At 36.7% G+C, this 72,089-nt stretch overlaps 1 protein-coding gene across 1 annotated transcript; it reads left to right on the top strand.

The window, feature by feature from the left end:
* Positions 1–9,288: 9,288 nt before the first annotated feature.
* On the top strand, positions 9,289–46,618 carry ZNF326 (zinc finger protein 326). The gene is made up of 12 exons (XM_057555055.1): positions 9,289–9,457; positions 11,390–11,434; positions 18,850–18,885; positions 18,981–19,092; positions 21,227–21,632; positions 23,993–24,191; positions 30,898–31,009; positions 33,179–33,326; positions 34,459–34,558; positions 38,298–38,428; positions 39,782–39,877; positions 44,157–46,618. Exons 1-12 carry the CDS (start codon positions 9,442–9,444, stop codon positions 44,508–44,510), a joined length of 1,755 nt encoding a protein of 584 aa, XP_057411038.1. The 5' UTR covers positions 9,289–9,441; the 3' UTR covers positions 44,511–46,618.
* Positions 46,619–72,089: the final 25,471 nt, after the last annotated feature.

The raw sequence follows: 72,089 nt of genomic DNA on the forward strand, positions 1-72,089 counted from the left end.
GGCCCCTTCCCAGCTGCAGTCCTCTTCTCCTCCCACTACATCCTGCCCTTCTCTCTGTACCTCTGTTTAGAGTTCTGAAAAAGATGTGGTTGGAGGGGAGGGGATTGTAGAGAAGCACTTGGAAAACAGCTATTCAAGACTCAGGGTGAGGGGTGTGTCAGAAAGCTCCTTGGATTAGGCTTACTCATTTTTTAGTCGTATTGCTTCTATTTATTAGCTGAGTGACCTTAGATAAGTACCTAAACTTCATTAGGCCTTCTTTTCCTCATCTGAAAAGTCAGGGGGTTGGGTTAGAGCTAGATGATCTCCAATGCCTTTCAAGACTTGACAACTATGAGTCTCTTCTGTAATTCTTTGCCTCATCTAAGACAATGCATGGCAGCATGTGCTTTTTGTAGGGGTCTGCTAAAAAAGATCCAGGCACCTTTCTTTTAAAATAACTCATTTTCCTACAATCATGTGTTTCTTTAAAAACAAATACAAGAGGATTGGATTGATCATAGTAACGTGCTTCTAGAAATATCTTGTGGCAGGAAGACTACTTATTTCTCCTTAAGGACTGCATATTGGCCAGACTTCACATGCTTTTCGTTTCTTTGAGCCAGAACTCAGCTAGTATCCTCTTAGTAAGGACTGATGAAACTGTATGAAACGTGAAGTAAGTTTCTCTTTTAAGACAGGAGAGTAAGCCTATATGAACCTACTTCCCCCCATGACTCCATTGAAATAAAAGTAAACAAGTATCCCCCAAACATATGTGATTGGAATGGGTAGAAGCCCATGGACTGGAGATTTCAACTAATTTCTGAAAGATAAAAAGTGAAAGAGAAGGATTAATGGTTGAATTGGCAGAAAATGCCACAGGCTAGAATACACAAGATAAAGTAACAATTAGAATCTTGAGAAAAAACATATTCAGAATAACAAATTCACAGACCATATATGAAGTAAACTACAACTAGGCATGAATATAAGCAGTTAATAGACTGTAAGAAAAAGTGATCCATTTGCCCTTGATGCTAGCAATAGCCGCATTTGAGAGACCCGGGGGATATAACATTAGGTCCATGGAAAATGTCATCCTAGCATATAACACTGAACAATGCTTATATTGATCATAATAAAATACATGCAGTATATTGGCTTGCTTCCATTGTTTATTATGTTTTAATAAACTTTATTTTTTAGAACAGTTTTAGATTTATAGAAAAATTATAAAGACACTACAGAGTTCCCCTATTATTAACATCTTATATAAGTATCATCCATTTGTTATGATTAATGAACGAGTACTGATCCATTATCATTAACTAAAATCCGTACTTTATGCAGATTTCTTTAGTTTTTATCTAATGTCTTCTTCTGTTCCAAGATCCCATCCAGGATACCACATTACATTTAGTCATCATGTCTCCTTAGGCTCCTCTTGGCTGTAATACTTTGTCAGACTTTCCTTATTCTTGATGACCTTAATGAGTTTGAGGAGTACTGGTCAGGTATTTTGTACAATGTCCCTTATTTGGGATTTGTGTGGTGTTTTTCTTATGATTAGACTGGTGTTACGGGTTTTGTAGAGAAGACCACAAAGGTCAAGTGTTGTTTTTGTCACATCAAATCAAGGCTACATACTATCAACGTGACTTATCACTCTTTCTGACCTTGATAACCTGGTTGAGGTAATGTTTGCCAGGTTTCTCCAATGTAAAGTTTCCCCTTGCTCCCACCTTTTCATACTGTCCCCTTGGGAAGGAAGTATATAGGTTATTAACTTCTAAAGTCAACCTATAGGTAAAGTAGGAAAGAATTTTTCGTGATTGCAGTACTGAATGTAAATATTAACAATTTTGTTAGTGGTTACATGTTGCTGACAAAAAAAAAAAGGGAAAGGAAAAGTGGAGGAACGGGAAGGGGGATCAATACCTTCATTTTATAGAGGAAATCCATAGATACACTATTAAAAAATAGAAATTTGAGTCCTTGTTTAAAAATGTAAACGTTTAGGACTTCCCTGGTGGCGCAGTGGTTAAGAATCCACCTGCCAATGCAGGGGACACGGGTTTGATCCCTGGTCTGGGAAGATCCCACATGCTGCAGAGCAACTAAACCCATGTGCCACAACTACTGAGCCTGTGCTCTAGAGCCTGCAAGCCACAACTACTGAACCCACGTGCCACAACTACTGAAGCCCACGCACCTAGAGCCCATGCTCCACAACAAGAGAAGCCACTGCAATGAGAAGCCCGCATGCTGCAATGAAGAGTAGCCCCTGCTCGCCGCAACTAGAGAAAGCCCATGTGCACCAATGAAGACCCAATGCAGCCTAAAATAAATAAATTTATTTTAAAAAAATGTAAACGTTTAGTTCCAATAGAGGAAATACTGCTGTTAAACATTGGGAAGGGAAGAGTAGTACGAGATACATTCTGATTTTCATACTGTGAAATTGACTGACATTGACTGAAGTTGGTAATCCAAGAAGAGAGATATAGAATGCACTGGAAGTGAAGACTGAATGATCTCACTCCAGATAAAACCAGTTTTCCTCTGTAGAGGGTATTGGAGCTAACTAAGCAAGGAAAAGAGGAAAGGCTATAGCTTTTCCCTGAAGTTCTTTTATACTACTTGATTTATTACCATGTGCACAAATCATTTGCTTTAAAGCCAAAGACGATGTGTAGGGTGGTGTCAGGACTAATACTGGACCACCCAGTATGACCCCTTTTGCCTTTACTGATCCAAGCAAACCCATCAACTGCCTAAACATCATTCACACCAAACCATACTACTATGTGGTGTTTTGTTGAGGCAGGAACCTTACTTCTGAGAGAATAAAGGGGTAATCTTCTTAGGTCTTTGATTTGTAGGAAAGGCATTTAAAAAAGAGAACTCTGTAGAAATAAAGATTAGGAAGATTTCAGTTGCAAAAGGAAACCTGGCTGAAAGATGCATCAGCTGTCTCTGGTTGAGAAATATTGGCAGTCAGTGAAATCCTTTGTGTGTTTCCTGTGTTTAGCATTATACATGTTTCAGTTTAAAAGCCTTTACTGTCATTAGCTAATTGCCTCCCAAGGGCTGCAGGGTAGTTAGAGGGAATATTGGAACCAAGCCAGATTTTAGAGCTGAAAGATGTATATGTGTCTGTACAAAGCCTGATTCAGGGTGTAGTTGTTATACCATTTCACACACAGGGATCGATCCGCTAATGTGTGGTTACTCAATCTACAAAGTTTCTTTTCTAAATTCAACATATCCTTGAGAAATACAAGTTACTAAAACAGAAGGGAACTTATTCCAATAGCATCTCTTACGAGTGTCTTGAAAATCAACATCGGTGACAGTTTTAGATTCATCATTAAATCAGAATCTCCAAAGTGAGGCCTAGATACTGGAACTTATTAAAAGTGCCCAGATGATTCTAGAGTAGAGACAGGCTTGAGGACCACTTACTTAAGTGGAAAATAGCTGCTCCTTTCCCTACCCCTAACAGTAACTATATCTACTATGGAAATGAAATACAACATTTGGCTAAGGAGAAATTTTTATAAACACTAATTATTAATAAATATTACAAATTGTTTTGTATAAACTATATACTTTATAGAAGTGCTCAAGAAATTTGGAGAATATAGGAGAACAAATAGGTATGTCTCTGTGCATACAGAAAGTCATCACACAAAGAATCACTGTTCATGTTTTGGGATTTTTCTTTCCAGTTTATTTTCATACTTTGTCTTTTAAAAAAATTATTGACATTGCTCTTGTCAGATTCCATACACAATTTCATATCCTGCTTTTCAAATATACCATTATAATAAGCTTTTTCATCCTTTGATTCATCCTTTAGAAGTCATCTCTAAAAATGAAACCTAGTGAAATGAGGCAAACAGAGAAATTTAAATCCACAATTAAACCAGAATAGAAATTCAGGTACCTGTAGAGCACCAGCCCACAGGAATATTCTCTACCCTGTTTCTATTTGGAACACTCAGACCAGCAGTATCTAGAACATGTGCTCAATTTCTGCAGCCGAATTTTGACTATATTTGGTGTGTGGTGCCCTCTACTGGCTCTCCCAGGATTGTGCCTTTTTTCTGTTTGTAAACTATGTGTTTGGGTAAGGACTCTAAAGAAGGGAGTTAAATTGTATGTGTGCAAGTTTGAATTTTGCATGTCTGTATTTTTACTAATATGTGTCGCCTTAATGTAGAATTGAATCTATCTTAATACTGGATCTGACTGTGGGTCTGTTTCCTTTTTATTTATTCCACAAACATTTTAGAGTCTACCATGTGCCAGGGGTATTGTGCTAGGGGGCTGGAGACATAAAGATGAAATCTCCACCTTCAGGTGGCTCATTATCTATCCCAGGCAGGATAACCTACTTAACATGCCTTGAATATTCCAGCAGAAGAACCTGACTCCTTATAGATCCTTGTCCTCCTCTATCTAGGAAAATCATCCTCTTCAATGAAGCATGCAGCTTTGGGACAGACACATGTGGCAGAGCCAGGAAGAAAGAGGACACCTTTCCAGCAGGGCAGATCCACCAAATCAATTCTGGCCATCAGTGGGGTTGACAGATGTCACAGACAGCTTGCTCTCAATTTACTTAGGAAATAAAAATTTATGATGGATTATAACACATTAATAGATAAAATGAGTGGCAATAATTCAGAGGTTTAATTGAGCCCCTATAAGGGAATAAACCTCATTTTCTAGAAATGTGAACTTTATATAATATGTACCTAAGGAAGGGAGGTAATTATTACGTTTTGAAAGCACTTTTGCATTTAAAATTTTACCTCCATTTTGGGGGGAGGAAATGCATATGAAACTAATGGAGTTTTTCTAATCTGAGGAAGGCCTAAAGCATAGAACAAAGTGAGGAATCTCTAAAGCCTTCATGATCACTTCTTTAGGTATGCAGTTTCTTTGACCACATTATGTGCAATTATGCAAATGATAGGTTAGCAAACCCCTTCCCACGCCCCCTTTTTAACCTGAGAACCCTGATGATGATGCTGGATCTACAAGGTTGAATCCATACACCAGTAGACCCAAGCATGACTATATAATATTTATCCTGAATATGAAACCAGTTTATATAATATTGTACATCAACTATACCTCCAAAAATTTTTTAAAAAAATATGTAACCAGCAATTACTCGTTATGTATTCTTGGATGAGTAACTTTCTTTTCAATTTGTCTTATTTGGAAAAGGATATAGCCTATCTTTTTTGTTAGGATTCGAAATAAGGCATGTAAAGTGTCCACCAAATTCCTAGCATATCACGGCTACTCAGTAGACAAGCATAGGCACTTCCGAAGCTTGGGCTCTGGAACCTGGCTGCCTGGGTTTGAAACATCTCTACTCTTCTTTTAGGGGTGTGACCTTGGGCAAGCAACTTCACCTCTCTGGGTCTCAGTTTTCTAAAGTAGTGGCCATAATGGTACCTACATCATAGAATTACTGGGCAGATAAAATGAGTGAATACATGTAAAGTGCTTTGGAACATTTATTAATATATAGGGCTTAATAACGGTTGCTTGTTATTTTAATTGCTATTCTTTTTAGCTTTTAGAGACTCTTGCATCTTTTCGAAGTCGTATATGAAAATCAGGGAGAGATATCTTCCCATACGTATAAAACACATCCATTTAGTGCTGTCATACCAGTTGCTTTCAGCGGATTTCCACTGTTGCGGTTCTGTAACCAGATCTCCTTGGTAAGTCCTCAGAGCCCTCAGTAGGAATTACTTTGTTTATATTGAGTTTAGCTGCTTTGCTATAAGATAGTAATTCTTAGTTCTTGACTTTTCGCAAGTATTTGTGAATTCCCTAAAGAATATCAGGAGGAAGAATTATTTGGAGCTAATTAGGAAAACATTGTGAAATTAGGACTCCCTTTTGTAACTCCACTGTCACTTACTCTCCAAAATAAATTGTAGGATGCTGTGGTTTTGGATGAAGCTCTGGACATCCAATTTGTCTGAATCTTTTCTTCAGTGGCTAATTGGCTAATGAGCCTCTCCTTTAATATATAGTGACAATGTGCTACACATAGGCCTTATAAAGGGGTGCAAAGAAGGGTCTCCATACCCAAAGAGTATGAAAAAGTAGCTAGACAAAGAAGTAACTAACTAAAACAAAAATTCAACTGTGATAACTGCTATTAAGGTAACATAGAGGGAAGGGAATTTTGACTAAGAGTTAGGGAGGGGTTTAAAAAGAGGTAACATCGATATTGAACCTTGAAGAATGGCAGAGGAGGGGAGGAAACATCATAGAAGCAGAGAGAACAAGATAAGCAAAGGCATAGAAACGTGAAACTACATGACTTGCTCGGGGAACAGCAGATGGTCCTGTGTTGCTGGGGCAGAAAGTATGTAGGTGGAGGGTTAGGAGATGAAGGGCAAAGGTCCCTGTGTCCTGAGGAAGTCTGCTCACCTAGCTCTTCTCAGGTTCTGGGGAGTGGGATGGTGGGGCTCCTCTGACAGCTCCCTCAGGATCAGGTCTTGGGCATGGCTCCTCACTTCCTCCTTCTCCCTGCAATCTTTCCTTGGCCTCAGCCCACACATCCTTTAACCTCTGCACTTAAAAAACCCTGTTCTCTTTTATTTTCCAAGAGACTCTCCCGGTCTGGTGTTTACCAACCTTCCACCTCTTGCGAAATATGTGGAGGATGAAATGATATAAGACTTTGTACAAAATGTTGGCCCCTCAGGGTAAAAATCTGAGCCTAGCAAAGTACAGACCCTGGGGAGCAGGAAAGAGATAACAATGAAGAAAAGGATGTTTGGCACATAGTTGGTGCTTATCCAATATTCGTTCCATAAGTGAATTAGGGGATGATGTGATAGTCTCTCAAGTATTACATGGTGTCTCAGGTACTGCCACCTGCCTCTTCAAGAACACTTCCTATCTGGGAAGGAGGAAGGAAGGAGGGAAGAGACACATTCTGGCTCTCCAGGCGTTTGTGCTGAGGTCAGGTTTCTTCTGGAGTTAGGAGTTCCTTGTCTGGCAGTTTTCCCTTTCAGGGGAGTAAGGTAGGGGTGTGTGTGTGTGTGTGTGCGCGCGCGCATACATACGCGTGTGTGCACACGATACACAAATACAAATAGTGACCGAATGTTTATTTCCTTTCACTTATGCCAAGACCTGAAGACCTCAGATTACAAAATCATTCCTTTGCCTTGATAACAAGAAAAAAAGTTAAAAACCTCAGGGAGAGCTCAGTTTTAATTGTTAAACTTACGTGCTTGGCACTTAGGATACAAAGAAAACTTAGGTCTAATCTCAAAGGGCTTTTAATGTGGAGAGACATAAAGCCAAACAGTATCTGATGCAAGGAAGATAGTGCTGGAGCAGAGGTTGGTCCAGGGAACTCAGAGCAGGGGCTTTTAATAGAGCCCAGGGCCCAGGGCCTTGCTATTCCAAGTCTAGTTTGACTGCCAGCAGCAACATCTCTTGGAAACTTGTGAGAAATGCAGACTCTCCGGCTCCAACCCAGACTGACTGAATGTGAATCATATGCTCATTAATATTTGAGAAGTACTGGTCTAGGGGGCGGGGGTGGGATGTGGGAGGGTTTTTTAGAGGAAATAAATTCTGAACTGTGTTTTGAGGATGAGTAGGGTTAACTGGGGGTGTTCCAAACAGAGAGAAAAACCTAAGCAAAAGTTCAGTGGCATGAAAAAGCATTGGGGTGTTTTGGGAACTGCGAGTAGCTTAAAATTGCCAATCAAAAGGGAAAGAGTAGGGGAGAGAGGAGGAGGGAGAAATGTAGGAAGATGGCAGGTCAGGCAGTGGCTAGACCCTGCTGGATGTGCTCTGTGTTAAGGAGCTTTGCCTTCACCTAATCCGTGATAGAGACGCATGATATGTTCAGATTTGCCTTTAGATCACAGCGGCCCTGAGGAGCCTGAGAATTATTTAGGAAGCTATGGCAATAGTTTGGGAGAGAGATAATGAGAGTCTAACTCAGGTAGTGCAGTGAGTTGGAGAGCAGGGGGCAAATTTAAGACATTTTAGGAGGTAATAAGCAGATGAGAGACTTCAGTACGGATTGAGGATGGGAGAATGGGAGTAGCCTGGATGAGTTGCAGGCTTCTGGCTGGGATTAGTAGTGGGTGGTTGCTCATGACGCCACAAACACAGATGAAAGAATAAAGGAGGATGAACAGGTTTGAGGAAGGAAATTATGAGTTCAGTTTTCAACATGTTCTACTCCGGTGAACAGAAAACATGTATAGGAGGAAAAAAAAAAAAAAAGAAGAAAACAATAAAAGGGTGGAGAACTGGGTGAATCAATCAGGGTGGAGAAGGAAAGTGATGAGGAAGAAACAGTGCCCTGCCCAGATTTGGGGCTACAGTAATGCAACATAGTATACCTGTGAGCTTTTCCTTCAGTCCTGTTTCTAGGGGCTGCATTCTCGGAACTTGGTTCCCTCAATTGCTTGGACCCCAAAGAAGGGCAAAGGGCTTGATTCATGATTTCCTATCCTGTGATCAACTCATTGTTGACAACATTTGCGCTATGAAAAAAATGTTTTCTAACCTGGAGTTCAAGCTGCTCCAGGGTTAGAATGACCTAACTGTTGTTTTTTTCCACATTGCCTTGTGGGTGAATGACTTTGCCCACTGTTCCCAACACTATTTCCAAAGTGACAATAATACAATGCTAATATGTATGTGTGTTTGCCCGTTGTTGTTCTTCAAGTTCTGGATGACTCCTGCCACAAATCTTCCCTGTTAACTTTTACAACATTTTTATTTTGCACCTTGAAACTCAGAACTTGATCATGGCCTGTGTTGGATCATACTCATAATTGTTTCCTATTTAGCAATCTGTTCTCCTCTGCTCACAGAGTTCTAAAAACGTCCTGGAATTCTGCGTCTCCACGACAGAAACTCCATAAGGATTTTAACATTTTCTGATCAGTCATCACCAGCCAATAAAAAGCAAAATGTCAGCACGTGGTATAATATATTAGTTCGGGCAGGAGGAAGATATTCCAACCAGATCCTTTCGCTCTTGCCAGAATCAAACATGGCGGGCCGCAGCCAGACCCTCCAGAACACCCAGCTCTCTTTCCCACGACCCCGGCCAGTCGCTGGGGCTCCTTTTTTTTTCCACCTTCCTTACCCCTCGTCCGCTCCGAGAGGGTCAGCACCTGGGAGCGTGACAGCTGACCTGCTTCCCGCCCCCACTCGAGGGCCCGCCCACCAGCCCGCGCCAGCCAATCGCAGGCCGCGCTGCGACGGTTGGCAGCGCCGGCCGGCCCCGCCTCCCAGCCTCGCTGTGGCCTGCGGCTCCTGGGCCGGTAGCGCCGTTCTTGATCGCGTTGACTGGCTGTGTGTAACCGCGGGTCACGGGTGTTCGCCTCCCGTCACAGCTCAGCCCAGCGCCGCCGAGGCCGTCGGCCCCGAGCCTCCGCCATGGACTTCGAGGACGGTAAGCGCGGCCTCTGGCTGGTCGCCGCGGCGGCGGGAGGCGGGGTGGCCTGCCCCGGGGGTCTGTTTACCGTCTCAAGATGGCCGTGTGGGCTTTGTTCTGCGGGCCCGGAGGCCGCCCGCCCGCCGCGGGCCCGGTGCCCGGAGTCGGCCTCTGTGGGGACTCGCGCGCCCGATCCCCCGGCCCGGCGCCCGCTGTGGCCCGTGACCCTGGAGTTCCGCGCCGGCCTCGGTGTGGGGAAGGACGCGCCCAAAGCGCCGCGGCCTCCGGACTCGGCCCCAGACTGGTCCCCGCCCCGCTGCGTGGAAATTGCCCCGACGCTTCCAACTTCCCGGTCTCGGGCTAAGCGGCGAGCGGGCCTCCCCTGCCGCGGCTCGCGCTCGCGCCGTGGGCAGCGATCCAGATCGTCCTTTTAGTCAATTCCCAAACCCAGGTTACTTCTCGCCAGATAGGATTTTCATAGGCTTGTTCACGGTCGTGTTCCTGGTTGTCTTAGTTTAAGATGAGTTTAAAGGGCATCTGTAAGTGATAAGTATAGGTAGATCTCTATCCGGAATGGAAAGTAAGGTATTTCTGGTTAGCAAACTGGGATATTTATCCACCAACAAACATTGCCCGGGCCTTAATCCCTAATTTGAAATACGTCTGTGAAGCAAAGCATTTTTCCCTGGACGGTGTATGGATGGGACTTAAGTTAGTCAGAGTTCTGGCACAGCATCACATGCCCTTCAAATTCAGACCTGTGCACAACCGCCTGGGTTGGACTTGCTGTTTAAATAAACCGTATTTTAGCAGGACCTTTCAGTCGTCTCTCAGGCCAGTTCTTTAAAGCATTTTCATAGGCTCACGAAGTAAAATTAATTTGGTTTTCACCTTGTCTTCAAATCTTGGCCAACTTTTATAGGAGCGGGTGTCAACGTAACATGAGTACGTAATGACAGCATTAGGGAGACATGAGAAGGGGTGTGAATAAACTGGATTTAGTCCTGAGTAACCAGGCATTTCTAAATAAAATCAGTTCACTACCTAGTTCTAAGCCTCTAACCCAACCCCCAGAATTATCTTTGAATGTGCTGTGAGTCCGGCTAAATGATCTTTTGATCTTTGATTTGATTTCATGCCACAAAAAGTTAAGGCTGTCAAATCTAAGTATATGAAAGGGGATTGGAATAACCCTTTTGTGGGTAGTTTTAAGTTACTTTGAAACAGGAAGTTTAGGTATTAACGGTAGCACACTCTGGTGTTTTTTTTGTTTTAGTTGGACTTTGACTAATCCTGTGTAGTGTAGTTGGATTCTATTGTATCCAAATGACCACTCTGTTAAATTCCTTTCTTTCAATATTTATTAGTAAAATTAACTAAAGAATTTAACAATTGCCAAATTCGTTTTGACAGAGAAATTATCAATATGATTTTTTTGTGATGATGCCACATCCTGGGTAGATATAGCACCACACATGTACACATATATGTATATACATTTCCCAGATAAGATCTTGAAATCTTTAGAGAGCAAGTTAAGTGCTAAAAGAAATATTAACTTGGAAAAAATTATATATTACATAGAATCAATTCTCAGATGTCCCTGCTTTTTGCATTATTTGATACATAATATATTTGCCTTCCTTTTTGTTACTCCGTATAAATCGGTACTGGATCCCCTTTTTTGGATGTTATTATATATTAGGTTTTATAAACTAATTTTTACACTACCATGATTTGGATGATAAACCTGCCATTTGGGGAGATAGTGAAAAGAAAGGGTTATGTATTTTCCCATATGAAATATTTATAATTATTTACACCCTATTTTTGCAGATAATTGCATTAATGGCATTTTAAAAATTGTGTTTGTTTTTAGTAGATGGGTATATAATTTCAGATATTTGCTAATATTGCACTAATTCCTTTCTGTTAAATGTGTCTTCATAGATTACACACACTCTGCTTGCAGAAATACTTATCAGAGCTTTAATGGTGAGTATCCTCTTTCATTTGCTCTGAAATAAGTTAAGGGAATGCATTTCAGTTTTTCTCTTCATCCATATAAAGTACCAATGTAAAAAGAGAATTGTGCCTTGTTTCAGTCATTGTTTGGTCTCTTGATGTATCAGTGTTAATGTTGTTATAATATATATATTATTTGAGTTAGAGAATTTGGGATCAGAAAAACTTAGGGCTATTCAGATTAATTTGACTCTGTTTTATTTGAATTATGAATCCTTTAATTTATTCCAAAAGGCCCTGACTGCACTGAGTGATGACTTAACAAGCAACTAGCTGAGTTATTTTTGTTGAATTAGAGGTTTTGGTACTGAGTAAAGTAGATTAAGTGGATTATTGGCTTTGTTTTATACTGCTGCTTTTGTAACATTTTGACCTTGTTTTTGAGGTCATTTGCTTTAATGTGTCCAAATGTGTTAGTACATAAAGAACTGTCTAGAGGAGCACATAAAGAAGCCTGATTATTTATTGACATAAGCATGACATTAGAGTTGTGACTACAGAGCTAGGTAAAATCATAAGAGGTATGCAGCATACAATTGGGGTGGTGTTTTGATAGTAATTAGAGTTAAGGCTTTACCAGACAGGATAATAACACAAAGAGAACATGGAACAATTCAAAGAGGTTAAAAAGCATTATATGAATGACACCAGGGAGTGGAATTAAATATCCTAATTGCCAGAGAAATGCAAAATTCAACTGTTGTACAGGATGTAATATATTCACTAAATAAAACTGAAGTAAATGTACTACTATGTAAAGAAGACCCATGTCATTTTATGGGAATAATTAACATTCAGTTAATTTCTATTTATCATCTCTAAGAATTTAGAGAAACTTTGAATTTGATGTTGACTAAAAAGGTTAAACATATAGGAAGTAGTCAGTGTATATTGAGTGCTGAAAAATATATTTTTGAGAAGCAGAGTGATATAATAAAATTACCAATAGAAGTTTAATTTGCATCCACATGTAGGTTAGATTGAAAACTGGAAAATTATCAAGAAGGCTGTTTCGTAAATTCAGGTGTAAGGATTTTAGACCTTGAACTTGGGAGGTGATGATAGTAATTTAAAAAATATTAAGCTATTTCTTGAGAAAATTAGCAAAACTTTCAGGCTGCCTAGTAGTGAGTAGAAAATTGAGAAGGATGAATAAAAATGAATCCAGGATTTTAAACTGGAGTCAGTAGGACTAGTACTTTTACCAAAGAGGTTTGGAATAATAGAAGGCCGTGATCTCCAGTAGGATGTAACAGAGAGCTGAATTTAATGCCTAAATATAGGGCTTTGAAATGCAGAATCATAGAGGGCCAGAAGTTTATTTTCTTAATGTACAGTGTTGCAAAAAGAGCTTCAGAAATTTCTGTCACTAATGTTATGACCTTCTTTTTAAAACATGCACTTTATTTTTGTATAATTTTATTTTTGTATAATTTTTATTTTGTATAATTGACATATAACATTATATTAGTTTCAGGTGTACAACATAATGATCCCATATTTGTATACATTGTGAAATGATCACCACAATAAGTCTAGTTACCATCTATCACCATACATAGTTTTCCTGTAATGAGAACTTTTAAGATTTACTTTCTTAGCAACTGTCAAATATGCAATACACTATTACAAACTATAGTCACTGTGCTATACATTACATCCCCATGACTTATGTATTTTATAACTAGAAGTTTGTACCTTCTGACTCCCTTCACCCATTTCACCCACTCTTATACCTACCCCCCTTCTCTGGCAACCACCAATCTGTTATATCCACGAGCTTGGCTTTTTTGTTTGTTTTGTTTTGATTTGATTTGTTTTTTTTTAGGTTCTACGTATAAGTGAAATCATACAATATTTATCTTTCTTTGTCTGATTTATTTCACTTAGCATATGCCCTCAAGGTCTATCCATGTTGCAAATGGCAAGATTCCATTCTTTTTCATGGCTAAGTAATATTTCATGTATATACATACATATATATCACATCACATTATCTTTATCCATTAATCTATTGATGGGCACTTGGGTTATTCCATATCTTGGCTATTGTAAATAATGCTGCAGTGAAAATGGGGGTGCATATATCTTTTCAAATTAGTTTTTTACTAATGTTAGGACGTATTTTTCTCTTAATTTTAGTTCCAATAGTGGTTCTCATTTAAGGGTGATTGTTAGACTTCCCTGTGGAGCTGTTTCAAAGTGTATCTGTTTAGGTCATACTCTAGTCCCCTTGAATCTTAATTTTTAGGGTAAATGGTCCCAACTATGTAAGTTTTAAAGAACTACTTTGAATGATTTTGGAATGCACCTTTAGGTAAAGACCACTGCTTGACACCACTTTGAGGTCTAAGTTATCTACATTTTATAAATGAGGAACTTAATTTCAGGGATGTAATTTGACTTCAACAGATATTTATTGAGTGCTATGTATCAGATATTGTTCTTGGAGCTAGCAATATAGCAGTGACCAAAATGGACAAATATTCCTGCCTTTGTGAAGTGTACGGTCTAGTAGGGTGAAATAGACAGTAAACAAGAAGTAATATATATTGTACTATTGCAATTGCTAGGGAGAATAATAACACAGGGCAGGGTGTGTGTGTGCGCGTGTGTTACAATTTTAAAGAGATTAGCTAGCGAAAACCTCACTAAAAGGGTAACTTTTGAGCATAGATTTGAGGGAGATGAGGATGCAAGCCATGAAGCTATCTAGGGGAAGAATGCTGTAGACTTTAGGAAATAAAAGGTATGTAGTAGTTACCAGTTGAAGCCAACAATGCATTGATTGTTAGTGTTGTATTTTCCAACAACTGAAATGAAGTAGAAGACACTGGAAAACATGTCAAGATACAAATTTCTTGGAAGGAAGTTGTATTTCCAGTGTCTCCTTATTTCCTTCTTGCTTTAAAATAATTCTTCTTATGTAAATAGCAGACAAAAAAAGGGAAAGCATTTTGGGTAGAGGGAAAGCAGGAACAAAGGTAGGGCTGAGTACACTGTGCTTCAGAGAGACTTAAGAAGATGGACTTGACTACAGATGATTTTTGCTGAGTAATCTTAAAACAAGGTTAGAATAGTGAGGTGTAGCCAGAAGGCATTGAAAGTCAAAGACAATTTGCTTATATCTAGGAAGCAATAGAAAGTGAAGACCTGAAAGAGTTGAGCGTGTGAGCAACACAGATACAGAAGAAGAGCATTCCAGGCAGAGGGAATAGCAGGTGCAAAAATGCCTGTTGTAGTCTAGGAACAGCAAGGAACCTAGTATAGCTAGAGTGGAGTAAGGGGAGACCATAGATGATGAAATTAAGAGGCAATGGGATAGATAAAGTTAAGAGGTAATGGGCAGGATTTCTCAACTTTGGCACTGTTGACGTTTTGGACTAGATAATTTTTCATTGTGGTGGAATGTGCTGTGCATTGTGGAATGTTTTAGCAGCATCCTTGGCCTGTGTCATTTGATGCAGGTAGCACCCACTACCCATTTTGGTGACAGCCAAAAATGTTTTCAGACATTACCAAATGTCCTCTGGGGGGCAGAATTGCCCGTGGGTAAGGACCACTGGTGTAGGGCCTTATAGATTATCTTAAGGCTTTAGCTTTTACTTGGATAAGATGGGAAGCCATTGGAAAGTACTGAGCATTGAACATAATTTAACTTACATTTTAACAGAATTCTTCTAGCTATTTTCTTCACAATAAACAGAAAGGGAGGGAGCAGAAGTGGAAGCAGGAAAACCAGTTGGGAGGCTGTTGCAATAATGTAGGTGAGAGATGCTGGTGGCCTGCACCATGATGCTAGTAGTGTGGAGGTGGTAAAAAGTGGTCTCATTCACGACTTAGTGTCATACAACTTGTTAGTTATTTTGATCATAAGTCAGTTGTTTTTTCATACTACTACACAGCTCTTATCTTGTGATTTAATTATACATGAGTTTTAACATTTGTTGAGCTTATCATTTATATGATAGCGTAATCAAAGCAATAGAATAGATATGATTTAAAATATGTCAGTTTAATTTTTGAGTGAGTTACTTTCATTTAATATATTTTTTTATTCAGAAATAGTTGATGGATTACTATATGTTTCAGGTGTATAACATAGTGATTCACAATTTTTAAAGGTTATATTCCATTTATAGTTATTGTACAATACTGGCTGTATTCCCTGTGTTGTACAGTATATCCTTGTTCTCATTTAATATTAATAGTAAAGGTATGTTATAGTCTTACAACTTTATTTTTAAAGTGATTTTTAAATTCATTCCATAACCTGGAAGAATATTGTTTATATATAAATGGTCATCTTATAGAATCTATATCCCTATAATCACACTGATTATATGCAATACGTATAAAGACTTTTCCTCTTTTCCTTCTTAATTAACTGAATAGTAACAGTAGTATGAACAGTAAGCCCAAGTCATTGCTATGTAAAGATAGCTCTATTAATTTTTGTGTACTCCACAGTGCCTGGCACAAGGTGAGTGTTCATAAGTGTTAGTAATTTATGACTCTGTAGTGAAATAAAAACACACAGAATCAAAAAACTGAAAAATTTAGTATCCAAAGGCAGCCTCTGCTGACTCAAAATAGAAATGAGCAGAAATAACAAAATACAAGTTTTTTTGTTTTGTGTACCTAACTGAACCTAACTCTAAAATTACGTTTTAATATGAGGCCTTTAGAGGAAAGCTTTTTATTTTGAAAACTTTATTTTAATGTCAAAATTGTCCCCTATATGAGATATGAGCAAATTATATTGTATAATTACCAACTCTAAAGACAGATAGCTGACTATTTTATCAGTCTAGAACTGTGTTATCTGATATGGTAGACACCAACCTCGTATGACTATTGAGCACTTGCAGTGTGGAGAGTCTGAATTGAGGTATGCTGTCTTAGTCTTAGTATGAACTTGACTTGAAGTCTTAGTATGAACAAAAAACAATGTAAACTATCTCAGTACTTTCTGTATATTGATAAACTTTTTGTTCTATTAAAATCCATTTGTATGCCTTGCACTTTGAATGGATCTTTTTACGATTTATGATCCTGTAGTATCAGACATTAGTTATTTGAAAAGTACTGGTTTATTGAGTTATTCAGATTTTCCAAATATTGACAGATTTTATGGTACAATGTAAAAAGTCATATTCAGTAATACTAGTATCAATTTTATCAGAAAAACCTTTAAGAATTGGGAAGCTGTCAAGCTCAAGTTTTATAAAATTCTAATTTTCACGTGAGAGCTTGAATTTCATCTTTGGCAACAAATATTGTCACCTGTTTTCTTTGAAGTGAGTTTCACTTCATTTTTGAGAAAGTGTCTGCCAGATGCTCAAGTCTGAAAGCCATAGTTTTTGAATGTCAGTCTTTCCTTTTAGTAAAAACAGTATTCCTTGTAAAAGTGGCTAATTCAATGGCTTTTCCTGGAGAGAACTATGGCACTTAATGGAACTTTATGCACTGATATGCAACAAAATTGCTTTACATATACTTTCCATTTTACTGCGCAGAATATCATAAAGAGAGTGTACTCAAAGGTCATGATTTAATAAAATTAATAATTCTTACTGCTTCATCAAGGACATTCTTTAAGCAATGATGGCATTTTTATTTTATTATTTTTTACTGCAAGTGTGCAGTACAACTACTAGTGTGGTCTGGTGTCACTGCCTTTATTTGTGCTATAGCACCAACAGTTTTATCCACCAGTGCTTTTGCATCTTCAATGCAAAAAAATTTTCAACACTGTGAAAAAGGCAGATAATATCTTAGTACTATTTATAAAAATAGTTTGACCTTGTGGACCCTCTGAAGGGGTCCTGGCAAGTCTCAGTAGTCAACAGGCTATTGAAAAGTGCTGTCCTAGGGTGCATAAAAAATTTGTAAAAAATCAGACCCTGACCGCAAGTCCAGTGTACATTTAAAATGAGGCCACAGGACTTCCCTGGCAGTCCAGTGGTTAAGACTTCATGCTTCCAGGGGACACAGGTTCCATCCCTGGTTGGGGAACTAAGATCTCCATATGCCGCGTGGTGCAGCCAAAAAAAAAAATGAGGCCACAAATAACAGAATACTGTATAAGGCAGAGTATCATAAATACCATGTAAGAGCTACAGAGTTTTGTAGATATTCAAAAGAAAGAGATGATAATCAACTGAGACAACATCAGTAAAAATGTTCTTGAAAGGATTAGTATTTGAAATGGACTTTAAAAGATTAGAAAATTTCAACAAGCCGATATTTGGGGTGGTAGAAGAGAGCGTTTCATGAAGAAGCAACAGCACGAAGCTAGAGGGGTGGTTATTTATGAGACTTTGGGAAAATCATTTCATCTCTTTGGACTTTTTAGTTCCATAATCTATAACATGAAACGATTAAATTTGATCATTTAGGTTGCTTTCAGGTTTAAAGTTGCAAGATTTTGTTGTTAGGACCAGAAATCATATTTATATGATTATAATTAAAATTTAGTGTTTTTAAAAAATAAAAATTAATGTATTTGCTCCGTGTATATTCTTACATTTATTAGTGCATAAAACTTGGAGAGGGTGATAAATGAAGGATCTTAAAGGACTTTATAGGAAACACATTCTGAATGGTTTTTAAATTTTTTCAGTTTTATAATCATAGTAAATTCATTTTATTACCTCTTTTGTTGTATTTGTTTTTCATGTCAGAGGTTGGGATGTAAGTGGAATTACAGTGTAATAAAATATACTTAAGTGCCTCGATTGTATCATAATTTTTTTTAGTGTCTGCATTGCTAGAATTCACATTCATTCCCTTTATTCAAAGTATTTGAGGATTTAAATATTTGTTGAGTCATTATTTATAGGCACAGTACCACAGATAGGCCCTACTCTGATTTTACTTTTTAAAGATACCAATTTCAGTTACTGTATGAACTAATTTCAGTTGGGCTAGTTTAAAATGTGGCTGCTTCTGAGTTTTTAGACATTTTGAGAGGAGTTAGATGTACAAGACTATACTTGTAACAAAAATTTTTCCTTTTGACATTATTAAATACTGACTTTTCTTGAGAATAGGAATTATTAATTATGTACCATGTAGCACCTAACACAGGGCCTTGTGGTAGTACCCTAGTCAAATAAACATTGGCTATATTGAAGATAATTTTAATATAGAACTTTTTAATTGATAATGTTTTTCTTTGAAAAATTAGGTTTCATTAGCAAATCTGATTTTTCAGTAGATTATAATCTGTGTGTTTTTTCCTTCAGTGTCTATTGTGACTTTACCTTAAATGTTAATGATGAATTAACATCTCAGATGATTGATATGAATATCTTGTGTTTTATGCAAAGATTCCTGAAGAGAATGGTATCTTACTGACCTTTTGCTATTGACTCTTTTAGGAATGGATCGTGATTATGGCCCCGGATCTTATGGAGGTCTGACATTCAAGGATATTTATCTAAAAATTCTTCTTTTGAGTGCCAGTAAAGGTGAGCGTCATTTAATTTTTTTCTTTTTAAACTCTTTGTAGGGATGGATCGTGACTATGGCCATGGATCCTGTGGGGGTCAAAGATCCATGGACTCCTACCTAAACCAGTCATATGGCATGGACAGTCACAGTGGTGGTGGTGGGGGTAGCAGGTAAATTGCTTCATCACTTGGCCAAATAATTAGATGACTGTAAGATTCTGGATATTCTAATTTCCTATTCCATAGGCATGTGACGCTACTTGAACTTTGCTATTTAGAATCACCTTAAATGTTGAAAGGTGTTAATGGTTCTAAAAATTATCTCAGCATCACTGGCAGACATTAGGAAAATCTCAGGAAAACCTTTATCATTTCATTATAATAGAGTAAGATTTTCTGTCTTTAGCAGTGAGCATTTTTTTTTTTTTACTTCTTTTACTTTTAACTGCTTACCAATCAGAGTGTCCTGAACAAATGATATAAAAATGTTATTGGAAATATTACTTGTGAAGCTTTTTGTTATGAATTTCCAAAAATCTTTACTACTATAAAGCAGCAAAGCAGTCTTTGACTAGAATGGGTTTAACTGAACCAGTCTAGCAACATTCAATTTCTAAGAAACATTTAAAATAGTTATTCTTTTAATTTTAATTTTAATTTTAAAGTAAGTTACAAGAGCATTTTGTAATAATAAAAGTGTTCTTTAAATCATGTCCAGATTATTTATTGGCAGGTACTGCTTATACCAGAAACACTTGCGCTCTAGACTAGGAACATTATACTAAAGCCATGAGTATGATACCTTTGCTTATTTTAATGCAGTAGAATTTAGATTGTACTTATGTTTCACTGTTAATGCTGTGTAAAGCTTAAAACTAGTTGAACTCCTACAGGCTTAGGGTTGACCACATTTCAGGTCAAGGGGGGGTCTACTTTTTAAGGCACAAAGATTCGTACTAGATATAAGTAAAACTAGTTAGGAAACATTTGAAAGTATTGTCCTTCTTCATAAATTGAAGGATCTGGATTCCTTAAGGATGGACCGAATGATGCTTACTTTTCTTTTTTCTGCTTCAAGTGTGCCATTATGGTTTATAGTAGAGAAAAATCAAGAAAATAGATACAACAATTTTGCTTACGTGATAGATGTTTTGAAAAATGTAGTTGAAAAGAGGAATAATTTTTATATGGTTACTAGGATTCAGAAGTAAATAGTACCTTCTATTTAGTGATCTGTAAATAATTGAAGTAATGTAACACATTTAAATGTTTTACCATATCTCTTCCTGCCCTATTACATTGTAAATGTAATGTGCGTAAACTATGTAGATGTTATCATTTATCTCGTGTAATTGTGGGCCTTTATAAAACTATGTTGTAAGATAAGCGACTTTTGTAATCCATGCCTTGGTGAGAAGTAAGATGATTTGTTTCTTCTGTTGACTCTATTAAAACCTTGAGGAGACTGTACACTCCCTTTTTTAGAGTAGCTTTATGTGATAATTTTATGTGATACTAGGGAATAATTTTTTGATACTAGGGAATAATTTTTCAAATAATTTTGAAGACCTTATAAAATGTATTCTTTCTAATCTGCCTTGAAAATTCATATGCAGAGGGTATATGTTGGTGGTCTTTTACTTTTATGTTCTATTTTATGTGCTTATCCTTCTAGATTTGTTAGATTTATTAGTCTGCAAGTAAAAAGTGACTGAGGATTGATTATTGACCTTAACCAAAGTTTGGCAGGTTGCCAAACTTTATAACCAATTTTGACTGCTGTAGACACAATGAAGCAGTTTTGTCATATAGATTATTGGGGGTGCAAATGGATCTCTTCTGTGTCACAAGTAGCCTACATCTGTGTAGTCTTCAATTTGTGTCCCTATTGAAAGCCAAAATATTGTAAATATTTTGTATTTTCCAGTATTAGGGATGGATTCAAAGAAAGTTTGAGTAGTTTGTGAACTTTAACAAATGACTTTTCCCAAGACTAGGGCTGGGCTTAAATAATGACAGACAAATCTTTTCTTTCTAATAAAATAGAAAGCTGCCAAAAAGCAGATTTTTAAGCTAAGGTTTACTTAACTCAATTCATATTTAAACACTGACTCAGATAGCTTTCTATCTGGTCTCATGTTGAACTGCCCAGCCCTAATCAAGTGTGAACAAAAGTAGAACTGTGCAAACCAATATGGTATAAATGAATTTTAGTTGATAAATGTCATCTGATAATTTGTCTTTTGAATTGTCTAACATTAGTAAGCTTACTTTTGTTTTTTCCCTCACTGTGCAACTCTTCCAGGTTTGGACCTTATGAGTCTTACGACTCCAGGTCTTCTCTGGGTGGGCGAGATCTGTACAGATCTGGCTATGGTTTTAATGAACCCGAACAAAGCCGCTTCGGAGGTAGTTATGGTGGTCGATTTGAGAGCTCCTACCGGAATAGCCTTGACTCTTTCGGAGGTAGAAACCAGGGCGGGTCTAGCTGGGAAGCACCTTACTCCCGTTCAAAATTGAGGCCTGGGTTTATGGAGGACAGAGGAAGAGAGAATTACTCTTCCTACAGCAGTTTTTCTTCACCCCATATGAAGCCTGCACCTGTAGGCTCTCGGGGGAGAGGAACGCCTGCTTATCCTGAAAGTACGTTTGGAAGCAGAAACTATGATGCTTTTGGAGGACCATCAACAGGCAGAGGCCGAGGCCGAGGAGTAAGTACAACAGAATCTTTTCAGATTCTTTTCACTAGTCACTCTTTTAAACCCTTTCAAGACCATGGTTTTCAACTAGAATAAACACTGTTCATCCCAGTGTATTTTGAAGAAAAGCTGAGTCCTAAGCATAATTTTTAGGTTGCCTATAAAAGTTTTTCCACCTCAGAAAATATGTGGCAGTGTGAGATGACTGTTCATAAAGTTTTGCCAAATCTCCCTTTATTAAAAAGGTGAGGATATTAGGTTTGGTCTAAAAGGGGTTAAAAGGAGTTGCATTTTTCCTTGTAAACACTAGCAGTTTTGCTAGTGGGACAGTTCTTGGATTATGTAAAGGTAATGAACCCTTTTGGAGTTTTTGAGTAGGTTAAAGGTGCAATGTATGATAAAATGTGTATACTTTGCTGCTAAACTCTAGCACGTAGAATTTCTTCAAAGCTTCATGTTTCACATTAAACACAAGAGACTAAAAGTCGGTGATAGTTGAGGGTAGCTTAGCCATGTTTACATGGTGAAGAAGTTGATATGTATAATAGGTTGTAGATGATTTGTGGTCAGTATAATTTTGCTAACTTACTCTCTTACAGTATGTCCTATTGCTGGGTGTTCTGTTTTACCTGTGTCACTAGTTTTACTATTGAGAAATAATTTCCTCCCTGTATAAACACGTCTACGGCTTCTTCCTAGGAAGTAATATTTTGTAAATTACTGCTTAAATGAGTAAATATACTAGTCTTCAAGTATTTAATTTCAGGATATCTAGTATAAAGATTATGCCTTACATCCTCAGGTAACTTGACTGACATGAAATTTTACCTAGTAAGTGTATGTAGATTGTGGAGTTATTATGCACTTTGATCCTGTAAAGAATATTGTATTTTTGCTATAATGTGAGGAGTGTTTTATTCTTTTTAAGTCAGTTGCTCTTAATATTCTGTTTGCAAAGGAAAGTACTTCTGATAAAAAATGCTGTAGGGCACATATTTTTGACTGCTCACTAGCCTTTGGTACATCAGTGTAGTTTGTCATATTTGTGTAGAAATTTTACATTTATAACAGTTGCTCTTTACTTATGTAAAATGCATTGCACCTTTAATGGATAATTGATGAAGACTTTTCTGATGTGACTATGTAAATTACCTGGAAACACTAATTTATTCAAGTCTACTAGGTTAGATAGGTATTCCTAAGCATTATATAGAAATGTAAGCAACTGATATGTTGCTATTCTACCATGCTTCATGATTGTAGATTAATTGAAAATAGTTGGGATAATAGGCTTTGGGTTTTGAAATTGAAAATCTATTCCAGTTGGAAAATTTGGAAAACTCTTAACGTTTTCCATTAAGCAAATGATTTTTTTCTCAATGAGACTTCAAATATCAATTTTGTTTTCATGATAGAAAAACAGGTATTCCTGTTCTTTGTTTCCACCATTCTAGTCGGAATGGACTTTTCTTTCTTTCTTCCTGTTAATGACATAGATGAATCAATAGGGCTTTCTTTTTTAATCTTCACTTGTACAATTCCCATTGGATCCTTCTCTTCAGATTGCTCCTCAATCTTTATCTTCTAAAAGTAGGGTTAGTAGAGTAAATTTCTATGAACATGTGGCCTCTTGGTGTAGTGGATTTTGTTAACGACAAGAGAAGAGGAAGGGACACAAAGAGTCGTTTGTTGCATGACTCTTCGTCTGTAAACTTTTGCTTCTTGGGCTTCTGGGTCAGAATATGTTTCTCTAGGTAAGAATGTGAATGGAACGTCAGATGCAATTCTTTATCTGAAGTGTGTCTTGGAAGTTGATGCATGGTTATGCTTTAACTCTCCTATTTCATACTAATGTTCCATCTCGCCTTCTCATCCCTTTTTCAGCAGGGAGAAATCCTAAATCATTTCTGGATCTTTTTTTACTTCAAACTTCAAATATGGTCTTCTTTGTGTATCTTAGTTTTAAGCCAGGTTTTAGTAAAATAAAGATTTCTTTTAAGGTCTTTTCATGGGAAAACATCGATTAGGAACTCTGAAGAGGAGTTGTCAGAGAGTTGTACAAGTGGTAATATTCTGACAGGCACATATGTTGTTTATGATCTCAAGTAATTTTGAATTGTAAGAATCAAAAAATAGGAAATATTCATATTTGTTCTTCTGGAAATAAAAATACTAATTCAGTGGATTTGAGCTCATGTAATAATTTACAAAGTTTCTCAATGTATTTATTCAGAGTGGACTTGTAAAATTTAGTTGCATTCTGAGGGATTTTCAGGTGAAAAATTTTAGATAGGTAACATGTAAATTATATATGAATTCATATGTTATCTTTGGATATTGTGCTAATATTTCTTGATTTCACAAATTTGCAGCATATGAGTGATTTTGGAAGCATTCATAGACCTGGAATTGTTGTTGACTATCAAAACAAACCCACCAATGTGACAGTTACTGCTGCAAGAGGAATAAAGAGAAAAATGATGCAACCATTTAATAAGCCTGGTGGAACCTTTATCAAGAAACCCAAGCTAGCAAAACCTGTGGAGAAGATGAGCCTCAGCAAATCACCCAGTAAGTAAGAAAACATAACCTTGCTATGGTTCAAGGTACTTCTTATTTTTTTTAACTCAGTGCATTTAGATAATTTTTTCATGTTCACATAGAGAAACAGTATAATAATTACAGTTGTAGAAATCAGATCTGCAGATGCCCTAATCAGTCATGGATATCAAAATTACCGAAAGATACTTTTTAAATTCACATGCCCTGGTTCACCCCTCTTCGCTAAATCTTAATTTAGAGTGGAGCCAGAACGTCTATATTTTTAAAAAGACCTCACACATGATTTTGATTCAGACTCCTTTCTTGGGTGTTATATTTATTGTTGGATATATTATTGAAGAAGTGGTATGTTACATTACATAGAATCCCCTTCATGAGGTCAAAGGCCAGAAATTTTTCATGGTCCTTGGTACCAGGAAAAGCTGTGTATTCTTCTAGAAAATTAATTTGCTTTTTATCTTCTGGACATGATTATTCTTAGAGATAATCATATTGCCATTTTTACAGTGTTAAAAATTGAGAGCCAGTCTGAAAATGAAATTAAGAAAACAATTCAGTTAGCATCAAGAAGAATTGAATACTCAGGAATAAATTTAACAAAAGAAGTGCAGGGCTTCCCTGGTGGTGCAGTGGTTAAGAATCCGCCTGCCAATGCAGGGGAAACGGGTTCGAGCCCTGGTGCAGGAAGATCACACATGCCGTGGAGTAACTAAGCCCGTGCGCCACAACTACTGAGCCTGCGCTCCAGAGCCCGCGAGCCACGACTACTGAGCCTGCATGCTACAACTACTGAAGCCCGTGTACCTAGAGCCTGTGCTCTACAACGAGAGAAGCCACCACAATGAGAAACCGGCACACTGCAATGAAGAGTAGCCCCCTCTCGCTGCAACTAGAGAAAGCCCATGTGCAGCAATGAAGACCCAACGCAGCCAAAAATAAATAAATAAAATAAATAAATTAAAAAAACCCAAAAGAAGTGCAAAACTTATACTTTGAAAACTGTAAAACATTGTTGAAAGAAATTAAAGAAGATCTAAATAAATGGAATACTAAATAAATGTTCATAGATCAGAAGACTTAACATTATTAAGATCGTAATACTCTCCAAACTGATCTACTGATTCAGCCCAATCCCTATCAGAATGCCACCTGACTTCTTTGCAAAAATTGACAAGTTGATTCTAAAATTCATAGGGAATTGCAAGGGACCTAAAATAGCCAAAACAATCCTAAAAAAAGAAGAACAAAATAGAAAGACTCATTACTTCGTGATTTCAAAACTTACTACAAAGCCACAGTAATCAAGACAGAGTGGTACTGGCACAAGGACAGACATATAGATCAATGGAATAGAATTTGAGAGTCCAGAAATAAACTCATAAATCTACGGTCAAATTTATTTTAGCAAAAATGCTAAAATTATTCAATGAGGAGAGAACAGTTTTTTCAACAAATGGTGCTGCAACAACTGGATTGCCACATGCACAAGCTAAAATGCAGCACCTAAATGCAAGGACTGAAACTATAAAACTCTCAGAAGAAAACAGGGGTAAGTCTTCATGGCTTTGGATTTGGCAAGGAATTCTTAGATATGACACTAAAAGAATGAGCAACCAAATAAAAAATAGGTAAATTGGACTTTATCAAAATTAAAAACTTCTGTGCTTCAAAGGACACATCAAGAGAGTGAAAAGACAGCTCACAGAGTAGGAGAAAATATTTGCAGATTATATATCTGATAAGGGACTTGTGTCTAGAATATATAGAATTTTTAAACTCAGTAAAAAGACAAATAGCCCAACTGAAAAAAGTGAGCAGAGCATCTGAACAGACATTTTCCCCAGAAGGATATACAGATAGCCAATAAGCACATGAAAAAGTGCCCAACAATTAGTTATCAGGGAAATTTAAATCAGGACCACGATGAGATACCACTTCATACTCACCTGGATGGCTAGAATCAAAAAGATAATAACAAGTCTTAGCGAGGATATGGAGAAATTAGAGCCTTCTTATACCACTGGTGGGGATGTAAAATGGTCCAGGCACGTTGGAAAACAGTTCCTCAAATGATTAAACAAATTACCATATGATCCAGCAGTTCCACTTCTAGGTATATACCAAGAAAAATGAAAACATATGTCCGCACAAAAATTTGTGTACGGATACATATAACATCATTGTTCATAGTAGCCAAAAGGTAGAAACAACCCAAATGCTCATCAGTGGATGAATGGATAAACAAAATGTGGTACGTCCATACAGAATAGAATGGTAGAATATTTTCCAGCCATAAAATGGAGTGAAGTACTGATACATGCTACAACTTGGATGAACTTTGAAAAGATTAATGAAGAGAAAGAAGCCAGTCACAAAAGTCCACATATGTGATTCTTTTCATTTGAAAGTGTAGAATACAGAAGTCTATAGGGATAGAAAGTAGATTAGGGGTTGCTTTGGGCTGTGGGGTGTGTAGGGAGTAATACCAGGGTACCAAATTTCTTTGTAAGGTGATGAAAATGTTCTAGAATTGATTATGGTAATGTTTGCACATATCTGTGAATGTTCTAAAAAACATTGGATTACATACTTTAAATGGGTGAATTGTATGGTATATACTGAATTATATCGCAATAAATCTTAAAAAAAAAGTTCAGAGCCAGATTACTCTGTTTCTTTTCTCCCTCATTGTATTTTATTTAACTTTGTAATGTATCTCTAAATGATATCAAGTACATTTGACCAAATTAGATTGTCAAGAGGATACATAAATAAAAGGTAAGGAAATGTCTTTTTCAGCATTCTTTGTGAAAACATAATAGCAAAATAATATACAACAAATACTTTGCCTGTTTTTGACTGTACACTGAATTATTTTTTGTTTTTTATATTTATTTTATTTTTGCCTTGATGACTGAAAAGCATTTTATCTTTCCAAGTTAGGTGATATTGCAAGGGGGCAACAATTACTCTCTTCTTTAGAATTAATATTTGATTGCCTAATCTTGTTGGGACTGGAGGAGGTTAAGATCATTGTAATGAATGAATATTCCAAATTTTTCTAGTCCAGGTTTTCAAACTTTTTACATCCAGTTTTAAAAATAAGATATATATATATATATATATATATTTTAACATCTTTATTGGTGTATAATTGCTTTACAATGGTGTGTTAGTTTCTGCTTTATAACAAAGTGAATCAGTTATACATATGTTCCCATATCTCTTCCCTCTTGCGTCTCCCTCCCTCCCACCCCTCTAGGTGGTCACAAAGCACCAAGCTGATCTCCCTGTGCTATGCGGCTGCTTCCCACTAGCTATCTGTTTTACGTTTGGTAGTGTATATATGTCCATGCCAGTCTCTCACTTTGTCACAGCTTACCCTTCCCGCTCCCCATATCCTCAAGTCCATTCTCTAGTAGGTCTGTGTCTTTATTCCCGTCTTGCCCCTAGGTTCTTCATGAACATTTTTCTTTTTTCTTAGATTCCATATATATGTGTTAGCATACGGTATTTGTTTTTCTCTTTCTGACTTACTTCACTCTGTATGACAGACTCTAGGTCCATCCACCTCACTACAAATAACTCAATTTCATTTCTTTTTATGGGTGAGTAATATTCCAATGTATATATGTGCCACATCTTCTTTATCCATTCATCTGTTGATGGACGCTTAGGTTGCTTCCATGTCCTGGCTATTGTAAATAGAGCTGCAATGAACATTTTGGTACATGACTCTTTTTGAATGATGGTTTTCTCAGGGTATATGGCCAGTAGTGGGATTGCTGGGTAGTATGGTAGTTCTATTTTTAGTTTTTTAAGGAACCTCCATACTGTTCTCCATAGTGGCTGTATCAATTTACATTCCACCAACAGTGCAAGAGGGTTCCCTTTTCTCCACACCCTCTCCAGCATTTGTTTGTAGATTTTTTGATGATGGCCATTCTGACCAGTGTGAGATGATATCTCATTGTAGTTTTGATTTACATTTCTCTAATGATTAATGATGTTGAGCATCCTTTCATGTGTTTGTTGGCAATCTGTATATCTTTGGAGAAATGTCTATTTAGGTCTTCTGCCCATTTTTGGATTGGGTTGTTTGTTTTTTTGATATTGAGCTGCATGAGCTGCTTGTAAAGTTTGGAGATTAATCTTTTGTCAGTTGCTTCATTTGCAAATATTTTCTCCCATTCTGAGGGTTGTCTTTTCATCTTGTTTATAGTTTCCTTTGCTGTGCAAAAGCTTTTAAGTTTCATTAGGTCCCATTTGTTTATTTTTGTTTTTATTTCCATTTCTCTAGGAGGTGGGTCAAAAAGGATCTTGCTGTGATTTATGTCATGGAGTGTTCTGCCTATGTTTTCCTCTAAGAGTTTGATAGTGTCTTTTTTAATCTAATTACAACATTACAGACATTTTAATATATCATATTTGAAAAAATAATTGAAATTGCAAATGTTGGATTTTTTTTCCTTAAAATTATAAGTTATAATGCAAGACTCAGGAACGGTTTAAATACTATTCTTAAATCTACTTTTCCTGCCATGCTTTGCATTGGACATCTATATTATTTAGTAAAAAATAGCAATATTCTGGAATTCAGGAAACCTGATAATAGGTAGAGTGTGTGTTAGTAAGGATAACTTTTATACTGTGTTAGTTGATAGATTGCTATTTACTGAATTGTATACTCTAAATATTTCTAGACTAGGCAATTCAGTTGATCCTCTTGGGATAGATTTCAAAGATATATTTTGCAGGTATAGTTAAATAAATACTGCAAAGTTTGATTCAGAAACTGATTTGCCACTAAAGCAGCTATATGTGACCCAACTTCTTTTTTCTTTTTAGCAAAACTTGAGAGAGCAGTGTAGTATAACTAACAATGAAGCCAAAATCCTATAGTCAAATCAGGCTTTCACTGTTAGGCGTGAGGTGAGCATTCTGAAAGATGTCTGCTGAATATTTAGGAATAAGAAGTCTTGCTACACTGTAGTATATAGACTATCTGATTTGTTGAAAAGCAGTAGGAAAGGAACCATATTCAGTCATTTGGATAGAGGTACAACATATATCGTAGTTTTAGCACATGAAGGGAAATGGAATTGCTTGTAGTTTAAGGTCATGTACAAGTGGATTTTCTACAGAGTGAGGATTTGAGGGGAACTGAAGGAGGATATTGAAAATGGTTAATAAAATAATAATGTACATTTAAGCTCTTATAAAATGATGAAAAATAATCTAGATATTGAATTTTAAGGTATTGATTTTATATCGTTTTGAAACATCCCACTGTATGCATAGCAAGTACTTAATATTTGTTTACTGTTAAGTTTATGAAATCCCCAGGTGTTCATGATTTTGTATTAGATATTTTTCCAAAGGTAATCCAAAAGGATAAACAATGTATAAAAGGAAAAGTTTGAGGGCAGATGTGTTTTTTTTTTAAGTCTAAAGTTAATTGTATTATAAGAAAGAACCTTTTTCTTTTAATACAATGAGATACCACTTCACACCATGTGATGTCGATGGCCTTAAAAATAAAAAAAAGAAAATAACAAGTATTGACGAGGATGTGGAGAAATTAGAACCCTCATACATTACTGGTGGGAATGTAAAGTGGTGCAGCTGCCGTGGGGAACAGTTTGGTGGTTCCTCAAATGATTAAACGTAGACTGACCATATGAACTGACAATTCCACTCCTAGGTACATACTTCAAAGAATTGAAAAGAAATATTCAAACAAAAACTTGTATATAAATATTCATAGCAGCATCATTCACAAGCGTTAAAATGTGGAAACAATCCAAATGTTCATCAACAGATGAATGGATGAAAAAAAATGTGGTGTATTCTCACAATGGAATATTATTCAGCCATAAAAAGGAAGGAGGTACTGATACATGGTACAACACATGGGTGAACCTTGAAAACATTATGCTAAATAAAAGAAGCCAGACAAAAATAGGCCACATATTGTATCCTTTGTTTATGTAAAATATCCAGAATAGGGAAATCTGTAGAGACAGAAAGCAGATTGGTAGTTTTACCAGGTGCTTTAGTGACTGCTTAATGGGTATGGGGTTTCTCTTTGGAGTGATTAAAAAGTTCTGGAACTAAATAGTGGTGATGGTTGCACAACATTGTGATGCATTTAATGCCACTAAATGGTACACTTTGAAATGGTTAAAATAGTGCATTTTGTAATGTGTATTCACATTAAGGCATGTTTTGAGAAAAAGAGGAAGAATCTGCTTTTGTTTTAGAGTTTATACATTTTAAGAAATTTTGGGAGAGCTGCTATAATAAATGAGTTTTTGTATCCAAGGCTCTCTTTCTAGTGCTCATTGTTTTTCCACATTCATGCAAGGTCAGGTTATTTCAGTGTTTCCCAGAGTGTGGTATTCAAAATTATTTTAGGTGATGTGGATATTATTGCTTAAGATGAGGATAAGAAAAAATGAGCAGATCTAGAGAAAAATATGTAGCAGATAATAACATAGGTGAGAAGTAAATAGGCAAAGTTCATGATGATGTTATTCACATGAATGAAGTTTCAGAAATGATGGGTAATCTCAAATTCTGATTTTTCTGGTGAGTTCAATTTAGATAATGACCATCAAGTAAATCTTGTATGTCTATAGTTTATGAACTGGGGACTGGAAAAGGAGAATGGAAAAATGATTTTTAGTTTTAACTTTTTTGTCTGATCCCCTAGCAAAAACAGATCCTAAAAATGAAGAGGAAGAAAAGCGACGAATTGAGGCTCGGCGAGAGAAACAGAGGCGCAGAAGAGAAAAAAACAGTGAGAAATATGGAGATGGATACAGGTTTGTGCTTAGTAGAGTCTGAAAATTGGACTCATAAAAAAACTGCTTCCGGGGTTTGGGGGCGGGAAAATTGAGTAGATGGCCAAAAGGTGTAAACTTCCAATTATAAGATAAATAAGTTCTGGGGATATATTGTACAGCATGGTGACTATTGTTAACAATACTGTATATATATTTGAAGTTGCTAAGAGAGTAGATCTTCAAAGTTCTCATCACAAGAAAAAAAATATAACTAGTGAAGTGTTGGACGTTAACTAAACTCATTGTGCTCATCATTTCACGATAGATACATGTATCAAATAATTATGTTGTGCATCTTAAACTTACACAGTGTTATATATATGTCATCTCAATAAAACTGGAAAAAAGTAAAAAAAGAAAAGATATTTTTTAAAAAGCTGTTATTTTTGGTGTCTTAAGCTGGTGCTGTAGTTGTGTTGAGTTAACCTATGTTTGATTCCTGTCTCAAGGATATTGACAAATATATTCAATTTGCTACTCTCCATCTCTCCCACAACTATTTGGTTGTCAGTGTCTAAAAGAATGCTGTATAATTGTCCTTGGGACTTTCAAGCCACTGGCAATCACTCTTCAGATTTTAAAACTGGAATTCCTGATTTTTGTACATGCAAAGCAATAATCTATCTGGCCAAAAGAGATTGTGATATGTCATTAATTTTATGATACAGACTGATTTCAGAGATGCAGTAAGGAAAAAATATGTCTTAGAATTGATAAATTATTGTGTTCAAGCAAACAAAACCAAAAAAAAACCTGTTTCCTTGAAAAGGCAGATACATCAATTTGGATGTGAAAAAATTCCTGAGAGTCAAATGAAAAGGTTTGATCAAAGATATATAGGAATGGGACTTCTCTGGTGGCTCAGTGGTTAAGAATCCACCTGCCAGTGCAGGGGACACGGGGTTGAACCCTGGTCCAGGAAGATCTCACATGGCGTGGAGCAACTAGGCCCATGTGCCACAACTACTGAGCCTGTGCTCTAGAACCCGCGAGCCACAACTACTGAGCCCGCGTGCCACAACTACTGAAGCCCGCACACCTAGAGCCCTGTGCTCTGCAACAGGAGAAGCCACCACAATGAGAAGCCCACACACCGCAATGAAGAGTAGCCCCTGCTCACCGCAACTAGAGAAAGCCCGCACGCAGCAACAAAGACCCAACACAGCCAAAAAAAAAAGATACATAGGAATGATTTTGATTTTTTGATATTTACAGTCATCGCACAGTGGATTGGTTCTAGGACCACCACCCCTCCTACCCAACCCCCACCCCCGCCAGACCCTCGAATACCAAAATCTCAGGATGCTCAAACACCTCTATGAGGGTTTTCATCTTACTAAGATAAGAAAACTAAGGCCCAGAGAAGTTAAGTTGCCTGAGGTCACATAAGGGTGCTAGGAAATAAACCCAGCAGTAGATATCAGATCCTATACTCTTACTCAGAAAAATAAATACAATAGTACTGTAAGGAATTAGTTGGAAAATGGAGACTAGAGGCAAAGAAACCAATTAGGAAACTAGTGTCATAATTCGAGGAAAAGGAAGTAACAAGAATATATGAGGTAGGAATAATTAAATGGCAGAAAAAGGGAAAATTCATTCTGGAGTGTCTCCTGAGCTTCTAAATGAGTGCATTTGTCCAGTCCAGGCTGATTAGTCATCCTGAAGTGATTTTTAGAGGGCAAGACTTTTGATCATCCAAGAGCTCTAACAGAGAATTATGGTTGTCTGATGTTCCACCTGGCTTTGTTGTCACTACTTTAGTGGTTTGGAAGCTTGAGGATGGAACAGAGTGTAAAATAAGTAGTAGAACTTCAGAACTTGATACTGCTTGAAGTTTGCTCTGGCTTTCTAACTGATCTAGACTTGAAGTGGATGGTTTAGGATTAGATTAAGTAGATCCATTGATCCATCTTTCATACCCAGAAGCTCCAGTGTGGGCCAGCAGTGCCAATTGGTATAATAACAGTGTCCAGCCAGGTACTTAGATACTATCTTTTTCTCACTTAAGCTAAATTTAAATCAACCATTAAATGGAAGAGAGGAAATCATTTATGCTGGGAAAATTAATTTTATTGGTATAGTCTTATGAACTCTTTCTAAGTAAATAAGGTAATATTTAAAGAAAAACTTTTTTTTCCTTTACAGAATGGCATTCACATGTTCATTTTGTAAATTTCGAACATTTGAAGAAAAAGATATTGAACTGCATCTGGAAAGTTCTTCACACCAGGAAACATTAGATCATATTCAAAAACAAACCAAATTCGATAAAGTAGTTATGGAGTTTTTGCATGTAAGTAGCTGTTTTTGAAGTGAGAAGCACTTTATCTGACATTTGAATTTCTTATATTTTCATAGTTTCCCATCTTCCATTTTCTGTTTCTAAGAATTTAATTTACTATTCACTTAAAGAAAGAGTTGTTTTAAAATTAGCTCAGAAGTAGATGTGAATTCCTCTTTCATAGATTTTAGATTTGTTATTTGAGAGTACATTTTACATTTTTCACAGTAGTTTCTGGCAGAGGTGTCAGGAAAAAAATTCCTTTAACAGCTGTTTATTGATACAGAATCAGCTATCATCTATTAACAATCTTCTGTGTACCTGGTGTTGTGCTGGGTACTTTTCTTCATATTTCATTTCAGCCTCATACTAACTCCTCTTTATCCTAAAAGATCATGCTCAGAGCAGTTCAGTGACTTTCAATAAATGGAAGTCTGAATTCAGAGCCAGAGCCTGGTGTTTGATTAGTGTCCTGTATATTGTAAGAATGTGGTCATCAGTTCAACAGTTTTTCTTGAATACTTACGGAAGGTGCTGTTCAGGCACTGAAGACAAAGACACTCCCCTCAGTGAACTAACAATAATTGTAAATCGAACACACTCACACTTAACACAGATGACACTATTAAGTGGAAGGCCCCAGAGTGATGTAGGTATAGGCAGAAGTGGCTTGGAGAAGGGGTGGATAGTTGGGGCCAGGGCTGGATCTGGACTGCTAACTGTACATACAATTAATTTGGGCAAAAGAGATGGAGTTGTTAGAAGTACAGGGATCATTTACTCCTCTATATCCTTGCAGAATTGTGTACCTTAATTAAAATTTCTTTCTGTAATTTTGTTTAACTGGTTCCTAACTGTTATTTAGGACTTAAGTATTCACCTGTCCTGAGAAGATCTCTTGCCTATTCAGCTGTCTTCGATCTCTCTCTCTCTGTGTGCCTAAAATACATCTTGAAAAGTAAATACTTTTTGTAGTTTCCTGGTACTTTATAGTAGTCTTTCCAACTAAATTGTAAGCTCTTTGAGAACATTTACTAGTTTTTATATAACAGATATTGTTATCTTCCATAGGCCAAGCATGGTGCTAGGCCTATACTCTGTGCTCACCGAAAACTTTTTGGATTCTTTCTATTTTGTTTTCTAGGAATGTATGGTAAATAAATTCAAGAAAACATCTATTCGTAAGCAACAGGCAAATAATCAAACAGAAGTAGTCAAAATAATTGAAAAAGATGTTATGGAAGGTAAGTATTTAAACAAATTGATTTAGAAATTTACATATATATTTTACATACCATAACCTATTTCAGTGTAAATGATGCCCATTAGTGCAGGGGTCCCCAACCCCTGGGCCATGGACCAGTACCGGTCTGTGTCCTGTTAGGAACCAGGCTGCATAGCAGGAGGTGAGCGGCAGGCAAGCGAGCAAAGTTTCATCTGTATTTACAGCCACTCCCCATCGCTTGAGTTACCGCCTGAGCTCCGCTTCCTGTTAGATCAGCGGCGGCATTAGATTCTCATAGGAGCTCGAACCCTACTGTGAAATGTGCACGCGAGGGATCTAGGTTGCACGCTCCCTATGAGAATCTAATGCCTGATGATCTGAGGTGGAGCTGAGGCGGTGATGCTAGCACTGGGGAGTGGCTGTAAATACAGATCATCATTAGCAGAGAGGTTTGACTGCACAGAGACCGTAATAAACCAACTGCTTGCAGACTCACATCAAAACCCTATCAGTGAGTGGCAAGTGAAAACAAGCTCAGGGCTCCCACTGATTCTGCATTATGGTGAGTTGTATACTTATTTCATTATATATTACAGTGTAATAATAATAGAAATAAAGTGCACAATAAATGTGCTTGAAATGTCCCGAAACCATCCCCCCCAACCCCGTCCATGGAAAAATTGTCTTCCACAAAACCGGTCCCTGGTGCCAAAAAGGTTGGGGACCGCTGCAATAGAGTGATATAGTACATAGTCATATGTGGTAGGCCTGAGTGGGTTATCAGAAATGGAATCCTTTGATTCCTGTTCTCATGCTTACAAATTTATCACTACCTGCCCTTACGTCTTTCACTTCATTTCCTTCATAGAGGAAAACTCAGCTTTGCCTCCACATGGAAGATACAGTTGTCCCTAGGTCCTGAGAGAGATTGGTTTCAGGACCTGCTTCGGGTACCAAAATCCGCAGATGCTCAGGTCCCGTAGTTGGCTCTCCAGTGTCCATGGATGCAGAAGCCATGGATACAGAGGGCCGCCTGTACTTCTGTATGTCCTCTGTCTCTCTTATCCCTTCTCATAAGCCCCAGAGGAAAAGAAAAAAACATAGACACTAGTTCCTCTAAAACCTGCCTTTCTGTTTAAACAGCCACACTTCTTTAAGCATAGTCCACACTGGTCTCTCTTTTTTCATTCTCATTTATTACTTTACCCACAGCAGACAAGTTTCTGCTACCATTAGTCTACTGAAACTGCTATGACAGAGGTTACCAACACCAACTTCAGTATGTTCTTTTGAATCATTATCTTTCTTCTGCAACATTCTCCACCGATAACTGTATTCTTTGTGAATCTGTTTCCTCCCTTGGTTTCTGTGGTATCTCAGTGCCCTGATGTTTTCTTTATTCCCTTGTCATTTTTATTCTTTGTGCTTTTCCTTCTCTACTAAGCTTTGGAAGTTGGTATTTTTCAGTATTGTCAGTCCCATTATCATCTCTATATATCTTCCTGATGAATTAATTTACATACAGAGTTTAAATCAACATCTATGTGTTGATTACTTATAGACCTATATCTTTAGCACAGATCTCTTCTAACTCCAATCTCCTACATCCAACTGCCTACTGACATCTCTCTTTAGCAGTCTCACAAAGTGAACATATCCAGAAAATTTATCCTCCCCTTGAGCGTCCTCCACCCCAAAAAGAAAACAAAACAAAAACTTAACAAATATCTCCTCATTTATCTTGGAAAGTGGCCCCATCATCAAAACCAGAAATTTGAAGTTAATCTTAGTACTCACCTTTACTATGTCTGTAGCATTGTGTTCTGTCGGTTCTATCTTTTAAATATGTACCAAGTCTGTTTCTTTACTTCCTCTTTAAATATTGAATTTGTTCAAAGCTTTATCTGTTCTCTTGGCAATTACAGTATTTTTCTAACTAGTTTCCTTACTTTTAGTCTTTCTTATCTTTAATTTTACTACATGATTTTATTACTTCAAGAATTTTCAGTGGCTTTCCCATCCTGCACAGAATAAAGTTCAGATTCCTAGGCATGGCACACAAAGCTCTTCATGATCTAGGCTGTGCTCTTTTTCCCTGTCGTCCCTCCTTTATAGTCTGTGCCTCAACCATATTGAATTACTTGTAATTCCCAGAAAGTGCCATTTTCTCTTATATCCTTCCCTTGCATAGACAGTTGTCTTTATGTATCTAATGGAGATTGGTTCTAGGACTTCCCTGCAGATAACAAAATCCGTGATGCTCAAGTCCCTTGTATAAAATGGGTGTAGTATTTGCATATAAACTATGCATGTCCTCTTATATACTTTAAATCATCTCTGGATTACTTATGGTACTTAATACAGTATAAATGCTGTGTAAATAATTGTCGGCATGGAATTCCGCTTTTTGGAACTTTCTGGAATTTCTTTTTTTTTTTAATATTTTCTACCTTTTTTTTTTTTTTTTTTTAAATATTTTCTATTTAAAAAATTCAGCCATGGTTGGTTGAATCTGCAGATGTGGAACCGGCTGATACAGATGGTCACAGTACTAGTACCTTACAATGTTACTTCAAGAATGAAATATAAGATCATGGGGATCTTTTTATTTAATTGAAGCTACATGTTGTCTACTCTTTTCTTAATGGACTGTCATGATAAGTTCAGTTGCCCGAAGGAAGAGCCAAGTCAATTTTTTCAACATAAAAAAATACATGGTTCTTTGGGGCTTCCCTGGTGGCGCAGTGGTTGAGAATCTGCCTGCTAATGCAGGAGACACGGGTTCGAGCCCTGGTCTGGGAGGATCCCACATGCCGCGGAGCGGCTGGGCCCGTGAGCCACGGCTGCTGAGCCTGCGCTTCTGGAGCCTGTGCCCCGCGACGGGAGGGGCCGCGATAGTGAAAGGCCCGCGCACCGCGATGAAGAGCGGTCCCCGCACCGCGATGAAGAGTGGCCCCCACTTGCCGCAACTGGAGAAAGCCCTCGCACGAACCAAAGACCCAGCACAGCCAAAAATAAAATAAATAAATAAATAAATAAATAAATAAATAAAAAATACATGGTTCTTTAAAAGTGATATAATTCCAAGGAAACTGGTGTATTCGCAACAGGTTTTCATGTGCAGCGTTTAAAGAAAATTCCTGTGAATATACATATAACTTATTAATTTAACATATTTACTGAGGTCCTATTGTGTGTCAGGCATTGTTGCTAAGAGCCAAACATACAGTGATAAGCCAGGGAGCCAAAGCTGTTACTCTCTTTCTATTGGGATGTGCAGAATTCAACAAATAAAATAGGTTTTAAAAACATATAAAGTAGACTTCACCTGTAATACACCTCAGTCACCATTTTTAAGATCTAACGTATGTTTTTGTTCCTTATGAATACAATTTTGACATATTTTTCCAGTCCCTACCCACCCACATTCATAAGCATGGAAATTCTTATTTTACTAGAAAATCAACTTTTTTTTTTATATTATATTTTTTGGGGTTGGACTTATAGACCTCAGAGCATCAGTGTAGAACATGATTAGGAAATATAATGTAATTATACTTCATAATTTTAATCTTTTATCCATATAGTTTTTAATCTATATATGCAGATGTATGAGATGGCAAAAGAACTCTACCTATATACTCTGATCCTTTTTTTGGAAGAAGGGGTATAAATAATCATGGAAATGAAATAGTGAAAACTTGATTTGTCAGAAGTATGTGAATCATTACTTATTAATAGTTGCATTTCTTTTGTAGGTGTTACTGCAGATGATCACATGATGAAAGTAGAGACTGTTCACTGCAGTGCTTGCAGTGTGTATATCCCTGCTTTACATAGCTCAGTTCAGCAGCACTTAAAATCTCCTGATCATATCAAAGGGAAGCAGGCAAGTTTTAATTTGTCTTAATGAAGTCATTGAATTATTCATTAATCCCTTATTGCCGTTTAAAGGCTGTTGTTTCACACCTACCTACTTGTGTACAATCCAGTTAATCTCATGAGTGAATTACTGTAAAGGTACTTAGAGAGACAGTGTAATATAGTGGTTAAGTGTAGTATTGTGGGCTCTGGAGCAAGACTTCTCTGTTTGAATCCTGGTTCAGTACATACATGTGTTAAGCAAGTAATAAACTTTTCTTTGTCTAAGTTTCCTTATCTGTAAAATGAGGGTGGATAATCACTCTTCTCTTATGTGACTGATTAAGGATTAGGTTAATTAAAATATAAAAGGCACTTAAAGTAGTGCCTGGCACATAGTAAGCATTCAGGAAATCATAGCTGTTGTTGAACGGTTCTGTTTATTGTTAACATTTTTTAAACGTGGTACAAAATTATTTTATGAGTGTGTGTTTGTGTATTTTAGAACAAAAAAGAAAGACTTGGTTATAGCATACATTTTGATGACTGGGAAAAATAAATTTAAAAAGTAGGATTACCAGTTAACTATCTATTGTTACATTTTTAGTAGAATTTAGTCAAAAATTCTGGGAAAAATTTGCTATTTTCTTCTTGATTAGTATATTTCTGCTTCTGTGTTGGTTTTATTTAGTCAAATTTATTTCAAATAAAAATATTTACTTTGTGAGAAATTAGTTTGTTTGAAAAGCAAATTTAAAAATTCAAATATTAAAGACTTAAGTTTTAAATAGAGCATTCCTGAGTCTTAAATTCATATTTTGTATTGACGTGAACCTCATTTAACTCAGATTTTTTTAACCACTTTGAGCACGTACAATCTTTTTTTAAATCTTTGTCCTTTCTCTTTTTTGATATTCCCTTGACACCTTTTTGGCAATTAGACATTCCATTTTATTACCTTTCCTCCTTTGTATAATATATTCTTGTACTATTTACAGCCCAGAGAAAGACTAATTACTCTAGCAGTATGAAAAATTAGTCTTTTTTTTGATAGCGTGAAAATGAATAGTTGGAGTAGCTGGGGCTGGGGGAGTTGGATGTAGCGTGAAAAGGAGAGAAAACAACTGTTTAGTAGACCCAGACTTAGAGTGTTTAGTGACTAAGTGTTTTTTGCTGAAGTTGATTGGCTTTTTGAATCTTCATTGTTTTAATTCATAGATGATTTAGATTGTGGTCACAGTAGCTGTTGTTGCTTTAGAGCTTAATTTGCCAGAAAATAAGTCATTTAATTCTAAGGATTCGAGCATGCAGTCATTTTAATTAAGGAAATATTTTTCATGACATGGTTTTCAAGTATCTCAGTGTGTTCTGTTTTTCATAGGCTTATAAGGAACAAATAAAAAGAGAGAGTGTCTTGACTGCTACAAGCATTTTAAATAATCCAATAGTGAAGGCGCGATATGAACGTTTTATTAAGGTAAGATTTTAGTGCAAAAACTTTAGGTTATATTGTAGTATTGTAATAGTTAAATGATGATATGGTAACTCTTTGTGATATTTAATATAGTACAAAATTAGGAGAATTTTACTTAATATTGTACATATAGGTAAAAAAATATCTTTTTTTCCTAATTATTGGGGTTTGTTGGGGGAGGGAGCAATAAGCCATTCCTTTCTTATCGCCTTTCTAGCTCTGGGTCATTTGAGAGATACACAGGAGTCTGATAGAAGACCCAAATGTCAGACCCAATATTATCCTTGATTTTTTAAAAAAAGAGTGACTTGATGGATATGTCTTAGATAGTCTAGTATTTCACTCCTAGACAGACTCACCTCCCCCCCAACTTCTGTTACTGGTTCAGCTGGGCAGCAACAGGGTTCTCCTGGTCTATCACATGGCATAGAACAAAGTAGAATGTACCCTTTCTGTTGCTAAGAAGACGCAAAAGAGGGTCTTGATGCCCAACTCAATCCCTTCTTTCCCCTCTTTTGGGTCTTCCTAGCAAGAGAAATTCCAAAGAGGAATGATGTATCCAATTTGTAGTTCTTTTTCTAAGCATACCAATTAGATAAGTCATTCCTCTTCCTTGGATAAAAGTTGGAGGGGAAGTAGGAAGATCAGATATGTTGCTTCAGAAAAACAGCTCCCTTATAGAATCAGGAGGCCAGGAGGAAAGAGGTTTGCTTCTAATGTTAGGAAACTCAGAGGTGAACAGTTAGGTATACCTGGCCTACTGCTTCTCAGACTTTTTGCCATATATTATTCCAGTAATCCTTCTTTACATATTATGAGCACTTACTGTATAAATAAGAAACTTATTATTATTCAGGAAATTAATAGAAATTTTTAAAGGTTAGTTTTTCAGTCTTTATAAAATAATACCTCATTTAAAATCATCCTGTGCTGAAGTGAGCCTGTTATGTTGAAGATTTACAAAAGTGTTATTTACATTAGTAACTAAATATTTTATAAATTAGAGAAGTTTTGTTTATTTTGGCTGTTGTGATTAATAGGTACTATTTGATGATCATTAAATTGTTATATATGTATATCTAATGTAAATATATGTATTTAGTGATCATTAAATTATTCCTCAACCAGATGACTTCCAAGCTGAATAAATCTCAGTTCTTTCAGCTTGTTCCTGAGGGCCCTATTTTCTGATTTGTCCTATTTGGCACTGTTTACTGCACTCTTGACACCACTTTTAAAAAGTGAATGCAGCCCTAATTGAAATCCAATTTTGTGGGAGATATGGCATCAAAAAGATTAAAGCACCATAGCTAAATTAGGAAATATTAAATTTTTTATCCTTGCTGTATCACAGACTTTTGAGAAGTTAATGGTTTCTATTGATGTATGAAAGTAATTTTTAATGAGAGAAGAATACAAATTAGAATTTCTATGTAGGGTTTTCAAGCGACACTTTAGAGTCACTTCATGGAATGGGAGACATCACTAAGTGGGAGTGTCTTGCTCATGTGCATCTTGTGGAGAAAGTACCTGAACTGAGGAGAACTCTTCTAGAACCTTGTTACTCCATGTGATCCAAGGATCCAGCAGTATTGACATCACCTGGGAGCTCATTAGAAATACAGTTTCAGTTCATATCTGGGCCTGTTGAATAAGAATCTTCATTTTAACAAGATCCCAGTTGATTTATATACATGTTAAAATTCAAGAAGCACTGGTGTCACATGACTCAGTGATGTCCTTTGTCCAGCATTTTTTGTCCAGCATTCCTGGCTGCTCTGTTCCCTGCTGTCTGCTCTGTTTCTAGCTGTTCTAGATGTCTGCAGAACATCCTCTGCTCATAATCATCTCTGGTAATGGCTTTAAAACACTTTCATCTTTACGTGCTCTCAGAATGACAACATACTTTTTTTAATCTGTGCCCCGTGATATAATCAGTTCATCAGTTTCTCCCACTTCTCCAGCTATATCATCTTGTTCTGCCTTCACTCCCTGGCCTGGACACTCATGGTTAGCCCTTACGACAATGCAGTGCTGCCATTCAAAAATTCTTTACTTAATTGTTCTACCACTTACCAGTTCTTAACTCTGCCATCTATGGTTAGCTTTACTACTGTCTTTCCTGCTAAAAATATGGAATTATGCCAGTACTATGTTTGCCAGATTTTCACTGCAGTTCACAATGATTTTACTTATTATCAATCAATGTAACGTGCTTCCCGTAGTGACTATTTCAAACTTGCCACTCTTCACATATCCGGATTTCATTCTTACTCCCTTCACTTACCATATTCTTATCTCTTCTCTTGCTTTAGGGAGGTTGGATGGTTACTTTTTACTTTAGAATTATGTATCTTTTTTCTCACCCTTATTGTTGTCTGTGAAGGAAAACACTCTTTTTTTGCCCTTCATCTGTGTTCTTGTTTCATCAGTTATCTCTCTCCTTACTTTCATCTGATTTTTTTTTCCTGTTTATTATCTTACTATTCTTCCCCAAAGAGACATGCTTATGAGTTCCCTAAACTAAAAATGACTTAACTTTTCCTAGACTCTAGCCCTTCTTATCTTATTATCTCTTTTCTTACTATCATATTTGAAAAGGTAATTAACCTGCATTGTGCTCTTTGCTTCCTATATATTATTCACTCTTTAATCTAGTATTTCCCAATTGGAGATGTGTGATTAGAATTCCCTGTGAAGCTAAAATCAAATAAAAAAGCTACCCAGGCCCCTTATAAAAGACCTTCTGAATTAGGGTTTCTCAAACTTCTCTGATAAAGATCTCCCTAAATCCTTCTTAAATATGCAGATTACCAGACTTCTTTCCTGGACAGTTTGATTCGGAAAGTTTAGGTCTGAAACTAATTCAGGAATTTGTGCTTTTAGCAAGAGCTCCAGTACTTGATTAAATTAAAATATTGGAGTATGGGGTCTGGGCCTGTGTGTTTTGAGAGCTTAGGAGGAAATTGTGCAGATTCATTCTTGGGTAGTCATTGCTGTCCAACTTCCATTTACATCATACTTTTGAAACTCTTCTTTCTAAGATTACCAGTGACTAAATTTAATTTCCAAATAAAAAATTTTAACATTTTATTGTTTATTATTTTAAACATACAAAAGTAAAGGGAATAGTATAATAAATCCTTTAAGTACCCTTACTCAGTTTAATATTTATCAGCTTCAGTGAACTTTTTCAGTTCTTTTCTGTTACCGGTTTCTATCATTTGACACTGTTGATCTGTTGATTTATTCTTGAAACTTTGTTTTGCCAGATGATATTTTACTATCCTGGGTTTCTTCCTGCATTGAGTATTCCTTTTCTAACTTCTGTCCCCATGTACAAGCCTTTTCCATAGGTTTTATTCTCAGCCCTTTGTTTCTACTTACTTCCTCAGCCCTACCCTGGGCTTTCCTATTTAAGACCTGGCTTCACTATTCACTCTGTGCAGGCAATTCACAAATCTAAATATCTTATTTTGAAGTCTCTTCTCTTTGTTAGTTGCAAATTTATAGTTGCCTATTAGACATTTAGACATCTTAAATTCCAATTATATATAGCATGTACCTGCTTCTCTTTCCCCGTCTTAATTTATCCATTCTGTTAATGGTGTCACCACATCTTTTACCCTTTCCTTTCGTGGGCTATTAGAATAGCCCCCTCACTAGTATTTCTTCTCTTGCTACTTCCATTCATCCTGCATCTTCCTGACTGGAATATCTTAAAGTGTAGTACCATCTTATACTTTCCTGCTTTAAAAACCTTCATTGCCTCTTCATTTCTTACATCATTAATATAGCCTTCTAATATGCTCCAATTTATGAGACATCATCCAGATACATAATTTAAGTATTTAAATAAATTAAAATATTAAAATTGTATCTGTGAACGTTTAGTGAATTAAAGATGTCTATTTTTTTAAAGTAAAAGTAAGGCATGATACCTAATACGTTTCTGATTTTCATTTGAGTTTTTAAAAGTTCTTGATTTTCATTTGAATTTTGTAAAGAGAACTTGCAACAGTAGTGCATTGAATATTGATGTAATTAAGTAAAACATAAATCTTCATCTGCTTTCTTTTATGGAGTATAAAGTAATGACTTCAGGAATTTATATACCCACATTGGTATGAAATAAGTACTCAACAAATATTAAATGAATTTGTTATAAATTGAAATTAAAAGTTTCAAATAGTGTTTATTTTTAATGGTATAGCAAATAAAAATTTCACTGATAAAAAATGAATGTGCTGACTTTAAAAGCTATTGTTTTTCATGTTTTTAGGGTGAGAATCCCTTTGAAATTCAAGATCATTCTCAAGATCAGCAAACAGAAGGAGATGAGGAGGAAGAGGAAAAGATTGACGAACCTATTGAAGAAGAGGAAGAGGAGGAAGAAGAAGAGGAAGTTGGGGAAGTAGAGGAAGTAGAAGAAGTGGAGGAAGTAGAGGAAGTGGGAGAAGGTGGAGGAGTAGAAGGAGTGGGGGACACAGAGGAAGGAGGGGATGTAGAGGGAGAGGGGGAAGTAGGGGCAGTGGAGGAAGGAGAGGGAGAAGGAGAGGGAGTAGGGGAAGTAGAGGAAGAAGCAGCAAAGGAAGAGCCTGTCGGCTTCCCTGTTGACCAACCAGAAGAAAATTAAATATAAGGTATTAGTCAGTTTTAAAAGAAGCTTTAAATTTCTGTCCCAATGTGGAAAAGGATAAGAATATCAGTAGTTTAAAATATGAGAGTTAACACCCATGTTGCATGCATTCCACAGATTACAATTTGTTTTATATAATTTCTAAATGTTTGGCATTTGTTTAATAAAATGAAGGTAAGACTATTTTAGTTTAGTTTTTATAGCTACCTAACCTAGATTCAATAAATTGTTTGTATAATTTTTAAGCTTAATTTTTATTACTTTATTGGTGTTGAGGATAACAGATGTGTATTGTTAGTGTATCTATTCTAATCATTTGAACTTAAATGCTGCTCTTGGGAGTATATATTCAAGTGTGCATTAATGTTTTCAATACTTACCCTAGAAGAGATGAATTGGGCAAGTATTTTGTGCTCTGTGTATTTTTTTACTGCATTGGACATTGAATATAGTAATTTGCGTTAAGATACGCTTAAAGCCTTTTTGTGACCATGTTTCCCTTTGTAGCAATAAAATGTTTTTTACAAAAATTCTCTCCCTGGATTAGCAATTTAAAATGAAACAGAATTCATCAATTAAATGAGTATATAAAATCAGGATTTGCCTTAATGTATGAGTTCAGCTTATAAGTGTTTTAAGATAATTGGAAGACTTGAATTAAAAAAATTTACTTCACTTTTTTTTAAGTATGATTAAAATATTTTAAAACATGTTTCAAATAGAAGTCAGTCTGTAACTGACCTTTTTATATTTGTTTTAATTCATTCCTTTTCTCTGTGCCTGTGTCAGATCTTGAAATCTTCTTGGAAATACATTTGAATACAAATAATTTTTCATAGTTATGTTAGTTCTTTTGTCATGCCTGTTTTTGGCTGAAGAACCAAGAAGCAAACTATCACTTTTTAAAAAAGAATTATTTCTCTCTTGAATCTGTCTCTCCTTTTTATAGCTTATATACTTCATACTTAAAAGAGAAAATGAGATTGATAGATTATCTATTTTCAAATGACCATCTGTGTCACTAAAAAAAATAGTGCTCTTATTTGAATCTTTACTCTGGTCTCTTTTGAGAGGGGGGCTCTTCCAGTGAAATTATCTTCTCAAAATTTTGAGGCATTGAATGGATGAACATATGGGTATATTAAGTAATTTTAAGGCATTAAGGGGATGAATATATGGGTATTTGTAGAATTTCACAGATAATTTCTCTCTTTGCATATAACAAAGCTTTTAAAAATAGATTTTTGAGGTCAATTTGGGTTTATTGTTGTGGGCTAGATTTGCTTATCTTTAAGCTGGGAAAATCCAATAGACATTTATATCCGCTTGTAGGGATTTGGAGCCAAGTAAGAGAAGTTTAGTTGAAAACGGGAGAAATTTGGATCCTATCTAGGAGTCTGTATTTACTTAAATAGGCTGCAGAGAGCCTTTGTGCTCAGGAGTTCAGATTTTAAAGCTAATAGGACTTGATGGACCTTCCTGTTTCTCTTTTATTGTAAAATTTGGGGGAAGGGCTAAGGTAAAAGGAGAATAGATCCCTTTGAGATTAGAATTGCAGGCGGCCCTCTGTATCCCCAGGTTCCGCATCCCCAGATTCAACCAACTGCAGATCGAAAATATTCGGGGAAAAAAAATTTCGGAAACTTCCTAAAAGCAAAACTTGAATTTGCCAAGCACTGGCAACAATTTACATAGCATTTATATTTTATATAGCACTCGCATTGTAATTAGGCATTATAAGTAATCTAGAGATGATTTAAAGTGTAGGGAAGGATGTGTGTAGGTTATATGCAAATACTATGTCCATTTTATATAACGGACTTGAGCATCTGTGGATTTTGGTATCTGTGTGGGTCATAGAACCAGTCCCCTGTGGATACTGAGGGATGACTGTATTGGGTTATTAACTAGTAGAGTGCTTTAAAAAAAAAAAAGTGTCCCAAGTAATTTGATTGATATGTGAAACTTTTGGAATTCTGTATAACAAGAATCTGTGTAACAGCTTCTAAGTAAATGTTTTAGAATGAGAGATAAAGAATATCTAAGTATTAATTTTTGTCGGAAATGTAAAATCCTTTATTCAGATTAGCTTATTTGCAGGGTATTAATAAAGTATTTTGTTATTGTACTTCATTCAGAGATTTAAATTTTATATATCTTATCAGATAATTTGTAGATGGGCAGTTTAGTTTGCTGGCAGATTAATTTTTGTGATCCTTAGTGTTTATATTTTCAATATTTTTGTGATAAGGATTTATGTAATATATATAATACCCTTTCAACTTCTCTTACCCAAGTATTATTTGTTTTCTTTATGAAAAGGCCAAACATGTATTTCTAATAACCAAAGAAATTTATATACAACACACACAGTTGTTTAAGCCAGAAGCCTAGGGACTATCCTACAGTCTTCTCTTTTTATCACTGTCTACCTCCAATCTATAAGAAAGTCTATGTTTTCTACTTCCAAGATTTATCTGCCCACTCTTCTACCTCTGCTGCTACCAACCCCAGTTCGAGTCACCATCATCTCTTTCCTGAACTACTGAAATAGCTTATTAACTAATCTTGCTTCCACTCTTACCCTGCTAGGATTCAGTTTTCCACACAGAAGTATAGTCTTTTAAAAATATTAATTCAGATAATGTTAGTCTCCTGGGGTTTTTTTTTGGTACCCATACAGTCAGTCCAAACTCCTTATCATGGCATTCAGGCCTGGTTTAGCTTTCTGACTTAATATCATGCCATTTTTCCCACTAGCTACGATGGCTATTTGTTAGTTTTTAATGAAACTCTTGCCTATCTCCAGACCTTTGCATTTTCTGTAACCTATACCTGTCAGCTTTCTTTAGCAGACTCTTCATCCTTTCTAACATTTATGGGTACCATAAATGTTAGAAAAGGCTTTTCTGAGGAAAGAAGGATAGTAGTTCTTAGATTTTTGTAAAAGACTTTGGGGCCATCTGTGCCCCAGATGTACTAGATCATATTCTTTGGTGATGGTATGTTTTAACAAATATCCCAGGTGATTCTGATGGTAGTGGTCAGTGATTGCATTTGAGAATATTTATAGTGCCTTCAAACAAATTTAAGTGCCTGCAACTCTCATATCAAAGCAGGAGCTCTTGTCCTTTAATAAGCTGATATAAGTTTGGGAGAGACTCCATTATGTTTTGCAAAAGCATTGGAATGACCTGTTGTAGACTTCTGAGGAGTCAGAAAAGGGCCTTGTTTTTGTTCTTTCCCCTCTTATTAGATTATTTCTTACAAGCATTTTGTAAAGTCATAGGAATAGTAGTTCTCCCATATAACAAGCTTTCTCTTGTTTCATTCCCCTACTTGAAATCCTTCATTGGCTTTCATTACCAGTTAGTATAATATCCATATCCTTTTAGTGTGGCATCCGTGTTTTGTTTTGTTCCTTGTCTGCTTCTCCGCCCTTATATATCAGTCTTAACATATTTGTATTAACTGCCTGTTCCCATAAACATTTTAATTTATGATCCTACTTCAGGAGACAGGAGTGGTTCTTAGAGTTGCCAAGATTTGACTATAACCTGACTATATTATAACATCTAGATATTATATTTGTATTTATAATATCACACTATTATAAAATATACTCATTTATATCTTATATTTTATAGTAGTATAATATATAATTATATAATCCTTTCTAAGAATGAGGTTGAGGTAAAAATAACTGAAAATATCTACAGAAATTTGTATCCCGAAAGTCACAGACATACATATAGATAAAAGAACTACAAAGGCAGTTTTGGTAGTATTACATGTTAAAACATATTTGAGAATTCTGTTTTTATTGACAAGATTGTTTTTACTATAGAGATAGATAGTATCAAGTTATCTTGTTATTAGACTTAAATTCTTTAACATTTGCTTCACCTACTAAATTGTCCTTGTTTTGAAAACAGACTTTTTTCTATATATATGTAAAATATACATACCATAAAATTTACCACTGTAACCATTTTTGAGTGTACAATTCAGGGGCATTAATGACAAGCAAACTTTTTATTACAGTTTGCCATCCATTGTCGTTATGCTGATGGACAGAAAATGGAGTAGTCATGCTGGCAGAAGGGTTTCAGTCCATTGGGAACTTACAGTTCATGTTATAAATTAATAATTTGACTTTATTTGATAGTTATAGTTCCTACCCTGATAGCTGGATCTCTACTTGACGTGCAAACAAAATCAGGGAGCCTGCAAGGCTGGGGGCAGATTTTTGGCCGTGGTGAATTCAATCTGCGCTGCCACCATTTGAGGGCTCCTTGGAAGCAGTCATACTAGTCTCTTCCCACTTTTCTCTTTCCTCTTGATTTTCCTAGTTTTTGTTCATCTATTTTCGTTTAAAAATTTTTTTTAAGTTAGTATATTGGGGTAGAGGTGAGGTGTTAATGGTGATGGGAGATGGTCTCCCTGGTGACTGGGAGTATGGAAGGGAACTACAAGTAACTTAGTTATTAGATGAATATAAAGTATGAATTTGGGTAGAGTTCCAGATCAAAGTGCATATTGGATTTAAGTTACTGTCTTCTAAAGTTCTATTAAAATTACTGAAGATATACAATGATTAAAAAATACAATAATGAAGATAAATCCATAACCACACTGGAAACACAACTAGGGTGCTGTGAGGCATTTCTAGAAGATATAAGATGAGGAACCAGATTTTGGTGAAAAGGAGAGCTACAGCCGCATACAGGTGACAGTTAAGGAATTACCTCTATTTTTAGAGGCAGCTGCGAGAGTGGGTGGCTATAGTATGACAAGACAGATTTTTCTTTTTTAAACATCTTTATTGGAGTATAATTGCTTTACAATGGTGTGTTAGTTTCTGCTTTATAACAAAGTGAATCAGTTATACATATGTCCCCATATCTCTTCCCTCTTGCGTCTCCCTCCCTCCCACCCTCCATATCCCACCCCTCTAGGTGGTCACAAAGCACCGATCTGATCTCCCAGTGCTATGCGGCTGCTTCCCACTAGCTATTTTACGTTTGTTTGGTAGTGTATATATGTCCATGCCACTCTCTCACTTTGTCACAGCTTACCCTCCCCATATCCTCAAGTCCATTCTCTAGTAGGTCTGTGTCTTTTTTGCCATCTTGCCCCTAGGTTCCTCATGACTTTTTTTTTTTTCCTTAGATTCCATATATATGTGTTAGCGTACGGTATTTGTTTTTCTCTTTCTGATTTACTTCACTCTGTATGACAGACTCTAGGTCCATCCACCTCACTACAAATAACTCAATTTCGTTTCTTTTTATGACTGAGTAATATTCCATTGTATATATGTGCCACATCTTCTTTATCCATTCATCCGATGATGGACACTTAGGTTGGTTGCTTCCATGTCCTGGCTATTGTAAATAGAGCTGCAATGAACATTTTGGTACATGACTCTTTTTGAATTATGGTTTTCTCAGGGTATATGCCCAGTAGTGGGATTGCTGGGTAGTATGGTAGTTCTATTTTTAGTTTTTTAAGGAACCTCCATACTGTTCTCCATAGTGGCTGTATCAATTTACATTCCCACCAATAGTGCAAGAGGGTTCCCTTTTCTCCACACCCTCTCCAGCATTTATTGTTTGTAGATTTTTTGATGATGGCCATTCTGACTGGTGTGAGATGATATCTCATTGTAGTTTTGATTTGCATTTCTCTAATGATTAATGATGTTGAGCAGTGTTTCTTGTGTTTGTTGGCAATATGTATATCTTTGGAGAAATGTCTATTTAGGTCTTCTGCCCATTTTTGGATTAGGTTGTTTTTTTGATATTGAGCTGCATGAGCTGCTTGTAAATTTTGGAGATTAATCCTTTGTCAGTTACTTTATTTGCAAATATTTTCTCCCATTCTGAGGGTTGTCTTTTCATCTTGTTTATGGTTTCCTTTGCTGTGCAAAAGCTTTCAAGTTTCATTAGGTCCCATTTGTTTATTTTTGTTTTTATTTCCATTTCTCTAGGAGATGGGTCAAAAAGCATCTTGCTGTGATTTATGTCATAAGAGTGTTCTGCCTCTGTTTTCCTCTAAGAGTTGTATAGTGTCTGGCCTTGCATTTAGGTCGTTAATCCATTTTGAGTTTATTTTTGTGTATGTTGTTAGGGAGTGTTCTAATTTCATACTTTTACATGTACCTGTCCAGTTTTCTCAGCACCACTTATTGAAGAGGCTGTCTTTTCTCCAATGTATATTCTTACCTCCTTTATCAAAGATAAGGTGACCATATGTGCGTGGGTTTATCTCTGGGCTTTCTATCCTGTTCCATTGATCTATATTTCTGTTTTTGTGCCAGTACCTTACTGTCTTGATTACTGTAGCTTTGTAGTATAGTCTGAAGTCCGGGAGCCTGATTCCTCCAGCTCTGTTTTTCTTTCTCAGGATTGCTTTGGCTATTCGGGGTCTTTTGCGTTTCCATACAAATTGTGAAATTTTTTGTTCTAGTTCTGTGAAAAATGCCAGTGGTAATTTGATAGGGATTGCACTGAATCTGTAGATTGCTTTGGGTACTAGTGTCATTTTCACAATGTTGATTCTTCCAATCCAAGAACATGGTATATCTCTCCATCTGTTTGTATCATCTTTAATTTCTTTCATCAGTGTCTTACAATTTTCTGCATACAGGTCTTTTGTCTCCTTAGATAGGTTTATTCCTAGATATTTTATTCTTTTTGTTGCAATGGTAAATGGGAGTGTTTTCTTAATTTCACTTTCAGATTTTTCATTAGTGTATAGGAATGCCAGAGATTTCTGTGCATTAATTTTGTATCCTGCTACTTTACCAAATTCATTGATTAGCTCTAGTAGTTTTCTGGTAGCATCCTTAGGATTCTCTATGTATAGTATCATGTCGTCTGCGAACAGTGACAACTTTACTTCTTCTTTTCCGATTTGGATTCCTTTTATTTCTTTTTCTTCTCTGGTTGCTGTGGCTAGGACTTCCAAAACTATGTTGAATAGTAGTGGTGAGAGTGGGCAACCTTGGCTTGTTCCTGATCTTAGTGGAAATGGTTTCAGTTTTTCACCATTGAGGATGATGTTGGCTGTGGGTTTGTCATATATGGCCTTTATTATGTTGAGGAAAGTTCCCTCTATGCCTACTTTCTGCAGGGTTTTTATCATAAATGGGTGTTAAATTTTGTTGAAAGCTTTCTCTGCATTTATTGAGATGATCATATGGTTTTTATTCTTCAATTTGTTAATATGGTGTATCACATTGATTGATTTGCGTATATTGAAGAATCCTTGCATTCCTGGGATAAACCCCACTTGATCATGGTGTATGATCCTTTTAATGTGCTGTTGGATTCTGTTTGCTAGTATTTTGTTGAGGATTTTTGCATCTATGTTCATCAGTGATATTGGCCTGTAGTTTTCTTTCTTTGTGACATTTTTGTCTGGTTTTGGTATCAGGGTGATGGTGGCCTCGTAGAATGAGTTTCGGAGTGTTCCTCCCTCTGCTATAGTTTGGAAGAGTTTGAGAAGGATAGGTGTTAGCTCTTCTCTAAATGTTTGATAGAATTCTCCTGTGAAGCCATCTGGTCCTGGACTTTTGTTTGTTGGAAGATTTTTAATCACAGTTTCAATTTCAGTGCTTATGATTGGTCTGTTCATATTTTCTGTTTCTTCCTGGTTCAGTCTCTGAAGGTTGTGCATTTCCAAGAATGTGTCCATTTCTTCCAGGTTGTTCATTTTATTGGCATAGAGTTGCTTGTAGTAATCTCTCATGATCCTTTGTATTTCTGCAGTGTCAGTTGTTACTTCTCCTTTTTCATTTCTAATTCTATTGATTTGAGTCTTCTCCCTTTTTTTCTTGATGAGTCCTGCTAATGGTTTATCAATTTTGTTTATCTTCTCAAAGAACCAGCTTTTAGTTTTATTGACCTTTGCTATCATTTCCTTCATTTCTTTTTCATTTATTTCTGATCTAATCTTTATGATTTCTTTCCTTCTGCTAAGGAAGTTTGGGGTTTTTTTGTTCTTCTTTCTCTAATTGCTTTAGGTGTAAGGTTAGGTTGTTTATTTGAGATGTTTCTTGTTTCTTAAGGTAGGATTGTATTGCTATAAACTTCCCTCTTAGAACTGCTTTTGCTGTATCCCATAGGTTTTGGGTCGTCGTGTTTTCATTGCCATTTGTTTCTAGGTATTTTTTGATTTCCTCTTTGATTTCTTCAGTGAGCTCTTGGTTATTAAGTAGTGTATTGTTTAGCCTCCATGTGCTTGTATTTTTTACAGATTTTTTCCTGTAATTGTTATCTAGTCTCATAGCGTTGTGGTCGGAAAAGATACTTGATACAATTTCAATTTTCTTAACTTTACCAAGGCTTGATTTGTGACCCAAGATATGATCTATCCTGGAGAATGGTCCATGAGCACTTGAGAAGAAAGTGTATTCTGTTGATTTTGGATGGAATGTCCTGTAAATATCAATTAAGTCCATCTTGTTTAATGTATCATTTAAAGCTTGTGTTTCCTTATTTATTTTCATTTTGGATGATCTGTCCATTGGTGAAAGTGGGGTGTTAACGTCCCCTACTATGATTGTGTTACTGTCGATTTCCCCTTTTATGGCTGTTAGTATTTGCCTTATGTATTGAGGTGCTCCTATGTTGGGTGCATAAATATTTACAATTGTTATATCTTCTTCTTGGATTGATCCCTTGATTATTATGTAGTGTCCTTCTTTGTCTCTTGTAATAGTCTTTATTTTAAAGTCTATTTTGTCTGATATAAGAATTGCTACTCCAGCTTTCTTTTTTTTTTTTTAAATTTATTTATTTTATTTATTTATTTATTTATTTTTGGCTGTGCTGGGTCTTCGGTTCGTGCGAGGGCTTTCTCTAGTTGCGGCAAGTGGGGGCCACTCTTCATCGCGGTGCGGGGACCGCTCTTCATCGCGGTGCGCGGGACTTAAAGCATCGCGGCCCCTCCCGCTGCGGGGCACAGGCTCCAGACGCGCAGGCTCAGCAGCTGTGGCTCACGGGCCCAGCCGCTCCATGGCATGTGGGATCTTCCCAGACCAGGGCTCGAACCCGTGTCTCCTGCATTAGCAGGCAGACTCTCAACCACTGCGCCACCAGGGAAGCCCCTCCAGCTTTCTTTTGATTTCCATTTGCATGGAATATCTTTTTCCATCCCCTCACTTTCAGTCTGTATGTGTCCCTAGGTCTGAAGTGGGTCTCTTGTAGACAGCATATATATGGGTCTTGTTTTTGTATACATTTAGCGAGGCTGTGTCTTTTGGTTGGAGCATTTAATCCATTTACATTTAAGGTAATTATCGATATGTATGTTCCTATTCCCATTTTCTTAATTGTTTTGGGTTTGTTTTTGTAGGTCTTTTCCCTCTTTGTGTTTCCTGCCTAGAGAAGTTCCTTTAGCATTTGTTGTAAAGCTGGTTTGGTGGTGCTGAATTCTCTTAGCTTTTTTTTTGTCTGTAAAGGTTGTAATTTCTCCATCAAATCTGAATGAAATCCTTGCTGGGTAGAGTAATCTTGGTTGTAGGTTTTTCTCCTTCATCACTGTAAATATGTGCTGCCACTCCCTTCTGGCTTGCAGAGTTTCTGCTGAAAGATCAGCTGTTAACCTTATGGGGATTCTCTTGTGTGTCATTTGTTGTTTTTCCCTTGCTGCTTTTAATATTTGTTCTTTGTATTTTATTTTTGATAGTTTGATTAATATGTGTTTTGGCATGTTTCTCCTTGGATTTATCCTGTATGGGACTCTCTGTGCTTCCTGGACTTGATTAACTATTTCCTTTCCCATATTAGGGAAGTTTTCAACTATAATCTCTTCAAATATTTTCTCAGTCCCTTTCTTTTTCTCTTCTTCTTCTGGGACCCCTATAATTCGAATGTTGGTGCATTTTATGTTGTCCCAGAGGTCTCTGAGACTGTCCTCAATTCTTTTCATTATTTTTTCTTTATTCTGCTCTGCAGTAGTGATTTCCACTATTTTATCTTCCAGGTCACTTACCCGTTCTTCTGCCTCAGTTATTCTGCTATTGATCCCTTCTAGAGAATGTTAAATTTCACTTATTGTGTTGTTCATCATTGTTTGTTTGCTCTTTACTTCTTCTAGGTCCTTGTTAAACGTTTGTTGTATTTTCTCTATTCTATTTTCAAGATTTGGGATCATCTTTACTATCAGTATTCTGAATTCTTTTTCTGGTAGACTGCCTATTTCCTCTTCATTTGTTAGGTCTGGTGGGTTTTTACTTTGCTCCTTCATCTGCTATGTGTTTTCTTCTCATTTTGCTTAACTTACTTTGTTTGGGGTCTCCTTTTGCAGGCTGCAGGTTCGTAGTTCCCGTTGTTTTTGGTGTCTCTCCCCAGTGGCTAAGGTTGGTTCAGTGGGTTGTGTAAGCTTCCTGGTGGAGGGGACTAGTGCCTGTATTCTGGTGGATGAGGCTGGATCTTGTCTTTCTGGTGGGCAGGTCCACGTCTGGTGGTGTGTTTTGGGGTGTCTGTGGCCTTATGATTTTAGGCAGCCTCTCTGCTAATGGATGGGGCTGTGTTCCTGTCTTGCTAGTTGTTTGTCATAAGGTGTCCAGCACTGTAGCTTGCTGGTCGTTGAGTCAAGCTGGGTCTTGGCGTTGAGATGGAGATCTCTGGGAGATTTTCACCCTTTGATATTATGTGGAGCTGGGAGGTCTCTTGTGGACCAGTGTCCTGAAGTTGGCGTTCCCACCTCAGAGGCACAGCCCTGACACCTGGCTGGAGCACCAAGAGCCTTTCATCCACACGGCTCAGAATAAAAGGGAGGAAAAATAGAAAGAAAGAAAGAAGATAAAATAAAGTAAAATAAAATAAAGTTATTAAAATAAATTATTAAGAGAAAAATTTTTTAAAGTAAAAAAAAAAACAAAAACGGATGGACAGAACCCTAGGACAAATGGTAAGTGCAAAGCTATACAGACAAAATCACACACAGAAGCATACACATACACACTCACAAAAAGAGAAAAAGGGGGAAAAAATATATCTTTGCTCCCAAAGTCCACCTCCTCAATTTGGGATGATTTGTTGTCTGTTCCGGTATTCCACAGATGCAGGGTACATCAAGTTGATTGTGGAGATTTAATCCACTGCTCCTGAGGCTGCTGGGAGAGATTTCCCTTTCTCTTCTTTGTTTGCACAGCTCCCGGGGTTCAGCTTTGGATTTGGACCCGCCACTGCATGTAGGTCGCCTGAGGGCATATGTTCTTCGCTCAGACAGGACGGGGTTAAAGGAGCAGCTGATTCAGGGGCTCTGGCTCACTCAGGCCGTGGGGAGGGAGGGGTATGGATGCGGGGTGAGCCTGCGGTGACAGAGGCCGGTGTGACGTTGCACCAGCCTGAGGTGCACCGTGTGTTCTCCCTGGGAAGTTGTCCCTGTATCATGGGACCCTGGCAGTGGCGGGCTGCACAGGCTCCCAGGAGGGGAGGTGTGGATAGTGACCTGTGCTTGCACACAGGCTTGTTGGTGGCGGCAGCAGCAGCCTTAGCGTCCCATGCCTGTCTCTGGGGTCCGCGCTGATAGCTGCGGCTCGCGCCGACAAGATAGATTTTTAAAGGACTGAATAGTTATGCTAGTCTCTGGCTCAGAGCTGTTGGTTCATAGAATCCCTCCAAGTGAAAGCCAAATGCAGCTTGCTGTTTGCCAAATGGAGTGAGGCTTCTGATACAGGAGACTCCCAGAGGATATATCTAGGGGCCATCAAAGTGTGGCAACGCCCTATGTGTTTTGTGGGTACCACAAGGAGCTTTGATTCCTCATACTTAGAAAACACGCAAAAAAAACCTGGTGGCTGTCCATTTCCCATTTTCCCTAGTGACTTCCTCCCCTCTTCCTTGACAATTAGAATGCTAGGTTCCTTGTAATAAAAACCTGCCAGGGAATTGCACTCAGACTGAGAAAATAAACTTCAGGTAACAATAGTGAAAAATCTAGTAGTTGGCAAGACTCCCACTGCCTGTTTTCATATGAATTTTACATTTTTAAAGGGTTGTAGAAAACAAAAACAAAGCATACATGACAGATACCTAATGTGTCCCTCAAAGCCTAAAATACTTTGCTAACTGGCCCTTTACAGAAAAAGTTTGCTGGCCCCTGGGCTCTCATTAGACAACAACCTAGAAGCAAAAAACATTGAAGGAAAAGAGCAACATGAAAGATAGGCAGGAACCTTAACAAGCAGAAATAATTCCTAGGGAAATAATGCAGGGGGGACAGAAAGAACTTTGAGTAAGCATAATTAGTATTATATGTAATAATAATTAGTAATTATAATAATTAGTTTTATATGTAATTCTTGGATAGTGTTATATATGATAATCTTCAAAGAGATTTGAGAGATTGCACTAATTTAAAAAATGCAAACTTATGAAGAAGTATCTTGAAAATAAAAAATAGTTGCTAAAGTAAAAATCTCTGTTTTAGGCCAAGTAGTTGAATAAACATGACTGAAAATCAAATTACTGACCTAGAATTTTGAGCTAAGGAGTACTTCCAGAATCTTATGAGAAGAGATCAAATAGGTGGAGATTATGAGAAAAGTTAAGAGACGTAGACGATCCAGGTAAATAGCATCCATTTAAAATAAAACTTGCTGAGTTTAGGAGCCATATAGAGAGAGAATTCACCATTGACTATCCAGCATACATCACAGTGCCAGGTGCGTGGTAAGTGATCAATATTTTCAAATGAATGAATGAATGCGTGTATGTGTATGAGTTCCAGAAGGTGAGAACAGAAAAAGCTGAAGAAAAGAAATAATAGGAAAAAAATTCTGATGAAAGACTGATCTCGTATTAAAAAGTCTATGTACTGAGAAAAGATAATGGAAAAGGAGACATTTGAAAAATAACTCCTGACAAAATTTATGTAATGCCAGGATAAAAAGATAATCTCAAAATATCTAAAGAGAAACAATTTTCCTATAAGGGGAAAATCACATTGGTCTCAGACTTGTTGTCTGTACACTGGGATACTAAAAGATACTGTTATTTTTATAGTTATGAAGAGAAATTGTTTTGAATTCAGAATTCTATCTTGAGTTAAACTATCATTTGAAAGTGAGTACACAATAAAGGCATTTTAGAATTCTAGAACATGGAAGGATTTGGGAATTAACTGTCAGATGCTATGCACTCAACAACATGAAATCAAATTATGTGATGAAAAACTTGACAGGGAGAAAGATTTGCTGTCATAGCTAAGTATTTGAACACAGCTCTTTCAAAAATTTTTAGATGCAGTGTTCAAAATTGAGGACACAGGTTTTGAATCATACAATTCAAAAACTTTAATAGTTACAGAGAATTTATTTTCAAATACCATGAAAAAATGACTATAAAGCAGGTCACAAAGAAGCCATATAGGCTCCATTCTATTATCACAGTACAATAAACTAGAAATTAACAGGTGTTTAGCAACCAATAAAAATCAGATACAAAAGAAAACTGTTGTGATGCTTTCATTAAAAGAAAAATGAAATTTCAAGAAAATTTCTGTTTTATTTAAGCTGTTCCAGATTATACAGAAATCTGAAACACTTCTCAATTTGGTCTCTGAGACTAGCATTACCCTTATTCCAGAATGTTGTCTATCAAATATAACGATAGATCAGTCTCACTTAGGAACAAATGTAATCGTTGAAAAGAACATTCGCAAATTAAATCCAAAAGAATATGGTCATGGCAAAGTAGGGTTTATCCAAAGAATATAAAATAATTATTAATGTAACTCAATACATTAGGAATCTATTAATGTGACTTTTATAAAAGGCAGATTAAATGAGGAAAAAAATCACATGATAATCTCGACAGATGCTGGAAACATATTTCCTAAAATGTAATGCTCATTCCAGATTTAAATCTTGTCAGGCTGGGAATAGAAAGACCGTTTTCAACTTGGCTAAGGACATCTACCAGAAACTTTTCAGCAGATGTTCACATCCACAATCATTTAACCACAAGAACTAGAAATATTAGGGAGAGACAACACAGTCGTTATTTCAGGTAATGTGGTTGAACTAGAAATATTAGGGAGAGATAACACAGTCGTTATTTCAGGTAATGTGATTGTGGAGATAGTACCTCCAAGAGATTCAAGTCAAAAGCTATTAGAAATAATAAGAGGTAGTTTTGCTTAATAGTTCAAAATACAAAAAATCTGTAGCTTTCTATCGACTGGTATGGGCCAATTGGAAATGTAATTTAAAAAATCCTATTTGCAATAAAAATCTGAACTATATTCTATTTAGGAATAAGCAGTGGGAAAGTAAGATCCATATGAGGAAAACTACGCATTTTAATGAAGGATGTAAAACACTTGAATAAATAAACAGTTTATGTTGTCGTTTGTAAAAACTCAGTATTGTCCAGATGTCAGTTATCTTCAAATGAATTCATAAATTAATTAAAACCCCAGTGGGGTTTCATAACTTAGTGTTGACTGTGAGAGAAATTAAATGTAACAGCGGCTTAAGATTGAAGTGCCTTTCTCGTAAAAGTTCAGGTGGGCAATACAAGGCTGGTGGTGCCCTTCCAGGTGTCAGAGTCTGAGGCTTCCTCTATATTGTTGTGCCACCTTCCAAAATCTCTAATCTCCAATCATCCTGTCTATATTCCAGTCAGTGGAGAGGAAGAAAAGAAGAGTCACACATCTTCAGTTTGAGAACAGGTCCCAGAAATTGTACCTACATTTCTACATTAATCTTTTTGATGGAAATAGTAAACAATCTATAATAGGAATAGAAAAGTGTTTATTTGAGCCAAACTGGGGACTGGAAAGACAGATTCTGAGCCTGAGAGACACAGATTCAAGAAGCATTTTTTTTTGTTGGAGTATATTTGCTTTACAATGTTGTGTTAGTTTCTGCTGTACAGTGTATCATCTATATGTATACATATATCACTCCCTCTTGGACCTCCCCCCTCATCTCACCCATCTAGGTCATCACAGAGCACCGAACTGAGCTCCCTGTGCTATATAGCAGGTTCCCACTAGCTATTTTACACATGGTAGTGTATTTATGTCAAACCTAATCTCCCAATTCATCTCACCCTCCCCTCCCCCTGCCCCGTGTCCACATGTCAATTCTCTACATCTGCGTTTCTATTCCTGCCCTGCAGATAGGTTCATCTGTGCCATTTTTCTAGATTCCAAATATATGCGTTAATATACGATATTTGATTTTCTCTTTCTGACTTACTTCACTCTGTATGACAGACTCTAGGTCCACCCACATCTCTTCAAATGACCCAATTTCATTTCTTTTTATGGCTGAGTAATAGTCCATTATATATATATGTACCACATCTTCTTTATCCATTCATCTGTCGATGGACACTTAGGTTGCTTCCATGTCCTGGCTATTGTAAATAGTGCTGCAGTGAACATTGGGGTGCATGTGTCTTTTTGAATTATGGTTTTCTCAGGGTATATGTCCAGTAGTGGGATTGCTGGGTCATATGGTAGTTCTAGTTTTAGTTTTTTAAGGAACCTCCATACTGTTCTCCACAGTGGCTATATCAGTTTACATTCCCACCAACAGTTCAAGAGGGTTCCCTTTTCTCTGCACCCTCTCCAGCATTTATTGTTTGTAGATTTTTTGATGATGGCCATTCTGACCAGTGTGAGGTGATACCTCATTGTAGTTTTGACTTGCATTTCTCTAGTAATTAGTGATGTTGAGCATCTTTTCATTTGCCTCTTGGCCATCTGTATGTCTTCTTTGGTGACATGTCTATTTAGGTCTTCTGCCCATTTTTTGATTCGGGTCTTTGTTTTTTTGCTATAGAGCTGCATGAGCTGTTTGTATATTTTGGAGATTAATCCTTTGTCCATTGCTTCATTTGCAAATATTTTCTCCCATACTGTTGGTTGTCTTGTCATCTTGTTTATGGTTTCCTTTGCTGTGTGAAAGCTTTTTTTTTTTTTTGAAATATATTTAATTTATTTGTATATATCAGAGAAAAAGAGTAAGTGATACTGAAGGAATTGTCAAACGTCAAGTAAAGTGAATATCTTTTCACAGTAAGATATATTATTTCTTGGAATATTCCTCCAGAGTTAAGAAAAAAGACTGCAAAACATGAAGGTACAGTGTCATTCTTTTTGAGAAATAACGTATATACAATAAAGTGCACAAATCTTTGTATAGGTGTCATTGGTGATTTTAGGTTGTGTTTTAGTTGTAGACAGTCAGGTATCTTATACTTCTTCCCAGAACCCCTCCCGTACTTTACTTCTCAACTTTCATATACTGTGAGATTTATTACATTTAGTTCTTTAGTCATAATTCCCATGATTCTTTTTTTTTTAAACATCTCTATGGAGTATAATTGCTTTACAATATTGTGTTAGTTTTTGCTGTATAACACAGTGAATCAGCTATATGCATATGTATATCCCCATATCCCCTCCCTCTTGCATCTCCCTCCCACCCTCCTTATCCCACCCCTCTAGGTGGTCGCAAAGCACTGAGCTGATCTCCCTGTGCTATACAGCTGCTTCCCACTAGCTATCTATTTTACATTTGGTAGTGTATATATGTCAGTGTTACTCTCTCACTTCGTCTCAGTTTACCCTTCCCCCTCACCATGTCCTCAATTCCATTCTCTACATCTGTGACTTTATTCATGACCTGCCCCAAGATTCATCAGAACCATTTTTTTTTTTTTTGGATTCCATATATATGGGTTAGCATACGGTATTTGTTTTTCTCTATCTGACTTACTTCACTCTGTATGACAGACTAAAAAACTAAAAATAGAACTACCATATGACCCAGCAATCCCACTACTGGGCATATACCCTGAGAAAACCATAATTCAAAACGAGTCATGTACCACAATGTTCATCACAGCACTATTTACAATATCCAGGACATGGAAGCAACCTAAGTGTCCATTGACAGATGTATGAAAGCTTTTAAGTTTAATTAGGTCCCATTTGCTTATTTTTGTTTTTATTTTTATTACTCTAGGAGGTAGGTCATAAAAGATCTTGCTGTGATTTATGTCAAAGAGTGTTTTTCCTATATTTTCCTCTAAGAGTTTTATGGTGTCCGGTATTACGTTTAGGTCTTTAATCCATTTGGAGTTTAGTTTTGTGTATGGTGTTAGGGAGTATTCTAATTTCATTCTTTTACATGTGGCTGTCCAGTTTTCCCAGCACCACTTATTGAAGAGACTGTCTTTTCTCCATTGTATATTCTTGCCTCCTTTGTCATAGATTAGTTGACCATAGGTGAGTGGGTTTATCTTTGGGCTTTCTATCCTGTACCATTGATTTATATTTCTGTTTTTGTGCCAGTACCATACTGTCTTGATTACTGTAGCTTTGTAGTATAGTCTGAAGTCAGGGAGTCTGAGTCCTCCAGCTCCGTTTTTTTCCCTCAAGATTGCTTTGGCTATTCGGGGTCTTTTGTGTTTCCATACAAATTGTAAAATATTTTTATTCTAATTCTGTGAAAAATGCCATTGGTAATTTGATAGGGATTGCATTGAACCTGTAGATTGCTTTGGGTAGTATAGTCATTTTCACAATATTGATTCTTCCAGTCCAAAAGCATGGTATATCTCTCCATCTTTTTGTGTCATCTTTGATTTCTTTCATCAGTGTTTTATAGTTTTTGGAGTACAGGTCTTTTGCCTCCTGAGGTAGGTTTATTACTAGGTATTTTATTATTTTTGTTGCTATGGTAAATGGGATTGTTTCCTTAATTTCTCTTTCTGATCTGTCATTGTTAGTGTATAGGAATGCAAGAGATTTCTGTGCATTAATTTTGTATCCTGCAACCTTACCAGATTTATTGATTAGTTTTAGTAGTTTTCTGGTGGCATCTTTAGGATTTTCTATGTATAGTATCATGTCATCTGCAAACAGTAACTGTTTTACTTCTTCTTTTCCAATTTGTATTCCTTTTTTTTTTTTTTAAAGTTCTAGCCCAGGGCTTGGTGTATAACACTTGCTCAGTAAGTTTTTTTTTTTTTTTAAATTTTATTTATTTATTTATTTATTTATCTATTAATGGCTGTGTTGGGTCTTCGTTTCTGTGTGAGGGCTTTCTCCAGTTGTGGCAAGCGGGGGCCACTCTTCATCGCGGTGCGCGGGCCTCTCACCATCGCGGCCTCTCTTGCTGCGGAGCACAGGCTCCAGATGCACAGGCTCAGCAATTGTGGCTCACAGGCCCAGCCGCTCCACGGCATGCGGGATCTTCCCAGACCAGGGCTCGAACCTGTGTCCCCTGCATTGGCAGGCAGATTCTCAACCGCTGCGCCACCAGGGAAGCCCTGTCTTCCTTTTATTTCTTCTTCTTGTCTGATTGCTGTGGCTAGGACTTCCAATACCATGTTGAATAATAGTGGCAAGAGTGGACATCCTTGTTTCGTTCCTGATCTTAGAGGAAATCCTTTCAGTTTTGCACCATTGACAATGATGTTTGCTGTGGGTTTGTTGTATATGGCCTTTATTATGCTGAGTTAGGTTCCCTCTATGTCCTCTTTATGGAGAGTTTTTATCATAAATGGGTGTTGAATTTTCTCAGAAGCTTTTTCTGCATCTATTGAGATGATCATATGGTTTTTATTCTTCAATTTGTTAATATGGTGTATCACATTGATTGATTTGTGTATATTGAAGAATCCTTGCATCCCTGGGATAAATCCCACTTGATCATAGTGTATGATATTTTTAATGTGTTGTTGGATTCTGTTTGCTAGTATTTTGTTGAGGATTTTTGCATCTATGTTCATCAGTGATATTGGCCTGTAGTTTTCTTTTTTTTGTGATATCTTTGTCTGGTTTTGGTATCAGGGTGATGATGGCCTTGTAGAACAAGTTTGGGAGTGTTCCTCCCTCTGCAAGTTTTTGGAAGAGTTTGAGAGGATAGTTGTTAACTCTTCTCTAAATGTTTGATAGAATTCACCTGTGAAGCCATCTGGTCCTGGACTTTTGTTTGTTGGAAGATTTTTCATTACAGTTTTAATTTCACTACTTGTGATTGGTCTGTTTATATTTTCTAATTCTTCCTGGTTCAGTCTTGGAAAGTTGTACATTTCCAAGAATTTATCCATTTCTTCCAGGTTGTCCATTTTATTGGCATAAAGTTGCTTGTAGTAGTCTCTCATGAGCCTTTGTATTTCTGTGGTAATTTCTCCTTTTTCAGTTGTAATTTCTCCTTTCTCATTTCTAATTTTATTGATTTGAGTCTTCTCCCTTTTTGTCTTGATGAGTCTGGCTAACGGTTTATCAATTTTGTTTATCTTCTCAAAGAATCAACTTTTAGTTTTATTGATCTTTGCTATTGTTTTCTTCATTTCTATTTCATTTATTTCTGTTTGATGTTTGTGATTTCTTTACTTCTACTAACTTAGGGTTTTCTTTGTTCTTCTTTTTCTAGTTGCTTTAGTTGTAAGATTAGATTATTTATTTGAGATTTTTCTTGTTTCTTGAGGTGAGCTTGAATTGCTATAAATTTCCCTCTTAGAACTGCTTTTGCTGCATCCCATAGGTTTTGGATCATTGTGTTTTCACTGTCATTTGTTTCTAGGTTTTTAAAAATTTCTTTGATTTCTTCAGTGATCCCTTGGTTATTTAGCAGTGCACTGTTTCGCCTCCATGTGTTTGTGTTTCTTACATTTTTTCCCCCCTGTAATTGATTTCTAATCTCATAGCATTGTGGTCGGAAAAGATGCTTGATATGATTTCAGTTTTCTTAAATTTTCCAAAGCTTGATTTGTGATCCAAGATGTGATCTATTCTGGAGAATGTTCCATGTGCACTTGAGAAGAAAGTGTATTCTTCCGCTTTCAGGTGGAATGTCCTATAAATATCAATTAAGTCTATCTGGTCTATTGTGTCATTTAAAACTTGTGTCTCCTTATTAATTTTCTGGATGATCTGTCTGTTGGTGTAAGTGAGGTGTTAAAGTCCCCCACTATCATTGTGTTACTGTCGATTTCCCCTTTTATGGCTGTTAGCATTTTTCTTATGTATTGAGGTGCTCCTATGTTGGGTGCATAAATATTCATAATTGTTATATCTTCTTCTTGGATTGATCACTTGATCATTATCATTATGTAGTGTCCTTCCTTATCTCTTGTAACAGTCTTTTTTTTACAGTCTATTTTATCTGATATGAGTATTGTTACTCCAGCTTTCTTGTGATTTCCATTTGCATGGAATATCTTTTTCCATTTCCTCACTTTCAGTCTGTATGTGTCCCTAGGTCTGAAGTAGGTCTCTTGTAGACAGCATATATATGGGTCTTGTTTTTGTATCCATTCAGCGAGCCTGTGTCTTTTGGTTGGAGCATTTAATCCATTTACATGCAAGGTGATTATCAATATGTATGTTCTTATTACCATTTTCTTACTTGATTTGGGTTCGTTTTTGTGGGTCTTTTTCTTCTCCGGTGTTTCCTGCCTAGATAAGTTCCTTTAGCATTTGTTGTAAAGCTGGTTTGGTGGTGCTGAATTCTCTTAGTTTTGCTTGTCTGTAAAGCTTTGGATTTCTCCGTTGAATGTGAATGAGATCCTTGCTAGGTAGAGTAATCTTGGTTGTAGTTTTTTCCCTTTTATCACTTTAAATATATCCTGCCACTCCTCAAGAAGCATTTGAATTGTGTTCCACTGAATTACGAAATGGAGGGAGGTTTATAAAGGCAAAAAACACAAAAGTACATAAATTGTCAAAAATTACAATTGGAGCTAGCAAGAAGTAACTGATTGTTAAGCAAGGATTGATTAGGGGCTGAAATGGTTGCATAGTTACAACAGGAGAGCTTGACACCACAAGGTTGCAGTTGGCAGCTGCTAGCAGATATTGTTTTGAGAATGGCTGGTGGTGTCCTTGAGTATGATACAATTCCTTTAGTATGATACAGTTCCAAAAATTCAAGTTCTCAGTGATGAAGAAACATGTGTGATACCACATCCACAATGGCCACCAGCTCTATTTTGAATGCTTGAACCACAGTTACTCCATTTTGATTTTTAAATGCATTTTTAAAAAATGTTTAAAGCAGATGTACAATGCATGTTTAATAGGCTGCAAACTGGCAGTTTTGGTTAGCCTAACGTTCAAGTTAAATCATGTATAAGCCAGAATAACTTCCCCATACCTCAATATGTGAAAATTACTTCCATTGATCCCACTGCTTAAAACACCCACATGAACACACCTGCCAAAAAGGCAAGGAATTGTATATATTCTATATGGGCATGTTTCCAGTAAAAAGCAGGGGTCTATTAATAGGAAAGGTGAAAATGGATATTGGGGTACTATTAGCAGTATGTGCCATTTAAGCTGATTCAGAAATTCATGCACAAAGTAAATAACCAAGAAAAACAAACTTGAAAAAAGAACAATGAGGAAAATTTGGCTTATGTTTCTTACTAGAGATGAACAACAAAACTACAATAATACATTAAAGATCAATAGATCAATGGAACAGATTAATGAAACAGACTCTATACTATGCAGATACATAGTATACGATAAAGATACCATTTTGAACCATGGGTAAAAGATAAAATACACTGAATGATTTGGAGACAGTAGAATAGTTACATTGGAGGAAGGTAAATGCCTATTTCATTCTATACACAAAATAAATTTCAAATGGATTAAAGAGACAAAGGTTAAAAAAAAAACTACACAAGTACTAAAATAAAATGTATGAAAATCATTTATAATTTCGGGGTGGAGGTCTTTCTAAGCAAGATATAAAGCCCAGAAGACATAAGGAAAAATATTGACAAATTTGGGACATGAAAGAAGCTATTGCAGGGTGAAAGACACCCTAAATGAAGTTGAAAGAAGAGTGACAGAAGGGGAGAAAATATTTGCAATATGTATAAGAGATCAAAGATTAAGTGAAAGAGCTCTAATTTATCAACCATTGTGTTGATAAATATTCAAATATTTATAATAGCCACTATGGGTGAGGAAAGTAGGCCCCTTCTCAGATGGTTGATGGCTGAATAAATGGATTCGCCATATTTAGGAGGGAAATTTGGAAGTAACTTGCAAAATTTAAAATGCACATATAATTTGATCCAGCCATCTTACCTATAAATAGCTATACATTCGCCTGAAATCTGAAATGCACGTGAATGCAAAGATAACTTATTTCATCTAATCTAAAATGTATTGAGGTTGATGCTTTTTTACTATTACCAGAAGGTATCAAAAAAATACCACCTGGCTGACAGCAATCATAAGATGTCATCAATTGTAAGATGCATTCCAGTCCCAGAGATGATAAAATGTGGAGGGAAAGAGTGTGTCTAAAATTTGCTGAAGCAGAATATATCTGAAGGAATGATCTTTGCAATATTATTTGTAACAATGAGAAATTGGAAACAACCTAAATATTTAGCAATAGGGGAATAATTAAATTACTGTACAAGCACAACAGTTGAATACTATATAGCCATTAGAAAGAATGAGAGAGACCTGTATGCTTTGACATGGAAGAATCTCTAAGACATACTGTTAAGAAGATAAAAGCAAGTTACAATATAATGTATATATTAGAATTTTACTTGGAAAAACTACATGTGTGTATATATAAATATATAATTTCCAAACTATATATTTGTATAGAAATGCATAAAAGTAAAAGTAATGTATTTACATAGAAAACGTCTGAAAGAATACACAAACAGTGTTTACATGTAAAGTGGGAAGTTGCATTGGGAAAGCGGTAACTTTTTGTTTTTCATTCAACCTATTTGGTTTTTCTTTTTTGTTTTTTAAACAAGGATATAATCATATGTCATGTGTATAATGTAAATGTTTTAAACGAATCTGGAAAATCAGAGCAGTATAAAGAATAAAATAAAAACACCTAGAATACAACCACCCAAATAACAGCACAATTAGCAGTTTTTGTGAATTTCCTCCTAATCTATTTTTCTTTGCAACTAGGTAGATGTTAATACTGTTCCTTGAGGTAGGAGAAGCAAGAAGAAGAGCAAGTTTAGGTGAGGTAGATGATAAATGAATTGGGGGCATGTTAAGTTGCTATTCCCTGTGGAACATTGAAATGGTGATATCAAATAAGCAATTGGATATGTAGGCATGGAGCTATGGGGAACTCATGATCAACTTTTATAGTATTAATGCTTTCTCTTTCAAGTGATGAGTTTTAATATTCATGTGTCTGACAAAAATAAAAATATAATTTCTTGTAGCAACATAGTGTAACACAGCTTCTTAGCCTTGGGATTCAACAGATCTTTCTTCCCTGCTGTTCCCCACTCCCTATCCCAGCTGTACCATGTTCTAGTTTTGTCCATCTTGGGAAAAACATTTAAATTAAGAAAAGCCCCAATTTTCTCATATATAAAATGCAGATACTATTATCTTCCCTGTATGATTGAAGCAAAGATTAAATGAGTGTAAGTAAACACCTAGTACTGTCTGGGGCGCTTAGTTGGCTTTCAACATTTACATTTTAGTTTTCTTACTGTTACCTAAATGTCAGAGTTCATTTATTTATTTATTTTTAATTAGAGATAAAAGAGAAAAGGAAGTATTGGCTTGGTAAACCTTTATGTAAAATTAATACAGAAATTAATTTTTTTCACATTTATTTTAACCGTCTTGATCTTTCATAATGTGTTTTGAAGATTACATTACATCTACTCTTTTCTCCATAACGTTTGCGCAGGCCTTTGGTCAAAATTAATTATGACCTGATAATCTGATATAATTAAAGGGAAATAATTAATAAATGGCTCATATAACAGAACCAATCACAGTTATTCCCAATAATTTTTTCCTTCGGCATCAGAGTTCCTCAACTGTCAAGGATATTCATAACCTGCTAATGTTGGAGCTCCAAACTCAGCCACCACAAAGAGTTAAATAACTTTCCTCAACTGGGGTTTGAATTGCTTGTCAGAGCTGAGGTCACTCACTGTTAAATGACAGATGTTTGCCTGCAAATGCCTTGTATCTCTTCTTGGGATATAAAGTTCAGTGCCTGCAACAACAGGGTGGTGTTCTTTAATAACTGTTAAATTTATTCTTTAGAGATTTTACAAAGATGTCCTATTGCTCCTGGAGGACTCCCTTGACACCCAACTCTGCATTTTCTTTTTGCATAATGCCTACAATTTAGAGCTACTAGGCTCCCTGTTGTATATCTCCTGTATCCTTGGTTCAGCATAACCAAAATACTCATAAATCTCCTTTTCTTTCAGTAGCTTTCTGCAGCAGCTGGGGTATGACAGTGATGTCCCTGATCTATAACTTCAGACAGCCCTAGGGTGAACAGACAGACCAATCCAGAGCTACTACGTCAGATAAAGTGATGTTGTTTGTACAACTCAGTGTCCTCAAGAGGTAGTCATGTAATACTCCCGATTTGTATTCTGCGTAAAACTCCTTTTACAAGTTATAAACTTCCTACAGGGAACAAACGTATCTAGCTAAAGGATGCTGAACATATGACTATGTAGTGTAATTTTAAACCCAAAAGGAATGGGCTAAGTCTTTTCCATCCTAGAAGCTGAAAGCTATAAAAGAACCCACAGTTTCTATTTAAGAGTGACATTCTTCTATTTGGAATTCTAATCAAGCAATGTTTTCCTAAGACCCTGTGTTTGGTATGCGGTGCTAGGAATATGACTGATTAATATAAATATTTGAATTGTGCATATCATGAGACTTTATTCATAGTTATCACAAAAATCTAATTATTGTTTTATTATTTATGTTTTATTGACTTACATTTGAGGCAGCTATTAAATGATCCTATTATCACATTAATTACATTAGAAAAACCTTGACTAAATTATATACTTGTGTTTTTATTTGCATGGTACTTCCTAATTCTTCTGTCATTCGAGATCAGGGATTCTTAGTCTTGGCACTGTTGACATTCTGGAGAGTCTAATTCTTTGCTGTGGAAGGCTGTCCTGTGCATTATAGGATGGTCAGCAACATCCGTGGTCTCTGCTTCATAGATTCCAGTAGCATACTGCCTGTCGTGACAGTCAAAAATGTTTCCAGTCATTGACAAATGTCCCTTTGGAGGCAAAATCTCCCCCAGTTGAGAACCACTGGTCTAGATATATTAAAAACAGTTGGGTGTGGAATTTGAACTCTAAATGTTTTGCTTGAATGTATTAGGATTAAAAAATAAGCCGCCTTAGATTCAGTGGTTCTAGGAAGCATTCGCAGGCTTTTTGACCTTTTCTCCCTCTACTCACCAATAGACGTGTTGTAGATATTTCTTTCTCCACCCTATCCTGGAGTCCTCCGCTTCCCAGAAAGGTCTGTGTCGTACTCTTTCTTCCACCTCCAGCTTCTAACACAATACCTTGCACATGGTAGGTGCTCAAAAAAAAAAAAAAAAAAAAAATGAACTGATTGTATGAATGAATGTTCTAGTTATTTTTCTCTTGGAAGTATATGTCTATAAATATACAGACCTTTTTGAGAATAGATGTGTCCAGCTATTTTGTTTTGTGTTACCTACTTTTTATAAGTCTGAGTGTTCATGAAACATTATTTATTCACCTCATATCCACTGAGTGCTTACTCGGTGCCAGACATTAATACTAGGAGCTGAGGATACAGTGATAAACAAATGGACATAATCCTTGTCCTCAGGAGTCTTACAGAGGGCTAAGCGGTGATTACAATTCAGGAGTGACCTACTCACTTAGGTCTGTCTGACAGCACTGGTTTCCAAACAAATCAAAATTGTACATGCCTAGAAACCACCTCTGGATACATGGCATGTTAGAAACGTGGTCTGTAGACTTCCAGGGTTTCCCTTCTGCTTCAGAGATCCTAAATTATTTCTTCTAGCTTTTCCCACACTCCAAAACACCAGAGGAGGAAATCTGGAGTCAACAGCGGTGGGGTTATCTTTGGGAAGTAATGAACAGGCAGAGCTCTGTTCTTCAGAACATGGGGGGCCTGCCAGGAACCTAGAGAGGCAGCATTCCAAGGAAGCACAAGATTTTGAGTGAGAAAAGAAAGTGCTGAATAGCTTTCTTTCTCCTCTAGTTACAGATGCATTCCTAAGTTTCATTAGGCTCAATCAGCTGTCTGTGGGTACTGATGGGATACAGTAACAAACAAAACTCAAATTCTCCTGCTCTCACCCCTACCTGCTTGCTAACTTATTCTCTCTAGTTCCCTTGTAAAGTCCTCACCCCCACTCCAGCTTTCCACATACACCAGGGAGTATCCCACATGTTCATGAATATTTGTTCACACTGCTTTCAGTCACTGCCAGACACTGAGCTCTCCTTCTGCATGACATCTCTGAAAGCTTCATTTGAATCTACCTTTGGTACCATGCCAGCAGTTCCATATGTGATCCTGCAGATGTCTTTCTGACCACATCTCTTACCTTACTCATTATGCCACAGGTACACTGGCCTTCTTTCTGTTCCTCTGATACATCACGCTTTGCTCCTGTCTCCTGGCCATTGTGTTTAGTGTCTTCTCTGCCCAGAATGCTCTTTGCCCAAACCATAGCATGACTGGGTCTCTTTCCTCATCCAGCGAGGTTAAACCACAACTTTCTCAGAGAGGACTTCCCATGTAGTCATTGTCTATCCCTTATACCCTTTTACTACCCACTAGATCTAGAATCATTTTATTTATTTGTTCATCACCTGTCTCCATCACTAGAGTGTAAGCCCCATGAGAACAGGAATTTTTTCTTTTAATTAGGCACTGGATCCTTGGCACCTGGAATGCTGGCAGGCACTCAGTAAGTACTTATTGACATAACTAGTTAAGCAGTCAGTGCTGCCACACACACACAGGAGTTCTTATGGCTGAGCCGAGGTGTGTGGCAAAAAGGGAAAGAATATGTCATCCTTATTAGCATCTTATTTTATTAGGACAAGGTTTCTCACCTTCAGCACTGCTGACATTTTGGACGGGATAATTCTTTGTTGTGGGGCTGTCCCGCATTGTAGGATGTTTAGCAGCGGCCCTGGACTCTACCCACTGGTTGCCACCCCTCTCCAATTTAAGACAAGCAAAAATGTCCCCAGACATTGCCAAATACCTGCCTGGGGGCAAAATCGCCTCCGGTTGAAAACCACTTTATTAAAGAGATCCAAAGCTGGGAAACTTGAACATCTATGTGTTACAGAGTTTTTGGAGATATAGTTTGTACGGTCACTTTTATAATAATGCTAAGTAAGGTACCCCAAACTCAGTGGTGTGCAGCGATATACGTATTTTGTTTTGTTTTGTATTTTGTTTTTGTCATGTGCCTGCAGTTTGCCTGGGATTGGTATAATATTGGTTGGGCTGGGCTAGGTTTGGCTTCAAGCTGCAGATTTGATCCAGTCTGTTCCAAATATCTCTCATTTTCCTTGGGTCAATGGCCACCTGAGTCCATTCATGATGAAAAGGAGATGTGCAAAAAGGGAAACCCAATCATGTTAGTGTATTTCAAGCTTCTGCTTTTGTCATATTCTCAAACATATCATTGAAAAAGCAAGACACATGGCCAAGACCAAAGTCAAAGGGCAGGGGAATATACCACCTGCAGTGGGAGGTGGGGGGGATTGA

The sequence above is a fragment of the Balaenoptera acutorostrata genome, chromosome 1, assembly GCF_949987535.1.
Source record: "Balaenoptera acutorostrata chromosome 1, mBalAcu1.1, whole genome shotgun sequence".
NCBI lineage: Eukaryota > Metazoa > Chordata > Mammalia > Artiodactyla > Balaenopteridae > Balaenoptera > Balaenoptera acutorostrata.

What these genes read in the sequence shown, in the direction of transcription:
- ZNF326 (XM_057555055.1), top strand. An exon ending in TAGTTATGGAGTTTTTGCAT is followed by an intron (nt 33,327 to 34,458) that starts GTAAGTAGCTGT and finishes TTTGTTTTCTAG; the next exon opens with GAATGTATGGTAAATAAATT. An exon ending in TGAAAAAGATGTTATGGAAG is followed by an intron (nt 34,559 to 38,297) that starts GTAAGTATTTAA and finishes TTTCTTTTGTAG; the next exon opens with GTGTTACTGCAGATGATCAC.